General features: G+C 36.4%; 1 protein-coding gene across 1 annotated transcript; it reads right to left on the bottom strand.

The window, feature by feature from the left end:
• Positions 1-39,651: 39,651 nt before the first annotated feature.
• On the bottom strand, positions 39,652-41,768 carry LOC113234653. The gene has a single exon (XM_026470060.1). The coding sequence runs from the start codon at positions 41,642-41,644 to the stop codon at positions 39,701-39,703; it is 1,944 nt and encodes a 647-aa protein (XP_026325845.1). The 5' UTR covers positions 41,645-41,768; the 3' UTR covers positions 39,652-39,700.
• Positions 41,769-72,089: the final 30,321 nt, after the last annotated feature.

The following is a 72,089-nucleotide window of genomic DNA, read 5'->3' as shown; positions in this document are numbered from 1 at the left end:
GAACGACTGTTGTAATAAATTCAAATTAGGATTATTAATTCAGTATTTTGTTTAATTTACTTTCACCACAAGGTTGGTCAAAAAAGTTGATCGACCCGTTTATCACAAAGAACAAAAAATACGTTTTTTATTATTCATCAACTAATTAAAAAAGCGCTAAAATTTAACCTAAGAATTAAGACGCATCTGGCATCCACCATTTTTTAATAGCTATCTAATGGACGTTTGTGAATACTGGCGAATAACAACAACATAGAAGTGTTATAAGCTATATTGAAACTCACACATCTGGTAATACTGAGCACGTTAAATATAAATAAACTTTAAAAAAAAATCAACAAACTTCAAAAACCACAAAAAGTCACTGCACTAATAAGCAAAACAACGAAATTCATATTTAGTCCAAATGATAACAGTGCACGTACCTATTACTTTTTATTTACTTTTGTCTTATATATATAATAATAATAAATTGAGAGTCTTTTTCTTACTTACTTTGCTGGCTCAGCGACCCAAAGTGGATCTTGACCTCCCACACCAAAGTACGCCATTTCTGTCGGTCTTGTGCCAATTCTGACCATTCGGACACATTTAGTGCCTTCAGGTCTTTGGCGACTTCATCCTTTCAACGATATCTTGGACGGCCCACTGGACGGTGAACCGTAGGTTGCCCAAAATACGCTCTTTTGGCAGCTCGTTCCCCTCCCATTCTTTCCACACGTCTTAGCCAGCGAAGTTGAGCAGATTTTATTTCCCCGATTATGTTCGGCTCAGACACTAGTTCTTCTATCTCTCTATTGAATCTGGCCCTCAAGTTCCCACATTCTCGTGTGATTTTGATTGGTCCCAGAATCCCATTTCAGCCATTAATAATTTGTGTTCTTCCTTCAGCATTAGTGTCCATGTTTCACACCCATACATTTAGATTGGCCTAATTAGCCTTTTAGTGCTATACAAATGCTATAGCAGTAGAGAGCATTATACTAACAATACAGAACATATGAGATGACTTATACTACTTATACTAAGTTTACAAAACGTTTAGCGCGTTTCAGAGTACAACTAATGCTATATAGTGGTGACGCGACGGAACTAATGGCGTGTTAGAGGTATAGTTGTTACAAGTGTTATTATTGGTATGTGCTAGCTACTGATCGGTTTGGGGTTTTGCTTTACCACTTATAAAATATGGATACTTAAATTTACTATGTCTAATCAAGACCCTGATTTAGAACTCTTTGATATGTTAACCAAATCGTTCTATTGGATATCGTTCTCGAATCGAAGGGCGCTTTCCGAGCCATTCAATACATTCGAGTTAAGCGTTCCATTCGGATTCGAATATGATATCTTTATCCAACAGCATTTATGGAGTTAGTCGGTGAAATAGATTATAAGAAAAATGAAAATCCTTTTATATACATTTTTAATACTTTAAAGGCCTAAAATATAGGAGTAAATTAATCTTGCTTTAAAATAAATTAATAAACATGAATAAAATCCAGAGTTTATTTAAAATAATAAGAGATTTCCATATTACATTCTTGTTTTGTAAAGAATAGTATGTGCGGTAACTTTCATTCGATAACTGTGTTCTGAATAACTTTTGTAGCCTTTGCCAGTCGAGAAACTCGGGTAATCGTACGGGTGTTGCGTCATTTCGGTTTGGTTTCGAATACGACAGTTTGACGTTCGATTCGGGTGTTGTGAATAAAAGTGAAAAGAAATCGTACGATATCAAATCGAATCGGTCGACAACTGAGTTATCGTAAGGTTCTGAATCGACCCCCAGTTATTTTTAGAGTCGATGCCAGCCAAGACACATTTACAAACTTACTGCATTGGAATCCATTAAGGCGTTTCTTTGTTTTTCTTTCCTCCATTTTTTTGAAGTGTGTTAAAAATTACCTTAGGTGTTCATTATAAATATCATTTTTGAATAAATGAAGGGATAGGATTGTCCCATTTAAATATATTATGTTAATTCAAATTAATTTAAAATATCATAAAATCCGAATAAAATAAAATCAATCAAAAATAATGAAATATCAAAAAAATATATATTAAAGGGTTTCTGATTCGTAATATTCGTTTATTTTATTTTCACTTCGGGACGCATACGTCCGTCACTCACTCGGTTAAGGCCCATTGAAAACCTATAGGTTGTGACTTTGACTGAATGGGATTCTTTTAATTACGCCACAGTCGCACACATGTCAGTATAGTATTACTTAACTTGTTGTTTAAATGTTGTGATGCTGATTTTTTATGTTATTTCAGTTTTTATTTATATTAGTCTTGTAACCACAACTTCAACATGCAATTAGTTCCATCGCGCCACCGCTAGATAGCATTAGTTGTACCCTGAAACGAGCTATCGTTTTGTTAACTTCAACGGTATAAGTCAACTCATATGTTTTGTATTGTTACTTACTACTATCTTAGCTTCGGCACTGAACCTTGTGATTTTTCACGTCAGTACGACTCACTTTTGGGTCCCTAGCTGCACAAACTTTTTGTTTTTGCCTTTTGTTTAATACACGCTTTGTCCACAAACTTTTCTACGCACCCCCTCCGCTGACCACGCTAGACTTTTTTTGTGCCTTTTTTATAAAATCGTTGGGACGTAGCAATAAACAGTTTCTATTTGTAGTACGAATTCATACAGCAGACGCGTGGTGATTATATGAAAATCGCTTAACGCTGACGCTCCGGCTTCAGCTCGACAAACGCACTAAACCTTATTAACAATCTCCAAATCCTTTTAATTTATAGGGCGTTTTTATTGTGCCGCTTTTATCGCTGACGGAAAAGCGGGATTGTAATGGACAGCCGAAATAAGATTAGCTTTAATTAATTGATCCAAGGATTTCAGTTTAGATTGTTTCCGATGAACGAATATTTGTTTGCTACGTCAATAACGAGGTGACAATACTCCTAAGCAAAAATTTGAGTGTTTTCAGTTTTCTTAATACCGCATTTTACTTAAATTTTTACATTGTGAGAATTGATCCAAAACACTGTGTTTTTTTCAATCTATGCACAATTTCCGGTTTAGTCTAAAATATAGATTGGGACTTTATTAAAGATCGAGGCCTTTAAGATAGAAGCTGTACATTTATGTGTGTTTAGATTTTATTCTTTTATTAGAGATGATCGCTTAGTTGTAACAACGCCTACCTCTTTTTGGATCATGTGCAAATACAATCGATGTTTTGCAAATAGGACGTAAATGAGATTTCGTAGATTTTTTTCAGGGGAGCATGTTTTAGGTTTTAACGATTGTTTTAAAATACTTACGTCCCGTTTTAAAATTCAGTTTTGGTTTTAATTAAGTTTAAGTTTTGAAATTGAATCTTGACACGAAACAACGTAAATGTTTTAAAAACAGTCGTTAAAACCAAAAACACGTTCCCCTGAAAAATCTACGTAAAGTCGCATACGACCTACTACTTTCTTAATTTCTGCGAAATACTGACGACATGAGCGGTTATTGCATACTAAATTAATAGCAGACGCGAACATACTAGACTAAACCAGATAAACTATAATAAATGAATTCCAAATATAATGGAGAATAGGGATAATGGCAAGCCCGGTTGATAATCTCGACGTAGCGAGTTATTGCAGTCAGCTGTGTCTATCCTACATACACAGACAATAAAACTTTGTGTCGTTATTGTTATATATAGGATATATAGGATAAAGGTCATGCCACATGGATGTACTAAACAATGTAAGCTATAATGGAGCTGTGTTTAAACAGGTGAAATATGGCTTTAGGTTATAATAAAATGCTTTTACACGGATTTAACAGTATTACAAGAAATTAAGCTTGACTTTGGATAAAAATTAAAAGCGATAATTTTATGAACCAATGCGCTATGCTTAAAGGGTCAAAGATACACATATCTCATAAGTTTTCTCATATTAGGTAATTAAATTCTATATAGTTTTTGTTTTTCATATCAGTGGCTAGCATAATATCAATATTGCTATTGTTTTTGCTCAGGCACAATAGCGTTAAGTAATGTATGTGCATGTATAAACAAAATCCTAGCACAGTTTTTATTCCCTATTGTACAAGGACTATTATAAGGAAATATAGGGTAGAGTTGGGTATTATCGCGCAGCTGATAATTTCGCACCTCTGTATATCTCAATAACTAACTACACGCTACTTAGAGTTCACAGTGCCCCAGTATCATAGCCTGACACGATTGCTCCTTGCATGCTCGTTACTATGTCATTTTAAGTGATCATTCGAAGACGATACGTTCTATGCGTTTTCACACTTATACAATATTATTTTACGGATGTTTTCAGTAAGAGGTAAGTAAGGTTAAATAATTGTTTTTAGATATTTGAAATGTTAAAATATTGTAGAATTTATATGCAAAATCATTTCGGAAATATAGTTTGCTTTTTATATTATTTTATGGTTTGAAAGCAAAGTGTTTGTGTTTGGTAATTCCGCACTTAGAGCGCGGTATTATCAGATTTGGGTATGGAATTGTAAAGCGTGAAACACACAGGGAGGGGTCGGGCGCGGGTCGGGCCGGGACTGCGGCGGGTCTAATTCCGTGTATTTATATAGTAGACAACACACAGAGAGCGGGCGCGTGCGGCCATGGTTCTTATCCGTCCTTATTAGTAAAAAAAGAAGGGAAGATTTAATTTTAGTTTCATCATCACCATTCACAGCTCAACCTCTGCTGGGTCTATACCCATGTTGGCGTATAGCGTAGTTTGTGCCAGTCTAGTTCAGAGCTCTCAAATAAGTCGCTACCCACATACTCTGTCATAATTTTAGATGGCATGCGTTTCTATTACGAGTAATGATATAGGGATCTGTCAACATTTTACAGTTAATGTTATAGATAAATCCGACGAAAGCACTTACAGTAACATTAATTCACTTTCTTGCATTACCTAGAACACTGCACTGTAGCTTTGCGGCAATGCGGTGTTCTATGTAGGAGTAGGTATCTAGATTTTTTTTATAATAATATCAAGTGACAGGACGAACAAGTCGTGCGCATGGTGTTAAATAACACGCCTGTCCATAACAGTTGCAGTGCCACTCAGACATTTAAATCGCAAAGATCTCTGAGATCTTGGGCACTGCCACTGCGCTCGTCACCCTGAGACGAACTTGACCAGTTCCATGAGCCTGTAATTTCACCAGCCTCCTGACTCTTCAAAACTTCAGAAATAGGTAAAGTGAAAGAGTTCGTCTAGGGAAGTACTGTTTCCCTGGACGAACTCTTTCACAAGGAGCTCTACTGCTACTAAATGTATATTGTTTGCCACCTTGGTGAAGGGATTTGCAATCGGCGTAAGAAACTCGCCGATTGTTGCCCACGACGTACCAGACGCACAGGATAATGATCGAACGGGGACGCTCCTTTTGGACCCCTAAACACCAGTCAAGTAATAGCATGGTATAGCTCATAAAACTCAGTGGACTAAACCTTTAAAGTTAAAAATTCGGAAAACTTGATCATTATCAAAATGACAAACGGGGCTAATTGGCGTTCGTTAATCCAGACACTAAACCTTAAAATAAACTTTACAACAAAGACACTTTGTTCGATATAATGGAGCATGAAATGGAACGAAGAAACTTTTTATATTAAAACTTGTAATTAAAAACTTTTTAGTTGTTTGCGTTTCAACAGAAGTTCGGTATGATAAAAAAATTGATTAGGTTCGGTTAGTTTTTAAGGTGACAGACAATATTAGAGAGCAACAACAAAATCAAAAATCAAAAATCAAAATCAAAATAATCTTTATTTCATAGGTAAGCATTATTACACTTGAAATCGTCACAATGGTTAAACTCTACCGCTCATTCGTAAGGCAGATTCCCCTGAGAAGAATGAGCAAGAAACTCTAGGGGTTGCTCTTTGTAAATAACATTTACAATATTTTTTTATTTGAAACATCAGATTGAGACTACCTCCATGAGCTAAACGGGTTACTACCACGGATTTTTGTCATCCAAGTACGCAGAAGTTGTATAATAACCTTTAGTATAAAGTTTTTGTTTCACTATAGTTTTAAACCTCGTGAAAGGCAAATTTTGTATATCAACCGGAATCTTGTTATAGAAGCGTATACATTGCCCCTTAAATGATTGTTTGACTTTGTGAAGACGACTATCAAGAAAAGCTAGTTTATTTTTATTCCTCGTATTAATGTTATGTCTGTCACTATTTTTCATAAAGAAATTACTATTCCTTTTAACATAAATTATATTTTCATAAATGTATTGTGAGGCTAGTGTAAGAATGTTAATTTCCTTAAACTTATCTCTCAAAGATACTTTGGGGCCCAGATTGTAAATTGCCCTAACTGCACGTTTCTGCAGGACAAAGATTCTATTGATATCGGCGGCATTACCCCAAAGCAAAATGCCGTATGTCATTAGACTGTGAAAGTAGCTGAAGTAAACCAATCTAGCGGTTTCGACGTCTGAAAGTTTCCTTATTTTTTTAATCGCGTACACAGCAGAGCTGAGCCGTTTTGACAACTTACTTATATGGGGACCCCATTGCAATTTAGCATCTAACGTTATACCTAGAAATACAACTGTATCCACAAGATTCAATTTTTCGTTTCTAACTACAATGTTTGTAACCGTCTCTCTAACATTGGGTAATGTAAATTTCACACAATTTGTTTTTTTCTCATTAAGAAGTAGGTTATTAACAGCAAACCAATCAACTACTTTAGATATAGCATTGTTCACATCGTCATAGGAACATTGGTGCCTTTTAACTTTAAATAATAAGGAAGTATCATCAGCAAACAATACTATCTCATGTTTTATACCCTCCATAAGGCTAGGTAAATCATTAATATAAACTAAAAACAAAAATGGGCCTAGAATTGAACCTTGAGGGACACCCATGCTAATTACAGACCCTGACGATCTCGTACCGTTAACATCGACCCTCTGTACCCTACCACGCAAATACGATTTAAGAAGGTCGAGATCACGTCCCGCCACACCATAATGGCGAAGTTTCCTGACCAGTGTATCATGGTGCACACAATCAAAAGCCTTGGAAAGGTCACAGAATACACCAATAGCATCATGTGAGACTTCCCATGCATCAAATATATGATTAATCAACTCTACACCAGCGTCGGTTGTAGAGCGACCCCGAGTGAAACCAAATTGTTTAGGAGACATTAAATTATTACTATAAAAATGTGCACACATCTGATTTAGAATAATTTTTTCAAATATTTTACTGAGAGTTGGTAGTATTGATATAGGTCTGAAATTGGTGGGGTCAGAAATACTACCAGATTTGAAAAGTGGAATAACTTTACTTTGCTTCATGAGGTCAGGAAAGACACCATCATCAACACATTTATTAAAGACACAGGCTAAGTAAGGCGCAATACAATCAACTATAGAACTAATTACTCTGACTGAAAGACCATCAAGATCAGCAGTATTTTTTATATTTATAGACTTAAAGGCCTTAACAATATCGTTTGGAAATACATGACGGAACCTTAAATTAGTGATACTAACTGCATTATTTTCTTTTAGTAAGGATTCAGCGGCCGTGGGAGATGAATTTAACGAATTAGTAGTCAAAATTGGAATGTTGGTAAAAAAATTTTCAAATATTTTAGCAACTTCTGCGTCTGTGTTTACAATTTTGTCATTAAATCTTAGTTGAAAATCTAAGTTACGAGGTTTGACCCTTCCAGTTTCACAACACAACAACACAACATTCCAAAGTAAGTAGCTAAAGAACTTGTGTTATGGAAATCGGAAAAAAACGACGGTACCACAAACACCCAGACTCCTAAAATATAGAAACTTTTCTATAGTATATAGTATAGTATCTGTGGCCGGGGCTCGAACCCGGGATCTCAGAGATGGCGACACCATGAAAACCGGTTTGCAAGCCACACGACCACGGAGGCGGTCAAGACAATGCAATGGACGCTTTTGAAAATTTGACGAATTATGAAAAATAAAGACAACAAGATTAATATTTATTTCATTTTCACGTAATGTTATTAAAATAAAAGTTATTAAATTATAATACCGACGTGGTGAAGACCTATTTACCAGAGACAGTCCTCTACCCATAGACGCCAATTTTACACCATATATTAACTACTTTATAGTATGAATTATAATTAGAAGTCCAAAATGTGAAAAAGAAATGTCATTGTCAAAGGGAAGGTTTAGCACACCTACATTCACAGGAGTGCTAAACCTTCTGTTTTTGATGGAATTGGTAAAGGAGGAAGTTCTTAATTTCTACAAATTATTGTGTAATATATAGGTTCTCAATTCGACTGTATGTTATTCTTTTTTTTTATGTGTATGTTACGCGATAACTCCGGTATTAGTGAACGGATTTTCATATTTTTTGATTGGAAAGAGGGTACCTCCATATTGGTCTCATTTCATTTTCAAGAAAATCATCCACCTCTAAGGGTGACTGATCACGCATGAATATTAATTTTTATAAATAGCGCCTAAATGTTACTTAAGGAGCAATTATTTTAATGGTTGGTTTTGCTATTCTCCAATTCAAGGCGTTTTTCTCTCTCAATATACTTTGAGTACCTAGTGAGAACCGATTTTTATTATCTCCTGTGTCAAGTCCTGCATAGTGGCGAACTAGGGGATTTTTCAATAAAACTTACAAATAGATGTAATTCCACGTACTTTTGAGGTCGGTTTCTTTAGTACTCTGTACTGATATTATTTACATCACAACAGGATACAAACGCGCCATTGCATCGATGCAATCGCTTATAAATCACAAGTTTCTATGATGATAAAGGTAGACGATTAGCTACTGCATCGCGTTTGCATCGCTTTCAAGTCGCCGTGTGTAACCGCTATAAACTGGAAATCAATCCAGGGAACTAATGCCACCATACCTATTTCTGCCGCCAAGCTCTTTCACTAGGAGCTGTCTCTACTGTTACTAAACGCGCATATGTTAATTATACAAAACGTCACTCACTGATCTTTTGACTTTTTTATCACCGGAGCACAGGCGGAACACACGTGTCGAACTAGGGCACTAAATTCCATTCTATTTCGATGCCAAATCGTAAATATGCGCAAGTATGCATTAAGCTTCGCAGTTGCATTACGCTGGTGTATTATTGGCCCCGTCAATGACATAAAATATAAGTTACAAATATTGTAACTAGTTCTGTAACAAGTTAAACATTCGATCATCATCACCAACCGGTTATACGTCACAGTGCTGCTAAGGAGAAGGCTTAGATCATAGTTTCCCAAAGTGGTTCCTACAGCCCCTTGGGCGCTGAAGAGTTGTAGAGGGGCGGTAGGGACCTCGGAAGCAATTGAGGGGCGTAAACAAAAACTTAAATTATTATTTATATAAACTACACTACATTGACGCTTGAGAGGCGAAATTGGATAAACGACACTTTTGGTCATATTGAGTTATAAAATACCGTTGGAATCAGCTAATGTTTCTGATTCCAACGGATATATACCATATATAACTCAATATGACCCAAAAATGTCGCTAGTCCCATTTTGCCTTTCAAGCGTAGATATATGTATTTTTTCCTTGTGATTTTTTATGTTAAGTTAATATTTTAAAAAAATGTGATACTCAAAGTGGATATTTATATAGACCCCCAAGGGTCCTTTCCAACCAACAAGTGGAACAACATGTCAGCGAAAAAAAATTGGTGTGAACCCATTTAAGCAGGTTGCGACCAAATATTGACTTTCCATAAACTGTATATTCCACTCTACATAATGAATAGAAAAGAACTGTCAAAATCCAATCAAAATCCAGTACACAACATCAACATATAATGGAAAATCACTTCGGAAATGAAAATATTTTTTCAAACACACAAACGTTTCAGTCAACCGTGACCATAGGACCTGTAAAGGGCCCGAAACGATGGTTTGGAAAAACTAATTATATACTCACGGCATGTTACAATCAGGGCTCACAGTTTTGAGTTTTTCGGAATTTATGTGCGAAATGTAATTTGAAATTTACCGTGAGTTTTTCGGTTAAGGAAAACATCGTTATGAACCATAAACGTCGAAGAAGGTTCACAACCGTCGGAAAACATGTGACGGGGATTTCAATGCTGTCCTCGGAACGTATAAAAGGCACAACTGCCGTATCAAGTATGCATAGTTGGGCCTTTTTTCGCTACGAGGGCAGAATAGGCTACCGTGACTTTTATTTATTTAGATGCGAAAAAATATTTTCATTTTCAATGTGTAACAATCGTTAAAACCTCGATAGAAACTCGTTTCGTTATTCACTCTGCTTCTGCACCCCGTTAGCGAGGGGTATTGTTTAAAAAATCCAAAATTGTATTGATACAGTTGTACTTGAATACAACTGTTTAAATAGAATAATCTGGACTAAAAAGGACTTGGCATCAATATCAACGGCGAGTATCTAACACACCTTCGATTGGCCGATGGTATAGTTTTTATGGCTGAGACCTTGGGAGACCTGAACACAATGCTCGAAGATTTCAATAATGTTTCCCAAGAAGTGGGCAATGGAGAGAGCGATGCTCGGTATTTAAGGAGAACTAAGGTAACCGACATAGCTCGAAGAATTGCTCAGCTGATGTGGCAGTGGGCGGGGCACATAGCTTGGAGAAGCGATAGCCATTGAAGTGGAAAGGTTCTTTGAGGGCGACCGCGCACCGGACGACGCTCAGTGGTGGACCGACGATCTGGTAATGATCGCGGAAAGCCGATGGATACGGGCAGTGCAGGACCGATCATCGTGGAGATCGTTGGGAGAGGCCTATGCCCAACAGTGGGCGTCGGATGACTGAGTAATGGAATAGATATGTTTTTATTTTCATTTATTTGTTAGGCAAACCAATAGTTACTACAATATATCATGTATTAAGTATTTCATTTCAAAAACTTAGTCTTATTGCCTATATAATTATAGGTGAGCATTTCATGTATTAAAAAAAAGTTTGAACACTGTTGAAAAAAAAATAAGACCAAAAAGAAAAGAAATAACTTATAAATAATTTTTATTAGTGCATTCGCACAACACGTTTGACACACTAAATAATAAACAATGCTATGTGCTCGAACCAAGAAAACTAAGAAACCAAGAAAACAAGAAATGAGCTACGTAGGTGTTGGAACCCAGTACAGTACAAAAGAAACAGTTATACGACGAGGTGGGTGAAAAAGCCTTATGGGGAATTTTAAAGTTTAAAATATGTAACAGTGTGAGATCAATCGTGACTTTCCATTAAAAATGTTATTTATAAACTTTTAAGATTAATATTAACTGCAGTTAACTTGAGCAGAACAATTTATCAGATTATGAGCATAGACTCAATGAGTTTAAAAATCCGTCGTAGAATCGAGTGTTTGATTTGAGTCAACAAACTATAGACACTAACTGAAATTAACTGCCTCCGTGCCTAACGGTTACCATGCCACGCAGAGGTCCCAGGTTCGATTCCTGGGCCGGGAGAAATATTTGTATGGCCTACATTTATTTCCCTCGTAAGTTTGGGTGTAATTTGTGGTTGTCTATTTGTGTGTACGTGGCATCTGCGACACAGTGTTTCCTAGGGCGGGGCTATGTTGAGTGTGTTAAAAAAAGACACCAAAAACTATTTTTTACATTAAATATGTAATGATTGTGTCACCGGCACCGTTAACCACTAATGAATATAACAAAACTGAGAAGTGGTGTAGCATATCAATAACTAATTAAAAAAATACTACTTAAATAAGAAAAAAATAGACACATTTCGAACCATTAAACGTTTGATACAAAAAAAAAGAGTTACTTACAACGTACACAGGCTTTATTTATGTAACAAGTAATATGTTATATATTAATAATAATATTATTATAAAGTACTATAATATACATAAAGTATTGGACTTGTAGAATGAACACACAAAATGGTTAACGTTAGATTTGATGAAATATTATTTTATAGAATTTGCGTGAAGACTCATTATTTGTTAGTTTATTAGTTTATTTTTAATAATGTTTTTGTAAATGTTCCAATTTATTCAAATTGTATATCGTATTTGTAAATTATATAATCAAATTTGTTGCAACCATGATAAATCTTACGATAGAATTCCCGCATCCGAAAAGTTCTATTTTTAAATATGAACTATTTTAACATTTTCTCTTTCGTTTTTCATTAATCATTTTTTTTCATTAGAATTCAGTTTTATTGATGTTTTATTAAATGTATTCTCTGTCGTCTGTATTATAGAAATAATAATAAATATATATTTTAATAACTTGTTTTCATTCTAAATTGTAGATAAACGCCGTGAATAATTAACTGTTGTGTGAATAAAGTTTAACGGTTCACGCAGAATCGTTAACCTAGACTAGTCACACAACCACACCTGGTTTCAGACTACAGAATAAACTACCCGCTACAGCAAAACTAATTTAGATAAGTTTATTTCCCAAATTAATTCTACCGAGAATCGAACCTATTCATCTAGTCCCTTTCGGGCTATCGGCTGGGCGATCGAGCGCGTTAAACTAACGTGTATTGATTGAACAAAATTGACAACTTTACTCAAAGAGCTCTTTGAGTAAATACATCAATAACAGCACCATATTCTTAAGTCCGCGTCTCGGAGATACTCGGGTGTTGCGGAAATTTACGATTGTTTTATTAACTTATTTGATTCTATTATAATACCTATCATTACTATTTGCTCTCATATTCCCATACCTCTTCGATATGGAAATAAAAGACTATATTAATTGTTTATTTATAAAGTTGATATACGGTAAAGAGTGGCCACACACGGCGACTTGCTATAAGCGATAGAAACGCGCGTTCGTGAAATGTACGCTTGCATCGCTACACTTGCGATTTATAGGCGATTCCATCGATGCAAACGCGCGACTACATCGATACAATCCCAAGTGTAGCGATGCAATCACGCGGTTGTATCGATGCATTGACGCGCTTGCATCGCGATTGCATCGCTGCTTAGAATCGAGCACGTGTGTAAAGGTAGAACTTTGCATTGCCGCTAACTCGCCGTGTGTTAGCGCTCTAAGGTTTCTCGGTAACATTCTATATTTGAATTGCCATTTGTTTTTCGCGAAGATCTATGCATAATTATCGGTTTAAAGTTTACCTTAGCTCTATATATTTAAAGTAACTATTTGAATATGCGCGTCAGGTACTGGATGAAATGGTTTCTAAATTCTGTAATATACACTCCGTATAACACTAGAAATTGCAAATAGGTTATCGTAATTAACAATAAAAGCGACACAAACTCGAAATAATAATTTACAGGTCGAAACAACTCGGCTGGAATATTGCCAATTACCTTTGAACACGAGGTGTTCAGTGGTTATGAAAGTCCTGATCCACGTACAATTCTGACGCTAGTAAACTCCAATAAACTGAAAATCTCTTTGATGACGTCAATGGCCGTACATATTCCGATTTGTGTCGCTTCCGTGCCGGCTTCCCTTCGTGTCGACGCCACCGGTATCATTTCCACCCGAAAGCTTTTTTATTTTTAACCTGGTGCGCCTGGTGATAAGCAACACGCTTGTTCATAACAGTTGCAGTGCCACAGAGAACAAGTCCCATGTTCACCAGCACCTTTACCCTTCAAAACTAGAACGCAATAATGCAATTATTATATATAGGTATATATATTACGGCAGAAATAGGTAAGATGGCAGTATTTTCCTGGACGAACTCTTTCAAAAGGAGCTCTATTGCTACTAAAAATCGTGTTAGTGTCTTTGTATAAATTGGACCTCCGATTGAAGGACGAACTTACGTACTATAAATACACAATACAATTTGACTCCGAAGACATACCTAGAAAACCGTTAGAATTTTTTTAATGTTACCTAAATTTATTTTATCGGGAATTGAACTGAAGTCCTCTTCCGCTGTCAAAAAATGCGTATTTAAAGCAAGCACATAAAATATTCACGCAGTAATATTAAGTCAATTAATCACAGTAATAAACGTCGACGCGTTTATTCATGAATAGTTATATGTGTGAAATTAAGTGAACTGTTTGCAAGCGTTACTGCGTGGTAACATGAACTGAAGTCCTATTGCATATCAATTTTAAAATTGCAGTTATAGTGAAGTAGTCAAATTATTTGGCCCGAGCAACTGCATTACAACTGCATAGATTTCTTTTAGGCTTCCGAGGATTTTTCACAAAGAGAAATCTAGTAGAATTTAGAATAATTCGAAAGTTTTTAGCTTTAGTGTCAGTTTGAATATTTAATAATTAATATTATAATAATTACGAAGTAACGTGACGAACAAGTCGTGCGCCTGTTGGTAAGCGATACGTCTGTCCATAACCGTTGCAGTGCCACTCAGAGCTTTAAATCACAAATATCTGAGGGGCACTGCCACTGCGCCCGTCACCCCGAGACATAAGTTGACAAGCCCGAAGTGCCTGCAATTTAACCAAACTTGATTAACAGCCGTCGGTACAAGAGAGTAAAGAGTTTGGCAACACATAGACAACCTCTTTTGATGTTGCAAATGTCCATGGGCAACTATCAACTTCCATCAAATGACTCGTTTGTTCGATTATCGCGCTACTCGCATTACAAAAAAGGCATTTGAAATCGTCAAAACCAACACAAAACTCCAGAAATACTAATTGACAGTTTAGTACACCCAGTTGGAGAACCGCCAATGTGCAATGGAACCAATTGTATAGTGCTACGGTTTCTTATGGGAGCATTATACTCTCGGTTATGACGTATTGCGATTTAAGTGCCGGGACTATAACTGAGGTTGTTACCTTGAGATTATTTAAAGCCAAGTAAAATTTAAGAACAATACAATAAATAGATTCGAATGTGAGAATTGGTAATCTGATTTTAATGTTGAAGATTATATTATGAGTTCTTGAAAAGCGATATGAATTATATTAATGTAACCTTTGTTAGTAGAAAGAAATGCTTTACATAACGGCGTTTGATGTTCGTACTTTTATTCCGTCGGTTGTAGGACACAGAACATTGCATCACTCTCCTGATTTAATGTGGTAATTAACATTAGGTGTTTTTCTGGGCAAATTTCTAGGTTCTGTTTAGCACTTGAATTATCTTGAACTGTAGTTCGTATTAATCAAGGTCCATTAATGACTTTAATTCATTACTAAAAAAGGTAGACATACTGCCGTCGTATAAGATCTATCGAATTAAGGAAAAATCCAGGGCCATAGAAAACTTGACCTCAGAAAAACTACGAAGTTCCAAAATCATACATAGTGGTTCAACATAGCCGCAACTTCATGGACTCAAGTGGCTATATTAATAGCCGACCTCTAGTAAGAGATGACACTCATTCGTATCTTGACGAGTTAGTCAAGATACGAATTTACCAATATTCCAATTGGAATATTGGGAAAGTATTGTGTTTAAGGTTGATCTATTTTTATTAATTAAGACAACTCTATTATATTAATTAAAATATGTAGAAAAAAATACATTAAAAAAAAGCATTTATTAAGCTTTTTTGAAGTTTTCACTATCCCGTCACCAGCCTACGCACTTCTCACAAAAAATACAAGCGTAGATGCTGTCGACAGACGAGATGACAGATATTTATATTGAAAAGGAAAAAATATCAACATAACTTGACCCTTCCCGTCTGTTAACAGGTCAAGGAATTCAGGTACCAAGGTAACTTGGGAAATTTGAAATATATCTTTTGAACTGACCGCCGCAATCGTGGGCTGAGAAAGTTCGCGCCAATGAAGGATGCCTCATGACGTACAAATAAGTTTTTTGTTTCTTTTTTTCGTTACGTCGACAGACGTTCTGGCCGTAAGCCAAAACGCATCGATTATTTGGCAACATTCCAACTCTAAAGTTAAGAAATGGAAGCAAATCTTTATATCTGTGGCTAATGTTATACGGGACTGTAAAGATATTACGTACTCTCTGATGGATTTTGATTGACCTTTTGAAGATTTGAGTAGGTACTCTATTCTGAGATCGTTTGAGTATGATAAATGTGTTCAAATTGGATACAGAACGATCGGATAGAACGATTGGATAACAGTATTGCAATTTCAGATTCCAATATTTCAGTCTTATAGTTTTATATAATGTATTATTTTGGAAATCATCATTGTGGTTCTATCGGTATATAATGAAATTAGAAATAACGCAAAGTTACGCAACGGCATTAACTGCCACAGACACTTTGATTAAAATAATCAATTAGAGAACAAATGCAACATTCATAAATAAATGTAATAGGATTTGAAGTCAGCAGTGACTATGGGATCTGTAAAGAACTCGAAAAGTTGATTTGTTTAAAAAAAAACAAATATATGTGATTTTTGATACGAATGCTTTCAATATGTGGCAAATCCAGAAACCTAAGAAATCAAAAATTTATATTTGATAGGCTGATTGTCCACTTGAAGAGCTAAATTAGCATAAATTCATAACTTCAAGAGAAAACATAGGCAAATCATTGCACAACTGAAATTCACATCGCAAAAAGATAGCAACGTCACTGTCGCTGTGCGCTTTTACTTCCGTCACTTTGGAAACATGGAATAAATTTCTAACATTCTGTGGCAGCTGGGATTTCATATAGGATTTGGCAACTCATTCTATGAAGCCAATAACCTGTCACGTGCGATAAAGTGGAGCTGACGTCATCAGTTTTGAACTTCCTGAATTAGAAAAACAATATTGAGTATCACTTTTTAAATCCATAGCAAATAATAAAATATAATGCCCAATGACGTAGCGAGAGAAGCAAGGGAATGAAGTACAAGAGAAGGCGCCTACTTTTTTTTCTTCTTTTTGGAGTGCTTCTCCTGTCGGAAGTTGGACAACATCATGGTAATTCTGACTTTAAAGGCTACCGCTCTAAAGAGGGAAGTTGTACTGCAGCAGAACTATAGCCACAAATTCTTTAACCAGGCGTACCGTCTTCAATCTACACTTTGTTTTCCGAATGTTTTGCCCTGATAATTCTGAAGTAATTTATATTTATTATTCCTCATGACGTATATATAATTCATACGAAATATAATTCTTATTCTGTTAAGCTTAGCCTGTTCACAAGCTAAATATTGACAGTACGTAATTGTAAACCGAAACAAATAAAGATATGGTAAGCAATAGAGTAGATGTTTATGTTGATTTTACATAATATTGAATGATATATAGTCGATATAACATCAAACAATTCCACGAAACGTAGCGTCTAATTCTAGACATAATAATCTATAATCTCTACTGGAATAGTTGTAAGATCTAAACGCATTCATGCATGGATTTCCGGCGCCGACTGCTCAGCAACTACATGCATGCTGACTACCGTTCAATTAGTAGAACGGGAGCAATTTGTGGTATCCAATATGCGGGTGAATGTTGTAATAAATTACAGCTTTGCAAGTAACATCTTTAATCTTGTTGATACTGTTTTTAAACCGGTAATAGGTAGACACATACCTCTAGAAATATTCGTCGCCTATTATAATTTCATTTTTTTTTGTTGGAAGTAGGATCATCATGGAGGCTATACATGGATGTTCGGACTAAATGGCGTGTCCGGCTACACTGGGAAGTATTCCCAATGATTTGCGGCTTAATATATCCTTTCCATAAATTGCTCTCTACAGACTCAAGTTCCGTACCATTTTCTTATTAGTTTTCCTTTTTATATTTATAATATTTCGTTTCTCGCGTTTTTTCATTTCACTATTTATGTAACTATTTTTGGGTACAAAGTGAATCCCCTTTTAATGCAGTAAAGTGAAGTCTCATTAATTTGTAGGACATTATTGTACATTTATAGTAAACTTAGGTTTATTAGTCTTAGTGTCGTAATCTATTATTATCAAATTTGTCGCTAGTCGACCTTGAAACAACTGACATCTGACCCCCATAAAGAACTTTTGTGTTAGGTGAAGGACGTCGCTATTCCAGGGCAGGAAGATCGAAACTAGGATCTTGGCATTCCGCCATTTCGGTTGTTACGTCGAAAACTCAGACGGCATTAATAATAGTTAGTTATTTATTAACTGTAACTGTTCTATTTGAATTTGACGCTCCTCCTGTTTAGTGTCTGGTTCAATTGTTATTGATATTAGCCATTATTTGGGTTAAGACAGTTTTACGCGCACTTTATCATCACCTCTGACAGTTCAATTCTGGGAACATTATTTTAATGAAAATGAAATAACTAGCATATAGCAAGATAGAAATCCTATAAACACCAATGAGAGCTTTGACACACTATTTTGTTCTATGGGTCATAACTCTAGCTCTAGCTAGCCACAATGAAATGTCCACTTCACACTGCCTAGTTTCTTTGTTCAATGTTATAATGTGTTATCAGACAATTTTGTTTTTTTCCAATATTTCCTTTAACGTACTGTTTTACAGTGATCAACGATGATTAAAAAGCAAAGAAAAATAATTGGAAAAAGCTTTTAATACTTAGTTCGAATTAATAGAAAAATATTTCAAAATTATGAAATACTTTATTGTAAAATACGAGCGAGAAAACTCTTTGTTGTATCTACAACAATTCACTGAAAATGTCGTGTTAAATTCTGAAGCTCACTACGATTCTGTGAATTGTGAAATTTGGAAACTGTATTGGATGAAGACAATAAAATTTGAACCAGTGGTCGCTATGATATACTACTAGAATTTATATTACAATGGTAATAAGGATTTATTGAACGTAATAATAATATATTAATTGTTAGTATTTTGTTTTAAACTCACTTATCACCAATGATAAATTTATGAAGTTTCTTCACTCAGCCGGGTTATTTTACGACTATCAGAAACAGAAGAGATGTCGCTGTATTAATTGCAATATTTGTTTATTGCATATCATAATGTTGTACTACCATGACAGTCATTTTCATTTTAAAGGAGCAATGATCAGTAATAAATGCATTGAGAAATTCGTAAGATTTGCTGACTCGGTCTGCAGCTCAGATAGGTGGTACGGACATGTTATGCGACGACAGCCTGATCAAATGACAAGGAAAGTCCTTGACATGAGTAATCAGCCCCAGAGACGTGGTGGACCCATGGATATCCCTTATTAATAAAGATCTGCGAGAGCAACAGTTAAGACCACAGACGACTCAGGACAAGACTTCTCCAGTGACCAAAAGGGCCGACTCACAATAAATGGAAATAAATTGATTAGTGGACCCGGCATGGCAAAAGACACTGGTTCGAATCCAGTCATGTCGAAAGATTTTTTCATTGTTTGATTCGGTCTTTGTATCAATAATAATAACAAACTAGTAGAGTATTTTTACGAAAATTATGTCACAGTACAGGTCTACCGCTTAATTGAGTTGGCTCCTGAGGTAGCTGCTCGGTCCCGCTGCAGACGGGATAATTTCAACAAAATTTTTCTGACGATATTCAATAACAAGTTGCTTGAAAAAACTTTGCTTTAAACCTTATTCATCGACACAAATAACAACATTTAAGGTAAAATAACTGATTAAATCTATGTCGAAGACAAAGAGAAAGGCCACAGCAATTTGCTGATTTTCTGGCTTCACCTGGCAATTATTCGCCGCTGGAAACGCAGTGTATAGACTTTTTGAATCAATATAAATAATAGGGTTACCCTACTTATAGTAATATATATTTACTTCAGAAATAACAATTATCAAGCATTAAAACCTCAAATGTTAACGACCATCGACCAGCAAAGAGTATTTTACCGTGTACGTAGAATACACAGGCTAGGGATGCACGATTTTTTGCTTTGAATTGATTTTTTGGATCGTAACGGATCACATGCCTCTGAATCGATCCATGAATCGGATCGTATGCTTTCGAATCGATGTCATAAAAATCGTTTCAAAATTTATAATAAATTAAACACTTTAATTACATGACTTAATTGCTCTTAATAATACTATGTTAATATGATTTTTTTCACAGATGCCAATCCTTTACATCTAACTAAACTTTCCAAAAATAATGTGATATAATTTAATGTCCATGGGATTGTCCTCCTCTTTAATTTTCGTTTCTGTACTTGACAAAATCATTAATGAGATGAGATTTTTGTTTAGATTATGAATACGTTCTAGACGATTCGATTCGCCTTAATTTTGGATCGATTCGCTTTAAATTCGCATTGAAATGAATCGATTCAAAAATGGAGTTTAATTACTTATCTTCTACGTACGTACATTTTATAATATTTCTATCTGTTCTCTCTTTCTCTCTTGCAGGCTGTTGTCTATTTATGACCTTTGCTCTCACTGTCTTGGATTGGCTAGAAGAGATCTCTTTAGACCATTGTTCATCTTTTGTATAATTAATATTCCTAATATATTTGTTCTTCTTCGTTTGAAATATCTCTAAAAACTTGTTTTTAATTAAAGCAGGTGATTTATTTGTTAAAGCTTAGTAACGTTTTTTTGTATTAGAAAGTAAAACAAACTACGTCATGACAAAAGCAGTACGGCGACAATTGAACAATAGATTTGCAATGCAAACGCCGAGTCAGCAAATAGCGGTCTGAGAATCAGCGCAGTCAGTTGTTTCAACAAAATACGGTGTAGTTTAAACAATAGCTTACGATTGCACTATAAACGTGTTGATGAAATAGCTGTTTGTATGATTTCAGTACAACATGCTTCTGACCGCGATTGGTTTGTGCGTTAAATCTTTACGCTGTGGTAATCATGGCTATAATTTTGTTCCAAATTCTTCTAGTCGAAGAACAATTTGGACGCTTTTGGATTGAGTGCACGCCAACTGTATTATAACTCTCTGTTACTAGTGCAGGTACTTTAAATTCCACTCTCACAGTTCATCTCTCGAAAGACAAGATATCCAGAGCACTTTTTTTTACACAAACTCACAGCCTTACGCTACAGAAACCTTGTAACCGGTGCCTTGGACACACACATAGCCAACCACAAATTACACCTAAACTCACAAGAGAAATAAATGTAGACCATACAAAAGTCTCTCCCGGCCTAAGAATTGAGCTCGAGACCACTGCGTGGCAGACCAGCAGGTAACCGTTCGGACACTGAGGCAGTTAGGACACTCCAACCCTTCCCCCCGTCAAAAAAAAAAAGGACACTCCATCCATACGTCCATGCCATTTACCACCAATTTACACAAAGCGAATTGCTTTCTCGTTCCTAATGCGTGACTAAGCAATAGATAGCCGTCCCGGTCTGTTTTTCTCTAAAACCTGAACAGCAGGTGACATTTCTGGTCATAATTTATACACGCATTACATAAGAAAATAGCAGTAGAGCTTCTATTTTTTTATTATACCAAATATGCTACTGGTGGTAGGCGACACTCCTATCCATAGCAATTGCAGTGCCACTTAAAACTTGAAATTTTGAAATTCTAAGAACCGATTTTGAACGGTGCTGGTGAATAACAGGCGCACGGGACTTATCAATTTATATGTCAGGACGACCAGCCCAATGGCAGTGCCCCTAAGATCTTTGCCATTTATTTGCTCCTGTGGCCGAACGGTTACCATGCTGGATTGCCACGCAGAAGTCCCGGGTTCCATTCCAGGGCCGGGAGGAATATTTGTATGGCCTACATTTATATCTAAAGATAAAAATATATATAAATTTATTTCAATAAAACTTAATTTAATACAATACAAGTAAAACAAATGTAAATTTCTCTCGTGAGTTTGGGTGTAATATGTGGTTATCTATGTGTGTGTTCATGGCACCCGCGATATAGGGTTTCCCTAGTGCGGGGTTACGAGTGTATAAAAAAAAATTCTGAGTAGCGCTGCAACAGTTACGGATAGAGGTGTCTTACCACCAGGTGCAGAAAAAAAGAGAGGATCGGTTTTAGGGAATCAGATGGGAATAACACATTAAAAAAAATATATAACCTAATTATTTTGAGTTGGATCTGTCTATCCGTGTAACGTTTTTCATCTACAATATCATGTTTCAAATTGCAAATCTCAATTAAACCAAAGGTAAAGCAAAATAACGAAACTGAAAAGTTCAAATGAGTTCACGAGTACACATCCCGAAATTGCACGAGGACGAGTCATTAATATGACAGATTGAACTCCCTGACGTTGTTACATCTCAATTTAACTTCGCCTCAAGCTATTAATGTTTTGGTATAGTTTGTTATTGATTATGCTGGTGTATACATCTGTTTATAATATAGACGCCTTGCAATTTAACGAATGCACACTATGAAATTAAAATTCAATTTTCATAGGAAATATTCATTTTTAAACACGTTTCACGAAATAATAATTACAATAACAATTAGGCTGATATATCCCACTGCCTCTGCCGTGGCGTCTTACGCTTTCGGGGCTTCACTGGGTGGTTACCTTGGCCCACGGGTCTTCAGGCATGCAGTCTCTCAGTCTGACAGGACCAGCCCAACTTGCATATAACATCCATTTCAGCTTGGCAGCTATTGGGCCACTTCAGCAATCTGAGTTTAGGAACGCACCAAAATAAAAATACGTTGTGGTAAACGTTTAATAGCAAACAGGTTATTGAAATTCATCACCAAAGTTCCGAATACGTAGTGTATATTTACGTAAACTCACATAGAACAGACAATACCTCCTTCTGAAATCAAGGAGCTACTTGCAAAACTTTTGTTCTAAATAATCTACCTTTACAATATAAAACAAAGAGTTACAAAGTATTTCCTGTGCACTTTGTTTCGGAGTTCTTCAAAGAGTGAGTCAACAGAGCTCTCAAAGGCGAGCAACGCATAGGCAACTCCGCTGATGTTGCAGATGTCTGGATAACGATCACCATCTTTTACCCATACTTTACACACAAAAAAAGTAAAATACAGTACAAAGGTTTCGTGACTTCAAGGCGGTATTAGTCGCTCCACATAATATGTACAAAGACCGATCTCTTTTCATCACAAGTAACAGTATAATATGCTCTTGAAACAATGTTAATTGAATATAAATCTGGCCCTTTTTTTAGGAGAATCAATCAGTGTGAAGTTCTTGAAAAGGACAACCATACTCTCAATCACGCTTTATTCAGAAATCGTATTACAACAGGATGTAAAAAAATCATATTTCTTGGGTTATCGAAATATCCATGACAATGAACACTTGATCCAGAAATTGAATTACAATTCGAGTTTTTCCCCATTTTCCTTGGGTTGCGTACAATCGAAGAATTGTATTTTGTTTCTGGCAAAAAAAAAAAATAATGTACAGTTTTATTCTATTCCAAAAGATGACTTTAGTAGTAACAGAACTCCTTGTGAAAGAGTTAGACAAGGGAAATACTGCCACTTTACCTATTTCTGTAAGTTCATAAGTTAGCAAGTCCCATGTGTCTGTGATTTCACCAGCACCCTTCAAAACCGGAACGCATTGCTGTGCCACATTATTACTTAGCGGCAGAAATTTATAAGATGGCAATACTTCACTGGACGAACCCTTTCACAAGGATCTCTACTGCTACTAAAATACAAGATGACCTTTCTAATATCAAAGCACCTCCAGGTCGAATCTAGTACTCACTGTACTTTTCAAACTTAAATCTACATCATTATAATAAACAAACTACCACACAAACTACTTAAACTACTAACAAAGAGCATCATTAAGACCAGAAGTTCCATACCAAACGCATTACATACAAAACGCACTGGGAATTAATCTTACCACCTACTGCCTCATCCCAATTTAACTTTCAAACTTCGATCTAAGATCTGCTGGAAGAGATATAACACAACAAAACACTACGAGACACGACAGAGCACAAACTTCGTTGTAACACAGAGTTAGACGTGTAATGCAGCTGAGATTTAATCTTGTCGCCTATCTTGGCTTCGCAATTTAAGTTATAAACCTTGAACAAGCACAACTGGAATAGACAAGACAAATCTTTATTACACATAGAAATCTGGGTACAAAAAGCGTGGCAGTAAATCATGTTCTGGACCGTCTAATTTCAGTGTAGTCTTTGTACTTGGTATTTAATTGAAAGCATTACTGAAAGGACTGTTGTGCGTATGACAGCACGTCAATCACGTTACACATCAACTGATCTTGTTCCGTTGCTCTCGAGGCGATGTTCGAACAAAAGTGCACGGTTTGATGCGCTGTTGACTGTACTTATGGATTTTTTAGTTTTCTGCAAACAAAGAAAAGAGTACTGATAAGAAGCTCCACTCCACGTCTCGGGCTGCACAGCACTATTGTCGTCTGGAATCGATAATCAGTGCCCAGCCCTACCTTTTTCACTTTAACAGCTAACTTACGCGCTAAAATATAGGCGTTCGATACTTTTGTCTATTAAAAGTTACATTACAAACCGTGTCTGCGGTGCCCAAAATGCCAACCGTGTTTTCTCGATCAGAAAGAGCTCTATTCATACATTTTTGAAAAAAAAGCTTAAAGAATAGCGCTCAAAACCTCCAGGGGCCAGCACCTCATTCCACATTTAGCACGCATGCCACAGGAAGATTGCGTCAAATGATGTAACTACTCAAAATTTTGTAAAACATGCTCAATAGCCTTATCTGGGCAGTTCCAGAAGATTGGCCGACTATTCGGTCGCGCTTTTAACTAAATCAAGTACTGAGCTTCAGATTTTAAATTGTGGCCCCGATGGAATACTGCCTTTCTTTGCTTTTCTTCCTTTGTGTTGGGAATACGTTTATCCCAAATTAAAGTGCATTTGTATCCAAATGTTTAAGAGCTGTGATAGTGCAGTGGGAGAATTTTTGCTGCTTGATACAGAACACGACGATTGAAATCTCCGTGTTACGTTGCTATTGTTTGGTAGGAATATCTCTCGCAAATATTGAAGGAAACGTGTGAAATTTCCTACCCGCATTTACCAGAGTGATATCTCAAACCTTGTCCTTGGAGGAGACCTGTGCCGAATAGCAAGATAACAATGGATTGACGGTGATGACAAAAGTGTAATCAGTATCTAAAGTATAGACGCCTCGCTAAATCCTATCACGCGTATAATATATGTATTGTCTTGTTTACATGTGTATCTGTGCTTGTGTAATGAACAGTTTTCTTTCTTTCTTATATGTATTTATGAATACAATTTTTACCCTAATTCAATGTTGTGAATTAACCATAACAGACTTTGGTTTGGACAACAGACTGTTCTAGATGTGTAATATCCGAGACTTCGTTTTAGATCACAGGAAGTCAAGCTAGGTGTTTACATTAACTTGGTATGAGCTCGTCTACGGCGGCTTGTCTTATATGTATAATTTTATCATCAAAGCAGACTTTGTCATGTCGTTGCCAAATTGCTTGTTTGTTCAGTGCTTACAGACTACGAAAGCAATTTCACGTGTTTGTGTTAATTTCGGATATACGCTTTTTTCACATCAAAATTAATATGGTGTTTTTCGACTGTATATAAAGTTTCAAATTAATTATGTATACGTTAATTATTAGGCGTACTCACGTAAAACTCACATATTGAAGTCGAATTTTTGTTCCACATATTTCGAACCGAAGTCGGTAAAACTAATAACAATCATGTCACGCGAGTGCAATGCCTTAATTGTCACACATTTGTGGAAAACGTTGTTGGTTTCTATTTATTTAATCTTGCTTGTTCAATGGTTATTTGTTTATTATTAACTTTTGTGTTTATCAGATAAAAAATAAATAAACAATGATCTGCTACATGCACACAGAAAATTAAAATTTTTCCGCTAGTTCCGTGGCTTACTTGGGATGGGGTCTGGCACGGTTTGCTGAAAGACGTTGGTTGGAATCCAACCGGATCGAAGGATTTTGTTCTTAGTGTTCGATCTTTGTATAAATAAATATTTCGAACCAGTCTAAAAACCGGGAGCAACCGGGGGCCTGTAGTGACAAAACACTCATTGGATTTTGATTCGATGCACTGTTTACGTTTTGATAAAATATTTGTACTGGTGAGAGAAAAGTACTTTTCCGCGGCAAGTACATGACGCTATCGAGATTAGTCATCATTCATTTTTAATCGTGGAGTGGATGATCCATTCTGCCATCTTTGGTATTACACCCAGTGGTTAATGTGGATGAGATTTTAGAAAGTGATGTGGTTTGTATAGTGTTCAATCCAACGTATGTCTTTAATAAAACTTAAGCAAAGAAGGGTAGTTGCTCGCCGCCGCCTCCCGCAACCGCATTCGTGACCCACAGAACAATAAATACAGTAGAAGTGGTTAGTTAGCGTCCGACGCGTGCCAACTATTATAGGTCTGGAAAGATCTATCTGAGCTCAGACCGCCATTTTCGCTTTGTGTGGTATGGTTGTGTCGTTCTTTCGTGCAAATTCTCCAAGAATCCTAAAAAAATTGCCTTATTGTGCTGTTTTGGAGCGTAAAAATGATAGCCGCACGAAGAATATTTATTACCCGTGGTATTTTATGACATCGGCAAGTGTTATTTTAATAAATTTTCAATTTTCTGTTTATCAAAATATTTTTTGTTACAAGTAACGAAAGTAAAGCTTATACCACTGCAATATGGTCGCTTCATGTTTGGAGAACTAAATTAATAACTCCAATTCGTCGTCGTTCAGCAATGCACTGCTAGAGGGCAGCACATTGATTGAAATTTCAATACAATATCAAAACGTCGTAACTTGTAATAATAGGTATTGAACGTTCAACGATATGCCAACAGGATAAAGTTTAAATTATATTAACAATCCAGAAATTGTTACTTCTGTTTAAATTAGAAAGTACGACCAGTGAATATCAAGATTTTGTAGTGTTTCAAATTAAAAATGTGTGAGTTTTAGCGACTTCGGTTCCGATAGCAATCGAGGCTTATGCCACTTCCATTGTTTTTTTCTTCCGTGTGTTGACCGGGTGGTTAGGGTTTTGGTGCGCAGTTTTCGTTGACTCACCACCGTGGAAGCTCATTATTAAGAGCCACGGGCTGATTCGATATATCCGTTCGTTTAATTAATATGGCTGAGTCTCACGGTAGTTTTCTATTTAAAAACAACGTCAGTTGTGGACCAATTTGTTTATTTAACTGACACATCAATTGAATTACGTATTACACTAGCAAATATATTGGGTTTGTTGGTTTATGCATCGGAATTACTGGCAAGCTCATTACAGAACCAAAATGCTTATTTATGAAATTTTTACACATTATTAATGCAAAGATTTAAGAAGAAAGACCAACTAAACCACGGAACGAACCAATATTCAATTATTACACAAAAAATAATTGAATATCAGTTCAATAAAAATGTAAATGTTATGTTGAATAAAAACAAAAACCCAAGTTATATTATGACGGTCCATTATTTTGGTGGTATAAACATTTCTTTATAAATAGAATCTGCCGGTTTAAAGGTCTCAAAAATTAGACATAGCTGGTTGATGAATTTAATGTTTTAAAGTCAATTTTATTTATACAGTAATACCGTAGATAGAAAATTTTACTCAAAAAGACTTTGATTTTAAAAACAATACGAACTGCTTTCAAAGATTTTTAAATAATCCGCCTGCCTGCGGCCTGTCCGAACTGAAAATCGAACCTGCCAAATGTGAAAAAAAAACACCTGTTATTTTACTATACTGATTGGAAACCTCAATCATAGGGATTGTTTTCTTCTAAATAACATAGCATCTTAAATAAAAGGGGGACCATTAAATTAAGCATTACTTACAATCAAGTTAAGTTGTCAAATGCTCGAAATGTGTCCCATTCTGTAGTATAGAAATTCTCACTATTTTGATAATTTCGCCAGAATTAATGAAAGTCCAAATTAAGAAGTTTGTCGAGGTGAATCCTACGATTTTACGATGAAAAGGATAGACATGTATAATATCCCTTTCACAAATTACAATGGGATTTTGCGCTCGTGGAATATTATTCTGATTTGTGCATTAAAACCTACATTTGGATGAATTTAGGAAGTATATATGTTTGGAAATATAGACGAAGGCAGGAAATTCCTTCCTTGGCTGTAAGCATTATAAAAGCTGCTTAAGAGAGGTTCTGGCCAAAGTATTACAACTTACTCATAAGTAGGAAAAAAATATTTCAAACAAAAACCCAACCAGCAATAAGATTCAACTCAAAAGGCGAATCAAGGAAAACGCGGATCCGACTATTGGCTGCATAGTCTCGATTTATTAGAGCGTAAAATTGAATTCAGTGACAAAAGATGCCGTTGCGTTCGCTGTTTTGACGCCGAAACGAGAAATAGCACTTGTTTTGCTATCATCTGTTTGGGATCTCTTAACTGTGTTTTTCTTTTGTATTGGTAATTTTGCAACTCGTTGATCGGTCGTTACGAAGTTTGTTCTCGATGTTTGAAATCTGGGATCAGGAGCTTCGGTTTGCGTGTTCTAATATTGACTTAATTAAAAGTTATTGTATTATTACAATGACCATGGCTGTAATGAGAACGAAAAATCCCGAGGGTTTTATTTGGGTCATTATAGTCAAATTAGCCTGCATGCAATCATACAACTTTCGTGCGATGAAAAACGCTGTATGTTTCACGGCGGTACGGAAATTAAAAACCTTGGGCTTCTAATAGATTCTCGTTCGTAATTCCTTATTTACCGCCCTTGATACACAATTAAACTTACGTGATACCGTGTACTGCACTAATAATATTGTTTTTGGTACAGGCAAAGTAGAAAAGGTTTCTACCACTTCAAAAGATTCGTACGTGATCAACAGAGCCATCAACGCCACTCCAATCATTTACATACTCCATTTCGACCTGTTCGTCTATTCATACCACGCCGTCTGTATTTCACGAGGTGTAAAACCAAGTATACTGAACGAATGACTCTTTCATTAAGGGTATTGGGTTGCGAATTCGGAGTTTATGATATGCTCAGCTTATGTGAATTGTGACGTGACGTAAATTCAAATACTAACTTCAATACAGTATAGTACGAGTATTTAACCTGTCGCACACTCTAGAGACACACAGTGTCTCTAATGATTTTGGAACTGTAGCGTCCTAGGGCCACACGGCGCTTCTAATGTACAGTTGTGTTTTCATACACCATTTCTTAAAATTAAATTTAAAAAATCCAAAATCGTTAAAGACACCGTGTGGAACACGTGAAGTCTTTATTATATATATTTTTTGTAGATAATAATCGTTAATTATAACCAAATTGCGATACTTAGTAAACATTATCATTATTGAAAACGCATTGCCAGACGTAGGACATACTTACATAAGACTTCTGTCCCTGTGATAGCTCTAACTCTCCCTGTCATTCAATTTATAATACGGTTGTAATAATGTAATGGGATATGCCAGACAATCACATCAATTATCTGGCCTCAAACTACGGATTTCCCTGTACGAAAGCAACTCCAGGGCACTACCTAGAACATCCAGACAAGCACCAATGTAGAAAAGTTCATTTCCAGAATGATATTGCCTGGAAACGAACCCAAGACCTTCTCATCCAGCGTCTACAGTGCAAGCCGCTGAGTCACCTAAGTGTTTGTTACCTGTAAAGTCTTTGCTACAGCTAGCCACTTCTGCAAAGTTACCTCTGTCAAAGCGGTGAAAACATTTAAAGTTCAAATTACTTACTCACTTTAACATCACGTTAGGCAAAGAAAAGATTTTAATCGTGCATACACATAGTCAGTCTATTTTGAAGATGGAGAGAATTGCCAATTTTCATAAAATTTTAAATAATCAATGTTGTTGTTATAATTATTAATACATAGATCGAATACTCAGAAAAAATCCTTCGATCCGGCCGGATTCGAACCGACGTTATCTAGCATACCGTGCCAGACGCTATACCAACTAAGCAACTGAACGTACCAGCGGACATCGCGAATTTTTTATGTGTTTGTTGTCGTGTCTTTGTACTTGGTTTTTCAACGACTTTTTAGCCGTAGCGCCATCTATGAGAAATCCTAAGTATTTCGTCACCCAGTAAAGCTGCGTACGGACAGTGCGTTCCTGTGTTACGCGTAGTCTGGGTACGCAATCCACGAGTATATTGGATACGTGTACAGCTCCTGTACGGACCGCCGCGAACCTGAACGCGAGGTTCATCGATCCAGAGCTGCGACTGCTGCGAGCCTGATACCCCACTGGTATTTTCATTTCATTTGAAATGGCCTTCCATGCATCTTCGCGTAAATCTTTGTTGTGATAGTTTATGAGTGTGCTATCCCATAAACACCGATGAAATTCGTAACGTTGAATTAACGTGACAACATCTTCATTACTGAAACTCGCGAACTTGTCCTTTTTGCCGTCCAAATACTGCGTCCCTGCGAGTTGGCGTCCGCTTTGACGCGCGGCCAAATACCGACTGATAGCGGCTCGCTGCGAGCCGAGCTCGCGCGGCACGCGTTCCCCCTGACTGTACGCGTAGCTTCTAGTACGGACATGGCGTTCCAGGACACGCGTATCAATGTACGGGCAGTCCGTACGCAGCTTTAGATACCTTTACAGCTAGCAGCCGTGGCTAGAGATATAGCTATTCATTGTATTTAAATTTTTATTGAATGATGTTCAATTATTTTTTATATGAAATTACTCCACTTGTTTGTTATAATTGTTAATACAAGATCGAAGACGAAGACGTCGGTTCGAATTCGGCCGTATCGAAGGATTTTTGTCTGAGTGTTCGATCTTCGATCAAGTGTTCGATAACAAACTAGTGGAGTTATTTCGCTTAAAAAATAAGTCAGTATCATTAAAATCAATTCAATAAAAATTTAAATGTAGTTGTTGTCGACAGTTTTATCGATAAATTTTGAAAGAAGGTAAAATATTGCCAAAAATGTCTGACATCTGATGTCTATTTTGACAATTGTCCTACTAGTATCTTAATCAATTTTCAAAAACCGACTTCAAAAAAAGGAGGAGGTTCTCAATTCGACTGTATGTTTTTTTTTGTATGTACGTTATGTGATTTCAAAAAACTTGGCAAATATTTTTGAGGCCTTTTTTTGTACTGTTTAACCAGATTATCTTCATATACATTTTAAATAGAAAATTCGTATTTGATTATCTATATCGAATTAAACTGAAAAGCTTTAAAATATGTTTCATTTTGTATTTTTTAGACATAGTTCTAAATGTAGCGTATACAATGAACTTACAAAAGTTGGATGGATAATGAGTCGATGATAAATCAAATAAAACAAATACGACCGTTTATTGTATATGCGTGACCAACATTCAGTCGATAGTCGATAGAATACTTATCGCCTGCAATCACTAGCAGCTTGCAAGCGGGCAACACTTTTGTGCAATGAACTGTCATTTTACTCCTTCTTCAAAAAAGATAGACAATAATAAGAAGCTAATTTTAAAAAGTCGTTACGTGTTTGATCAACAACCATAAGTGCTGGTAGATTCAATATTGATGTTTGGTCTTTCCTCCATATTATGTTTGTTCATCAACCACCAGGTGTACACCCTCTCGGCGGTTTGTAAAGCCCAGTCCTCAGTTTTACATAGCCAGTTCCAGAAACCCTGCATATACGCTATTGGAATCAAAATACGCTTACGTCTTACGTGTTCTCAATATACTATACAATCGAATAGACATCCTCTCCATGCACGGTCTTTCCTCATATTTTACTACCTTTCAATATTACCCAAAAAGAGCAAAAATGTACCTACCTAATACATTGATACCACTCTCGTATGTGTATTTTTCAGAAAGCAAACAGCTTTCAACGTATTGAAAACTATTTTGACGGTCATCTTCACATTTGAAATTCCGTCGGCCAGCTTCGTAAATACGGGAACGGATTTTTAGTGCCTCCTCTGCGTGAAGCGGGACCCGCGCGCTTGTTGTCTCATGATAAACTGGTAGTATCAACACTTCAAGGCCCAACCAGTTCAAGTTGACATCGGTGCTATAGTTCGACGCGGAATCGGGTGATTTGTTGAACAGACCAGTGTATCGTGATATTTAGGTTTCGGTTCACGCAGCGAATGCTTTTACATCAAATAATTGTAGAAGTAGTATATTGACAAAAAGGAATATGAGATCAGAAATAGATTTTTTGGTAAAAGGAACCCTATTTGTTCTGGAGTCTTATTTTTACCTCGTGAATATTTGATATGCAATCGAAGAAAGGAAAACGTTTTATATTGCCGGAGGTTCCAGAAAGATCTACGCGTCAATATGTCAACGTTCTTATACGTAAGTATTATCTAATTATTTTATATTATATTGCCCTCCCTATGATAAGGAGGGCAATTAACATAATCGACGGTTTAAATCGAATCGAAACCGAAATTTGGTTTTTTTTATAATATCTAGTGATCTAGTGCGCCTCATGATAAGCTACATGCCTGCCCATAACCGTTGCAGTGCCAATCAGGAAGCAGTAGAGCCTTTGGGTAGTGTCTTGATATTTGAATTAGCAAAAATACTGTTTTCTCTTGTTGAAATTCGTTATAGTACTGTTTAAAAAAGTATAATGATATTTCTCAGGTCAGTGGTGAGTACCATAGATAATTGAATTTTGATTCAGAATTAAAAAGAGCGCCTTTGTGATATGTTTTTTAATAATGGACACATTAAACTACAGGAGTAGAAAAAAGTTTTTTAGCACTATGTTTAAGCTAATCAAATTGTACTTTTTTAATTAAAAAAAATTACGTTTCGCAGCACGTGCGTATGCCCAGAACAACAAATACAGTAGTAGAATGGTTAGTTAGCGTCCAACGCGTGCCAATTATAGGTCTCGAAACTCCTATCTGAGCCCAGTCCACCGTTTTCGCTTTGTATGGTATGGCTGTGTCATTATTTCGTGTAATTTCTCTAACATCCTGCAAAAATGCCTTATTGTGCTCTTTTGGAATGCAAAAATGATAGCTGCACCAAAAAAAACCCCTGGTGGTATTTCATATCATCGGAAATTCTTATTTTAATCAATTTTAAATTTTCTGTTAATCGAAATATTTTTTTGCTACAAGAAACGAAAGTAAAGCTTAAACCCCTGCAATATGGTCGTTTCTTGTTTGGAGAACTTAATTAACATTTCCAATTTGTCGTCGTTCAGTAATGAACCGCTAGATGCCAGCACATTGATTGAAATTTCAATACAATATCAAAACGTCGTAACTTGTAGCAATAGGTATTGAGCTTTCAACGATATGCCAACAGGGTAAAGTTTAAATTCTATTAGCAATCCAGAATTTGTTATTTCTGTTTAAATTACAAAGTACGACCAATGAATATCAAGATTTTGTAGTGTTTCAAAGTAAGAATGTGTGAGTTTGTTTGTTTGTTTTGTGCCACTTCCATTTTTTTTACGTGTGCGTATGTGTCATCGCTTATAGTCTAATGTTTAACCGCATTTTTTTTCTCGTCAGGTGCTGCAATGAAAAGTATATCTTAACCCTTTGGATAATAATGCGGTAACATTCTAGATTTGAATTTACAGATCTTTTTTTGAACGTTTACATCGATATATTATCAGAAGTAACTTTAATTAATTTTTTTCATTAATTTATTTGAAAATGATATAACAATAGATTTTTTATTCCATCAGATAAGTTTCGTTTAATACTTGAGTAATTAAAAAAGTTAAAGCCGGCAGACGGGAACGCAAAGGACATTACATTTATCATTGTGTATTTCATACTATTACAACTGGAATAAGGGATAAATTGCAATGCAATGCAATGCTCCGAGATAGACCTGGAAGCATCGCGGCGCATTTCTCTCAGGGCATTGAAGTTTATACCTTATTTAAATTGTAATAGCATCGTTCCGCCGGGTTTGCACCGTCTTCAGATATGAAATGTAGGTGATATATAGGTAACTGCGGAACTTGGAATTTTCAAAATACTACTAGTACTACTGTACTTCTGTATTATTCGTTCTACAACAACTCATATCGTATTATATTTGGTCATCATCATCAACACCATCAACCCGTTGTACGTCCCACTGTTGAGCTCGGGTCCTTCTAAAGAGAGAGTTTAGCTGTCATTCACCACGTTATTCAATGCGATTTAGTAACTTGACAAGTTTTCCAGGGGTTGTAAACCTTCGACGTAACGGTTTCATCACGACGTTGTCTTTTAACATTGGCGTGTGGTAATGCTACTAAACCCTAAGGTACATCCCACAGGGATATTAGTGATACCTTAACTAAATTCACATTTATTTGTCACCTGTTACAGTACCGGCACGCTATCATGGCCGTTTTGACAGATAGTGTGGCGAAATCGCAATTCATTATCGAAAAAAATATAATTTAATAGGAGTCAAAAGTCAAAGAGGAGTAAAAAGTTTTAATAAAACGAAAATAAAAATGTTTTCTTAATATATCTTCAATTCGAAACTGCTTTGTTTTGCATTGAGCTATGACGCGAGTTTGCCGGATGTAGAAGTTGTGCTGGACAGCGGTCCTGTAAGTGACGATCGTATTAGATTTCATTTTAAAAAATTTCGAATTTCGAAAAGCAAATGCCGAGTTGTGTCGTAAAATCAAACATCCATAAATTTTACTGCACGACACTATTGACAACAACTTACAGCAGTAAGCTCCTACAACGTAGTTGTAAATAAATACGAAACTTGATGAGCGAACAAACGTCAAAACGGCCTATAAATAATTTTAAAACCTAACGTTTTTTCTTTGACATTTAACGATCTCGGTGACAAGGGGTAGAAACGCGAGCGCTAGATAAACAAGTCCCAAGACGATTGGGGAAATCAACTTTTTGAATTGGTTCTGGTCTGGATTATGTGGGATACCCCGAAGCTAATTTAATTGCTCTGGTACAGATAGTACAGAGGACTAAATTGAAATCAGTTGGTGTAGTCGTCAAGCACATTATTATAATTATCTAAAACGGTTTACAGAGCAGCTTAAACAGCAGTTATAGCATTGCCAACAGTAAACCTTTGAGGTCAAAGGCATTAACTCCGCATCTGCGAAAGCAAACAAAACTATATACAGCGGACGTCAGCATAAATCCTAGAGGCTTCCGAGGGCTGTTCACGGAGGGAAGTTAACTAGAGTTGAAAATAATCTGAAAGTTTTTTAATTTTAATACGAGCTCCAATATTTGATTGAACTACAGGCGTATTGCTAAGCAGTTATGTTTAAAGGTCTACTACAAATCTACTGATACATGTGTAGTGTTAGCGTGCGCCCCTGTGACGATGTGAGCTCTTTACATCGTCATCCCACCTTTTTATCGCCGTTTCTCTGGTTCCTGGTCAGTCATTTTGAAATTTTGAATCGTTCTTTAATAATTCCTTTGCCTCGCCATTCTGATTTTGTTTCGTTCCATCGCCTCTCCCTGCCCAATTGCGGCAGCGAATACGTCTTCTCGTTAATGTTTTGAACTGTTTTCCAATTACCAAAAATCTCTTGTGCAATATACATTTTAAAGATCACAAATATTAATAAAACGGGAATAATATTTATAAAATTGGATTTATTACCACTATTTCTTTACCCTTTTGAATTTTGAACTTTAAACCCGCTAAGCAAGAGTATGGAGGCTGCGGAGGCTATTACACTCTCCCTACAACATTACATCAATAGGACATGCACTAGCGCCAGAACCGCGTTTTCACCCCTATGATCACATTCGCGGCGCATTCGCCAGTTCTGTACGCACTCTAATAGAGTAAATAGGTGTCTTAAGTACTGGCAACGCATAGATTCTCCTGTTGTAGCAAGTTTATGGATAACGAACAGACCGCACTACGCAAAGCACGTGTGCAGCTTTCGAGCCTTTCACAAACTGGGGTATTTTTTGGGTAGTTATTCACCAAATCTGTACGCAATCTAAGAGGATAAGAGATTAACGCATAGACAGCTCCTCTAGTAACGTTAACCACCTCCCATCAAGTCGCTCATCTAGTCGTTTACCTCCTACGTGACATAAAGAAAAAAAAATCTCAAGCAATCTTAATTTTCTTTTTGTTTGATTATGATCCATCATGTAAAAATTGTTGTAAGAGTTTGGACATTATTTGGGTCATTTTCGGTTTAGTATACATTTTACGCCCCTTTCTCATCAAAGACAACAGCCTTCCACTGGCTATGATCCTGAAACACATCTTTCGCCTCATCAATGCTTTCATACATGCTCGTCGGATGAGGGCGATCTTAACTTAGCCTTTCCTTAGGACCATGGTAAGTTCATTGCTCCATTCGATCATGGTAAGTTAATCTTGGTCGGCCTTTACCAACTTGCTATTAATATAAATCAGTCATTCTCGGTTTAGTGTTCTCTGCCTAATATCTTTGACAACTTTTATAATTATTTAATTAATCGATTATATTGTCGTTAAGGGTTATTATAATGGATAATATATTTCAATACTTAATCTTTACGATATCTAGTTCAGAAGCAAAGATAAGGTCTACGAAGGTACGTGCTCACCTAGATGATGCTCGAATATACGATGTTACAATGTGTTTTGTTAGAATTTCACTGATGGTAGGGTCAAAGACTAAGTCGCGGGTCGTAGCTGGATGAGAATAACGCAAGATCAAGGTGGATGGTACAAACTACGGGAGGTCTACACCCAGAAGTGGATAAAGTTAGACTGTGGACGATGATAATGGTGGTGGTGGTAAAAGTTTTCGCCGTCAACGCGGAAATCACTCTAGTTAGGTACCTCCTTTGTCCCATTTCTTGATTAAAGTGTGGAGAGTGCCAGCGCAATCACAGGAAATTTCCCAAATGAAGAGTACCCTTTAGATGTCTATAAGTGGTTGCTCAGTCCACCAGATGATCTTTACGAGTGTTTGCCGTTTAGATGTTACTTTAAAAAAACACACGAATTCTGTTTTATTGTGTACAATTGTATTACATGCTATGCATGCTATTACAGCGAGAGCTGTGTATCCGCAGTCTTTAAATGCCGACTCATAGAACCTTTTCACGTGCCTTGTTTCATTTGTTTCGTTATTATTACAATGACTTACTGTTTTGGTTTCTACTTCGTGTTTCTATTATTATGTAATTTTCTGTAATTGTTTGTGGTTTATCTGATTCTACTAGTCAAATAAAGCTGCTTTTATTTTTTTTATTTATCTGTACAATAGTGCCATAATTACCCCACTCGAATCACACAAAATTTTACCGCGTTCGGCTTCTGTTGATGCCGGTTACCTCCTAATGTTGAATCTATAACAAACAATAAAAATATTTAAATGTACGGAAGTTACATTAGGAAATATTACACAATAGACGCCAAAGATAACCTTTCATTATACTTGATAAAGGAAAGCAAACGCATTAATCAGTTTCTTAGCCTTATGACTATTGGTAAGTATACTTTGAAGATGATAATCTTCGTATATCGCCCTTTCCTGATTAACTTGTAACATTTTGCTCTCATTGTTATATTATTATGTCTTCCTTTTTTGTACATGAATTTAGCACAAAGTTCACAAGAGCTACAAGTTCAAGGTGTGACATGTTCAACCAAAAATACTCGTACGTTGGACTGTACAATGTAACCTTTCTTTAAGATATCAAGTAACGGGATGAACAAGTATTACGCCTGGTGATAGTAGTTGCATTGCTACGCGGAGCTTTAATTGCAAAGATCTGATTAACATTGTTACCGGCACTTGTCACCCAAGGACATAAAGTTGACATATCCCTTGTGGTACCTACTGTGCGACTGAAAAGGCATCTTTGAGCGAGTTCATTCCATCGTAGATCCTATTTTTGCGCCAGGGGTCAAGTCAAGTCAAGTCAAGGCAGTGGTCGAGATCGAGACCATTTATTTAAAAAAAAGTTAATGAAGTTTGACCAGTATTCTTCTGATGAATGGGATGGTTCTGCTAAATACCAAGTGGCCGCCTTGGATTCACTGGAACGTCGTCGTAAAGTTGCCTGCTTATAGGTATTCTACAGGATATATCACGGAGAATGTGCGAGGGAATTGCATGAATTAATTTCGCCTTTCTTCGCTTCGCGCTTCGCTTCCACATTTAAATGGTGAACGGCTATGGAGTGGAATTCCCTGCCTGCAGATTTGTTCCCTGATCAGACATTATTTTGGTGTGCATGCTCCATCGTCGACTTCATCATCACTTCCCATCAGATGTAAGAAAAAAAGTAACGTTCACATTACTGCTTTGTAGCAGAAATACGTATGGTGGCATTGCTTCCCGGACGAATTCATTCACAAAGAGCTTTGTTGTTACTTATCTCACCATAATTAAAGTCACTTAATTTGTCACGTTCAATGTCCTACTACTTTCACGTGTTATGAAAGGTATACTGTCGGTTTGAATTTTCAGTTGCGATTTTACGGATTTCTCTGTATCTAACCCCGACTCTAGCAACTCGATATGAATAAAATCGATACCGGCTGATTCGACTCGATCGTAAACCTATATGGTTACTGCTCATCTCTCCATCGGGATACAAACGTATGTATTTATGTACGTTCTCTAGTATTACGATTGTTGGTATATTTCGAACTACTTCAGGTCTTGAGGTGTTTCTCTTATTTCGAAATTGAAGGCAACGTAAAGTTTTATGTTTGTGTGAAGTCTTAAATATTTTTTACTGGAAATAGGTCGACTGAAAAGACTTAGTTCGAAAAAGGAAGAAGCAGAAACCTATTTGCTTATTTTGTGTTTGCTCTGTAATTGATCTGTGGTATATTGACTTGTGTTGAAAAGGGTATAAAGGGAGTTCTTGCTCTAACTTAAGCTGTGTTAGTTGTAGTTTTCAATATTTGGGAACTTCAATCAACTTTAGCTTAATTTTTTAAGTAAGGCTTTATTTGAGGATTACTTGGATCTAACTTAGTTTGCAACAAGTTTTTAACTGGCTCTGTAGTCTAACGGTTACCATGTTAGACTGCCACGCAGAGGCAGCGGGTTTGATTCCCTAGTCGGGAGAAATATATGTATGACCTACATTTCTTTCTCTCGTGAATTTGGATGTAATTTGTGGTCGTCGATATGTGTGTGCATAGCACCCGCGATACAGGATTTTCCTAGTGCGAGGCTATGTGTGTGTGTGTGTGTGTGCAAAAAAAACAAATAACGATCACTATTGTCACTTGATTTTTTTTTAATAGATCTTGTTGAGAATATTGATGCTATAATACGGAATATTTAAAGAACTGAGGCATCCGTAATATCAGCGAGAGACATAAAATCTCTAGTTTGTTAATGGATAGAAAAAATATTGGAAGTGTAAAGTGGATGTTCTGTTACGGGGTGGGTCTCAGGACACTTTTTAAAAAATAGTTTTTTTGGTTTACACAAATAATTTTAATTGAATAAAACGTTACAAGAAAACGAACCGTCCGTCACAAAGCTCAAATCAGACTGACTGCCTCACGAGGGAAATGAAATTACATGTATGCAAAAACGCTGTCGTAGGCATTGACACCATCCACGTGCAAATGCACTGCAATGGCGTAAATACTCACATACATCGCCTGTACATATGCATATATAACACCTCCCCCTTTTGAATTGAGCATCACCAAAACACGTGATGGGAAATCGTCTACATTGGGAGATCGTCTGAGATGAGATTTGCTTCGGCTCACAGGACTCTAGACTTAATTTTTTAGATTATATATTTAAGTATGAATTTAAGCATAATTTTAAGTATAATTTTAAGTATAATTTTAAGTATAATTTTAAGTATAATTTTAAGTATGTATGATTATAATTATAGCAAAATCTAAACAAAGTTACGCCTTGATGGCGTTGGCAAGGATTTAGAAGAATTAGTATTAATTTCATCTTCTGAAATTTCGGGACTTGTGTCCTTGATTGAAATAGTTGTCTTCTTATTGCGGTATTCTTTAGAATTCTTATTGTGGCATTGATTAAATATTTGAATGCAATAGTCAGATGTGCCTTTATTACATACAAATTTTCTTGCTTTATACAACATGAATAGTGATATTAAAATGGATACTATATATGTCAGAGACAGATAATGCGTACTATATTTTTCTAAGTGGGAAGGTTCAAGATCTAATTTATTTAGTTCATTCTCAAAATCATCTAAATGAATACTCGCTTGTAAAAGCTGCTCGAAATCATTAATATTGGACAGTTTGGCAAATGGTAACCGCAACAGAGTTTTATTTAACCGTTCTTTGTCACAACAATCGTCTTCGGTTAAATTAAAATTAGAAATAAAGTTTGTTACATTGGTTTCAATTGTTTGGCTAGCTCTAAACTGAAGGGCTTTGTAGAACACTTTACATCCTTTAGGTAAAAACATAACTCCGGTTCCAAATAAGATTTCGTCATATTTGTTATGTTCATTTTCACAAGAGAAATGACCTTTACCGGGTTCCGATTGAACAAAAATCCATCTGTTATTTGTAAGTTTCTGAAAAACATCAATATGACCTTGAACTAATCTAACTTGACATAAACTAGGTAACTTATTTACTACTTCAGTTATCAGTACAGTCTCACACGTAGGATTCGCGATCGTCGAGAAAACGCTTGTTAATTCACACACGTAACACTGATTTGACACAACTTTGCACTTTTCCACACTTTCTATTAATGAGTAAAACATCCTATCATTCGTTATTGCCAAGTACTGTTTACTGGGAGCGATAAGTACAAAGGTATCAGGTTTCGAGACGTCGTAGGCGGCTGGTATAGAAATAGTATGATATAAATCATATATCTGTGGGATAACTAACGGGATTTTAAGAACTACAACTAATTTACTGATATAATAAAAGGAAAGAATATCAGATATTTCAATTAAATCGTGAACATTATTTATAGTTAGAGTTAGGGGTAATTCGCAGTGTTTAGGTAGGAAGTGTTTGTTTTGCTCTAGTTCCGAGAAAAGTTGATACGGGCTGAGTACAGTCGGATGCAATATATTAACTTTGCTAAATAAAATTATGTTATTGATATCATCGATATCGAAGGAGAGAGACATTACTATGCTTTCGATTTCATTAAGTAATAAGTTCAGTTTGGCTTTAATTTCTATCTTATCGTTGCTATTTATTAGGTAGCCCAGAGTTTCATTAAGTATTTTAAAATTATTATTTAAAAGTTTTTCATTATAATTAACCTTATTAATTGTAGAATTAAAATTCGTAATAGTGGACTTGAGAATATGAATGTTATCTTTCATAAGCTTTGCGAGTGTTTTTTCGCCTGCCTGTACCTGATTGATAGCACTTGTGAACTTGACAGCGTCATCGGAATCTAAGGTTCCGAAGAACGTTTTTAACAAGTTGCCACCTGCGTTTATTAGGCCGCGTTTCACTCGACTCGTTTTCGAGTTAGAAATTAGGTACGAAATAGATGAAAACTTCTTGAGATTTGTTGAATGTTGGTTTCGTAACGAAACGAACGCATTGATACAGTCTTGCTGTATTTTGGAAGAGCTATGGCTGTTGCAGAAGGTTTCAAGTTTAGTAAATAATATTTCGACTTTGTCTAAATGGATTTGGATGTGACCTATGTCAAGAAAAGTAACGATATTCCATTTATCATTCGTAAACTTAAGATCTAAGAGTTTATCGAAATACAATCCGGAACTGCCTTTAATTGATGTTACAAAGCGGCCACGCGCTAAGCATATCAAGTTCCTGTAACAAAGATAAGAGATAGGTCTAACGTGCGGGTTTAACTTCATCGTAATGGTGACGTATATGTTTCCGATTTATTAACAGGGTCAGAGTGTGGTTTCCGTTTAATTTTAATACTTTAAAAGGGCCTTTCCATATTGGGGACAACGCTTTATTTTGTTTGTGATGATGTCGTACATAAACCATATCGCCTACTCTATAGCTAATGGGTTTAGTGTGGGAATCGTAGTATTGTTTTGACTTTTCTTTAGATCTGTTTATGTTTTGTAGAGCTTTTTGTCTGCTATAGTATAGACGATGATTCAGGGCCCGGATATAGTCGGTGTAAGTATTATTTTCCAGGTTATCGATGCTGTGAGGGATATAGGGTTTATATCCGAATAACAGTTCGAAAGGTGAGTAACCTGTGGTACTGTGAACATTAGAGTTATAGGCGAACATAGCGGTATTGACATACAAGTCCCAGGTGAAGTTATTCTCTTCCACGTAAGACCTTAAGTACTCCTTAAGGGTGGAATGGCTCCTTTCAAGGGCGCCACAAGTCTGAGGATGGTATGGGGAAGCGAAGATATGTTTTATTCCAAAGAGTCTTTCCAGCTGTTTGAATACATCAGAACAAAAGTTAGTTCCTTGGTCAGTGACAATAAGTTTCGGGATTCCTATATGAGAAATAAAGTGAACGAGACGTTGAGCGGTTTCATCTGCGGAGCATGATTGCATAGGGTAAGCTTGGGAATATTTTGTGAGATCGTCCTGTAAGGTGAGAATGAATTTATACTTATTTATATTTGTTTCGGGAAGAGGACCGACAAGGTCCAAAAATAGTTTTTCGTTTGGTCTGACAGCTGTAGATGTAATTATCATTGGGGATCGGTTGGTTTGGCGTAAAGGTTTGTTAACCTGGCAGGACTTGCAATTCTTGACATAGTTTTCTATGTCTTGACGCATATTTTTCCACCAGTACATGGATTTAAGCCTATTTAGCATGCGATTAGTTCCCGGGTGACCGGCTGATGGTGAGTCATGATTGTCCCTTAAAATCTTTTGCACTTCGTTCGGAGTAGGAAATAGGATACTGTTGCGATATATGTTGACTTTGATACCGGTGTTATGAAATATGTACGCGATCATGTTATAGATTTTTGTGTATGATAACTTATTAAATGGGTCTTTAAAATCGGAAATGGCGAATTCCTTTTCGTCTTGGTACCAAAATTTTAACCATAGGTCTCTGTAATCCCGAAGCATGTTAAATATGTCTTTATATGACATTTCGTCGTAATGATGGACTCTAAGGAAAAGGTGAGTGAAAACTTGTTTATCATTACTAGTGGAGTAAAAGGTGTTAAGCTCTCTTTCGATGGTACGGATATCAGGGCTACTACTTGATAGTTGTATTATCTCAGAGCAGTAAGGTACAGAATCGTCTAAATCAATGGCTGACGGGTATACTATTAGTTTACATTTAGATCTAAGGAGGGATTCGTAGTGTTCTTTGATAACAGTGTCATATACTACGTTGGTTTGTCGACTTGTTTGTAAATATTTGTCGTAGGTGTCTGTTGTGGTTGGCTGGTCGGTACTTTCATCGATCGCCTGGATTGGGTTTCGAGATAATGAGTCGGCGTTGCAATTCATTTTTCCTTTTTTATATTGTATAAGGTAATCGTAATCTTCGAGTTTTAACCTCCAGCGGACAAGTCGAGAACTGGGGTCTTTGCAGTTAAATAACCACTGAAGAGGTTTGTGGTCTGTGACGATAGTGAATTTATGGCCGTAAAGATATGGTCTAAATACTTTAGTGCCGAATAGTATGGCTAAACATTCTTTTTCGGTCGTGGAGTAATTTCCCTCGGCCTTATTGAGCGTGCGGGAAGCAAAGGCGATTGGCAGATCTTTACCTATTTCGCCCTGGGAAAGAATGGCAGATACAGCGTAATTTGAGGCGTCAGTGGTTAGAACAAAAGGTTTTGTGAAGTCGGGATATTGCAAGATCGGTGCGGTAGTAATTAGGTTTTTCAATGTTTCGAAGGCTTCTTGTTGGGGTTTATCCCAGTGAAATTTTGTATCTTTTTTTAGAAGGGTAGTAAGTGGTTTAGATAAATGGGAAAAGTTGGGGATGAAACGTCTGTAATACCCTACAAGGCCTAGAAATGATTTTATATCTTTTGGGCAGTTAGGCGTTGGGAATCTGATTACGCATTCTATCTTTTTAGGATCCGGTTTCACGCCTTTATCAGAGATGACATGTCCTAGGTACTGAACTTCTCTGCGGAGAAACTCGCACTTATCCGGTTGAAGTTTGAGATTGTGTTCTCGGAGTTTTGAAAATATCAAGGTGAGTTTTTCGATATGTGAATGAAGGTCGTGACTGAAAGCGACTATATCGTCCATGTAAGTAAAACAGTGAAGACCCTGGAGACCGGATAAAACAACATTTATTAATCTTTGAAAGGTTGAAGGTGAGTTTTTTAAACCGAAGGGCATTCTATTGAACTCATAGTGCCCTGAAGGGACATTAAAGGCTGTTTTTTCAGCGTCGGTTTCAGTTTTCATTTCGATTTGGTGAAATGATGACGCTAGGTCAAGGGTAGAGAAGTATTTACTGTGGCCTAATTGGTCTAGGATGTCCGTGATTATTGGAATAGGGTAGGCGTCACCTATAGTGATGTCGTTAAGGCGGCGATAGTCTATAACTATACGCCACTTAGGTTTGCCTGAGGCGTCTACCTTTTTTGGAACTACCCATATAGGTGCCGACCACGGGGACTTCGAAGGACGAATTATTTTTTGGTCGAGCATGTTTTTGATTTGGCGGTCTACTTCTTCTTTGTGACACTCGGGGAAGCGGTAACTTTTTACATGGATAGGGTTTTCGGAAGTCGTTCGGATTTCGTGACATAAAGTTTTAGTACTTGTGAGGTGGTCTCCTTCTAGAAAAAAGATGTCTTGGAACTGGTTACATAAATTTCGGAGTAGTGGTTCTTCTTCATTATTTAAATGTTCGCATCGAATAGCATTTTGGACTCGGGTTTCACGGTTTGATTGACCACGAGTGTGGTTGAAATTAGTATTAACGTATTCGTAGGGTTCAGTGGAATCAGAGGGAACTAGTTTGTTTTCTAAAATGAACGAGACTGGCTCTATGGTGAACTTAACATCAGTCAGCGTTACTTCGTTTTCGGAAGTATTTAAAACTGACATATTGACCTTATTGTTTGATTTTACTTGAACTAGACATTTAGAAAATAACAATTTTGGATAATTTTCTAATTTAGTCTTTAAAATGATGCCTTCTTTTATCTCGGGATTAGTCACAGCACATTCAATGAGCATTTCGCATCTAGGGGGAATGACAAAATTTAATTTAGGGGTTATTAGTTCAAAGTATTCGTTAGGGTTATTGTTAATCGTAACACGTAGTTTGGAGTATTGAATTGAGGCTTTATGAGCTGAAAGAAAGTCTGATCCGAGTATTCCGTCGTAGTCTAAATTTACGTCTTCTACTACGTGGAAATAGAAGGGAATTGAAGTATCATTCATTGTTTTTAAGACTAGAATGAACTTTCCTTTCGTCTCGGCATACGAATCTACGTCGTTAATCCCTTTGAATTTTATAATGTGTTTTTCGAGCTCGGGGCATTTAGCAAGGCTAGATTTTTTAATGATGCAGATAGAGCTGCCAGTGTCAATTAACAGGCGAATTGGGTTATCAGCGTGAGACACTTCAACCTCAATATGCGGGAGAGGGGATTTGGAGCTTTGTGAGACGTCGAAAATGGTAGAATATGTTTCGGACTCAACTAGAAAATAATCGTTTAACTCGGTTTTGCTTGGGGTGGTCGTGTTGTTATGATTTAGAACGTCATTATCATTGGACTTGGAATTTATAGGTTTTTTGTTGGAGGCAGTGGATTTTCGGCTTAACTTAGAAGAGTCAGCGGATTGAGTGAGTTGCGTATTGTTAGCATTAAGTTTGGGCAAATGTTCTATACGGCTAGTAGAGACGGCGGGATTGGCATCAGATTCAGTGGGGCTAGCAGAGACAGTGGATTTAGCATTAGACACAGTGGGTTTGGTAATAGACACAGTGGATTTGGCATAAGATACAGAGGATTTAGTATTGGATGCGGTGGAGTTAGTGGGAACAGTGGATACAGTGGAACCAGTGACATTTTGATTTTGACAGTTATTTTTTAGCACTGCCGAGTAAGTAAGTGACTTGGAATCGTTTGATTTAGCATAAAAGGACTTAGTAACTGTGCCTTGTGCATCGTGTTTCCGTCGGCACATATACGGAAAACGCTTACTTAGTTTTTTGTGTTCTCACCGTCGTCGTCGTGGGAATCATCGTTATTCTCGTTACAATGTGTAATCGGAGCGTAGTCCAGGTACTTTTGTTGGTGGTATGTTGACGGCCTGGCGTTGCTGTTATTGTTAAAGTTACGAGCGTTATTAAACTGTCGTTTTCGACATTGGGAAATGTCGTGGCCAATATTTTTACAATATCGGCATATGATAGGTGGGGCAGCCGGGCTTCGTGAGGTAGATGGAAATATAGTAGGTTTTGTCGGCTTATTTTTGTGATAACATTCGGATTCTGTGTGTCCGCTTTTGTTACAAAATTTACAAGATTTAGAAGTAAAAGCTGCATTACTCTTCGATTGCAAGTTTTGTATCTTTTCTTCTTCCATAGCGATATTGACAGCCCCGTTAAGGGTTTTGGGGCACTGAGACCGGACAAAGGTGCTAAGGGTCGGTTTTAACCCTAAAGAAAAGGTGTATAAAGCTAGATCTTCCGTCATGGCTAACCTACCCGGAAGGTCCTTTTTGAAGGAATCGGAGTTGTGGATCTCGGACTGGAGGTCAGTCAAACACTTTTCAACTCTCAGGGAGTACTGGGCTACGGATTCACTTGTTTGTTGTTAACATGATTGGAGTTGCAACAATAAGTGATTATAATGTTTGGTTTCACCAAAGTTTTGCTTCAAGAAGGACTTAAGGTCTTTGAAGTCGTCAAAAACTCTGTTTGAACAGGCTATTTGTGCTTTGCCTTCTAGACGAGATATAATGTATTTTAGTAGGAGGCCTTTTTGTATTGTTGTGGCCAGCTCTAAGGCATTTTGACAGTTTGTCAAAAACGCGGGCAGAGCATCACGCTCTCCTCTGTAAACGTTAATAAAACTGCATAATACACTAGTTGGGAATTCCGTCGTTTCTTTCGTATCAGGCATTTTTTTTATTTATTTTTTTTTTTTTTATAGAGGTTTGTTTCAGGTCTCGGGAGAGGAAGAAAGAGAAGAAATAAAAAGAGACGGTGCACAAGTTTCTAAGCCTTAACGTCAGAAAACGTTTGGTGATTAAGGTAAAGTATACTGAATGGCAACAACAAAGTGATAAAATATTTTGACTCACAGGAGCACCAGCAGCTTCATATTTTCAGGAACGAGACGTAGCAGCGGCGCGTTGGGCAGCACGGAGTCTTCGTAAGTAGTTGACGAGATGTTGTCCGGGATACAGCGAGATATCAGGAGCAGAATATGAGTAGAACGGGATACAGCGAGATATCAGGATACAGCGGCAGATTAGCGAAATGGTATTTATTGCGTATCACTTGGACGCACTTAAACTGATGAACACAGGAGTCGGGCACTAAGTTCGTTTAACGAGTCTGAACGAGGATGAGTTCTTTAGATTTTGACGCGATGTGTAACAATTTTGAGTTAGGAGGACGGTTGGACACAGCGTGTTTATTATTATATTTGTGCACACACTAAATAGTCAAAATTTTTTCCTGAAGATCCCACTTCTGACACCACTGTTACGGGGTGGGTCTCAGGACACTTTTTAAAAAATAGTTTTTTTGGTTTACACAAATAATTTTAATTGAATAAAACGTTACAAGAAAACGAACCGTCCGTCACAAAGCTCAAATCAGACTGACTGCCTCACGAGGGAAATGAAATTACATGTATGCAAAAACGCTGTCGTAGGCATTGACACCATCCACGTGCAAATGCACTGCAATGGCGTAAATACTCACATACATCGCCTGTACATATGCATATATAACAGTTCCCTTGTAGCCGTAGTTACGTTCCAAAGAATAAAATCTATGGAGCTTTGGGACATAGCTCTCATTGATGGATGTTTTAGGATTTCTTACTTTCAGTAAATTGATTGTAATTCCACCTAGTACTAGGTAAAAGAACTTCAATAGTTCATATTATCCATGTATACTAACAGTGAACGTTATTTTTTTCAAATAATTTTATACTAAAAACACGTATCGGCTAAATTTCATTTGATAATTGTATCTAATCAAGGCTACGTTCTTTGGGCGTATAATGTTAAGATTAAGTTTACAAGTGTATTTCACTAATTGCTTATTTAATGAGTTTGCTACACCTTCAAAGCCGGACAAAGATCTTTCCGTCTCAGACTGGTTCTGAACAGACAGATATCTCTTCCACCTTATTATACAGTTTAAGAGCAATTGCAATCCTATGTCATTCAATATATCCTGTGTATACTATATGAAAATTATTACTTTCCTGTCTCTTATGACTTAAATCCTACCGAGTCATAAGAGCCCATTGAGGCAAAGTAAGCAACGCTCCAGCGCTTACGTCTAACAAGCTTAATTTTCTTAACCACGTAACGTAGGAATTACTCGTGTAAAATTCTTATTCAGGACTTGAATTTTATAGAGATATTGAAGCAACGTTAGCAACACTTTAACGGTTTAGCTTTTGGTATCACCAAGAAATCCAATTATATAAATGTAAAATTTTAAGATTCAGTAAAGATTTAATGTCAACCTGCTAAATAAATCAACAACTGTTGATATTATCCGTTGTTTCTCAAGACTTGAGTCTTATCGTGCCATAAGAATGCGTTGAGGTGACGTCGGCAACGCATTAGTGCTTATGAGTAACATGCTTATATTTTATCCAGGACACTTCCGATGTTAGTACTATTTTAAAACTCGAAATTTCGAAATGTCGATATGATCCGCTGTTTCTCGTGACTCGAATCCGATCGCGCCGTAAGAGCCCATTGAGGAAACGTTAGTAACGCTCCAGCGCTTACACCTAACGAGCCTGATTTTCTTTCCTACATCACTCACATAATTTCCTTTTCAAAGGAGTCGACCGTTTGCGGATTATTTTTATAGCCTTTGATGGTTCCTTATGTTTCTCACTAATGTTTGTGGGAAAACTATACCTGATAATGAAATTAAGACGTTTGTTTTGGTGAAATACAAGGTTTCTGGTACTTTTGTTTGTTTCTGTTTTTGTCTAATGCTTCTTAAATATAGAGGAGTAGTTGTCATCGCTGAATGGAGATCTGTGGAATGAGATAGCAAATAATAAGTCGATAATAATAATGACGTATTTCTTTAACTGGATAGGGGATAGAAAAGTCCTAATATGAAAATGACATACTTTAAAACGTATTTTGTTGTAGTCTTTAATCCGAGGCACAGTTTTGCTTTTTTGTGGTAGGAGCAGCCGTCATTCGTCGGTGTTATCTTCCCAAGTTGATTCTGCTTCAACAGATATCTCTACCACTAGTAGCTTATTATTCTGTTTAACAGTCTTGTTTTTAATCGTACCGAGGACACTATAATGCTTGCAGGATTTGCCAATCAGCTCAAAGTACTCGCTGATTGTAGTTCAAGATGCGCCAAACATATAAAACTTTTTTTTATTTTTTATTTTACTATTTTAGTAGTAGGTGTTGAACGGGAAATGACTAGGTTTGCAGTTTTTAATGCTTAACTTTATCATTATTTTCTTTCATATATCCACCACTGCTGCATAGTTAGTTGTAGATAAAGAAGAAGAAAATGTTCTAGAGAAGTTCAAGGTCAAATATATGATTATTCTATTTGCACCAATTGATAATGTGGACTGAAAATGCAATATCTATCATGATAATAGCTCGAGATCTAAATTTTTAGGTCACAGATAGTCAGTTATAAATCCTATACGTGGTAAAAAGGCTACAATCAGTATGTTTTTATTTTCGAATATCATGATGCTTTTACGAACATGATATTCATACCCTAGTTGTTATTATTATTGATACAAACAAACGATCAAACACAAAGAGAAATTCCTTCAATCCGACTGGTGGCGCTGCGGCAAAAAAGTCTTATAAACTCAGTACAAAGGTCCTCAACAAGCATATACACAAATTTCTTAAATTTGTTTATCGATATGTAGCTTAATTGGAAAGATTAGTAGCCACGGTGAGGCATCAGGCACTGGTTCGAGTCCAGTGACATAAAAGTTTTTTTTTAAGTTTGTTTGATCTTTGTATCAATAATAAAATGAATTTAGATTCAACGGCTTAGCGGTGGCAACCGTTAGTTGTGCAATGCACAACGGGTCCGCGTTGTCCATAGGGTGATCTGGAGTCAGGACCTCAACTCATAAGGTTCCTGTGCATGCACAGATTATATTGCCCTTGCCTTATTGCGTTCAGGGAATAAGCCTGCAGGCAGTTCCCCTAAGTCGGCCCTTACCAAATTGTCCGCTCACATTCGCCTTATTAATGTTTTTCATTAATCTTCTTTCTTTGGTACTATTTATGTGTCCGAACCACCCAAGCATCCACTTCGCTAATATGATACAGTCGTTATCCAACAGATTCACATACATTGCTTTGATCCCAAGGTAAGTAATTAGAGCACTTGTGTTATGGATATCAGGAATAACGACGGTAGCAAAGACACCCAGACCCGAGACAATATAGAAAAGTTAGTTTACCACATTGACTTGGCCAGGGATCGCACCCGGGACCTCAGAGATGGTGACATCATGAAAACCGATGTGCAAGCCGTAGAGCCTAGTAGCAGTAGAGCTCCTTGTAAAAGAGTTCGTCCAGGGTAGTAGGGTAGTACTGCCATCTTAATTATTTCAGTTGCCAAGCAGTAATGTCAGCATTACTGTGTTTCGGTTTTGAAGTGTAAGGGTGCTGGTGAAATTACGGCACATGGGATTTGTCAACTTATGTCTAAGGGTGAGGGGCGCAGTGACAGTGCCTCTCAGATCTTTATTTATTTTTTGAACGAATGTAAAATCTAACGAATTATTAAAACTCACGGAACAAAAGTTGTTTTTCATGATGTTAGTAATATGTTTCGAAAGCAAGTAAGACCATACGTCTTCTATAGATATGACAAAAATGTCAGATGCGTACAGTTAGGAGAGGGATACACTATATTTAGGAAATGAAACTATTTTTCCGGATTTAAATCGCGTATATTTATTTTTTCAAACAATTAAACGCGCGAAAACTATTTATTAATTAATTTAATTAATTAATAAAATAATTTGTAAAACTTAATGTAGCGTAAATTGGAATGTTTTCTTTGTAAAATTAAAAATAAGGTATTTAATTAATAACTATTGTAACTATAGTGAAAAATAAGCTGGTTTGCATCAATATTAGACATAACTGGTTGAAGACTGTACCACGCCAGTCAATCGTGACCATGGGACCTGTAAAGGGCCCGAAACGTCGGTTTGTTTGAAAAAACAAATATACACGATTTAAATCCGGAAAAATAGTTTCATTTCCTATGTGTAATAATCGCGAAAACCTAAGAACTCGATAGATACACTATATTATTGTGGCCCAGAACTCAGCCACGCCGACCGCGTCGCTTATAGCTGCCATTAAATTCTTAATCGTGCAGATATTAGGGCAAGGTGGGTCATCATTTAAATCGCAACTCACCAACAATACAGGTTAGAAACATCCGAAAATCCCCACCTGGACAAATTGCCCTTACTTCGGCCGACCTAAGTTCAAAGCCTGTTTAATGATTTCCCGATCGGCAACGGCAATTCGTGTCCAAGATGAAGACTCTCAGAAGCGGACAAATATACTCTTTCACGCCAAAGGTTCACGACGTCACATTAAATTAAGCTTTTCCGGCTCCTCAGTCTCTGTTGCACTGTGTGTCTGTTGTACACTTTTTATTAGTAACTGAGACAACATGATAGGCTCAAGAACCCTAAAATTTTGATCTAAAAGTTGGTGTGACATACACTACCAAGACAAACCAGCCAATAATTATCATTTCCTAGACATGTTCAAACACGTTCGCTTTTGAACAAAGAACACGCCAACAGAGTAATTTTAGCCACACTTCAAAATTAAAAACAAATCATTTCCTGACGTTGTCCGCGAAATCCGTATGAAAATCCATTTTTATTATTTGACCATTACATACGATATTTAAGTGACTAATAAGTTCAGTACAGAGTACTAAAAAACCCGACTTCAAAAGTTCGTGGAATTACATCTATTTGCCAAGTTTTATTGAAATCGGTTACCGGAAAGTGCGCAAAACCGGATGCATCCCCCAGTTAGCCACTATATGTGCTCACTGCTTAAAGTATATTGAGAGAAAAATGCCTTCAATTGGAGCATAGCAAAATGAACCATAAAAATAATTGCTCCTTATAAAATTTAGGCGCTATTTATGAAAATAAGTTTTAATACGTGAACAGCTACCCTCAGGGTGGAATATTTTCTTCAAAATTAAGTGGGACCACTACTGCGGTACCCCCTTTCCAACAAAAAAGAATCACCGAAATCGGTTCACAAGTTATCGCGTAACATACTTACCAAAAAACATACAGTTAAATTGAAAACCTCCTTTCTTGAAGTCGGTTAAAAAAGATGACTTATTTTTGTGTATAGATAGCTTTTTTTTTAATAAAGAAATAGTATGAATGAATGAATGAAATATACCTACTTTAATGCCCATTAAAATTACAATGACAACATAGAACAGTAATGTAAGTATCACAGAGTAAGCCAATGTACAACAGACGACCTTATTGCTAAGTAGCAATTTCTTCCAGGCAACCTTAGGATAGAAATAGTATTCGCTTTTCAGCTTCTAGGAACTTACTTTTATAAACATATTTGTGTCATTTGCTTGCATTTATTGAAAAAAGCTTTTTATAAACCTCGCTGGTGAACTGCAGCTGTTTATCTATGGGAAAAGCACTTGCTGGAGGCTCAGCATTACTTTTCGAACCTTAAAAATAATATACTATAATATACTAATATTGAACACAATACTCTCTGGAAAAACATATGTGTCGATTAGAAAAATATAGTCGGTATACATATAACCGAGGTTGTTATGTTAAAACTACCCTTTTCCTAATAGAGCACCCTCCCGACACATCTAAGTGTGATAGCCAAATAAAGAGCACAAACAATGCCCGTGGAAGTGGGTTGGTTAACGCGATATTTTTGCCTACCCTCTTTCTTTTCAAGAGTTACCCACAATAGAAACATTGATTCAGTAGTTGAAAATTTCATGTACATATACACTTTTATTACTAACCGCGACTTCAAAAAGCAGGAGGTTCTCTATTGGACTGTTTTTTTTTTGGCCGTTTCTTCATGGTCCTACTGGGTGCTCCTACTGGTAGGAGCACGAGAACTAATATATCCTTATGCTCCTATCGTGACATCTTATCTAATAAGTACACTGAACTAGAATAAAAAGACATCAAAATAATAATAATCTCAGAATTGAGTACTAAAAAAAACCTTCTAAAGGTACCCTCGTTACAACAAAAAAGAATCATGAAAATCGCGTTACAAATACCGAAGTTTACGCGTAACATACATACAAAAAATAAACATACAGATAATTGAGAACCTCCTCCTTTTTTTCAAATCGGTTGAAAAAGTAAAAAATATCTTTATTTCATTGTTAAGAAGAAAATTACACTTAAAATCGTCACTGCGCTCTTTCGTAAAGCATATTACCCTGAGAAGAATGATCAAGAAACCCTAAATTAATATAGTGCTTTAAATGTACATACAGAAACAAGCTGAAAGAGCTAAACAGATCACTACCATGGATTTTTGTCAACCAAGTACCTACGCAGAAGTAGTATAACATATGTACGAGTACTACAATATCAATAAAATATAAATATAGGTGACAGTACTCTATTAACAGCACGAGGACATATTTATCCTTTTGGTCCTAACTGTAGGAGCATAAGGACGTATTGGTCCTCGTGCTTCTACCAGCAGGAGCACCCAGTATGAGCACGAGGAAATAGCCTTTTTTATGTGTATGTAAAGTGATTACTCGTTTGTGAATGGATTTTCATGTTTTTTTTGTTGGAAAAACTGTACCTCAGTACTGATCTTTTTTTTAAATTTGAAGAACATGTTCCTCCTCTAGGGGTGGCAAACTAGAAGATGAATCCGGCTTCGCTTAATTCCGATAACCAATTTCATTAAAACTTGGCAAATAGATGTAATTCCATTAATTTTTGAGGTGAGTTTTTTTTATAAAAATGTTGTTGACCCGAGAGTCAAAGTCATATCTCAGGTGCACATAGTACAGGGTATTTCCTAATTTGGGACTATTTATATGGGGTAGGGTATTTTCACCACGTACCTTTTTTATTGAGTAAATCATCGGATAACTGGAGAGTTACCTGATAGCGCTTATCGGACGTAACTGATCTATCCTTTTCGTTTTTAGTTCTGATAGTGTCCCACTAAGTTTCCAAAATTATACCGCTCTATGTTTTAAGGCCTTCTCGATTTTTCCCACCGTCACACTGAGATAAGTTTTTTACGCATCTTAATTCAGTATTTTGGTTTTATACACGTACGTAACAGTAAAGAGCTTTTTCATAACTTCTCATTCGTAAATTTATATGATAGCTGATGAATGTTTAATGATTTTTGATATTGTCAAGCATGCATATACAACTTTCTTTGTATCTTTGACTTTTTTACTCCAAGCCCTTTTCCTTCGCCCGTGAATTTACTGCTAACAAAAACTGCACTTCGCAACCTCTTGCCCTGCAAAGCTAGAGGTTAATGAGCACGTTGCGCTATTCCTGCAAGGTTTTTCACAAACAAAACATTTACATTTCAAGTGAAATGCCAGCGCACTGCAATTTGTACACGAATGCTGGAAATAAAAATGCCGTTTTGGATTGCTGACATTCGAGCTAGGACTTGAAAGTTATTTAAAAATAATCTTCAAGGCATTTGAAATTAACATCATCAGCCCTGGCTTGCCTTCTTGCCTTAAGGTGCCTACCAGATTTCCTCGATTTTTTGACGATCGACCCGTGTGATCAAACAAAACGAGTAAATGTATAAGTAAAAGACGATCGGCATCGTATTTCTTGTATATATACACAAGGTGGTCAGACAAAATCGAGTAAACGATCCATCGTCTGATGCTTACACATTTACTCGATAAAATATGATGTCGACATCATATTTTTTATTGATCAACTCGTGTGACCATCACACTGTGGCATCTCAATTAGGCGTAGGTGCCTACAAATTTGTTCGATTTTAACCCTGATATTTAGCAATCACTAACAGGCGAGTAACAATCGATAAAATCGAGCAAATCTGTCAGCTGGCAGATCGAACACCAACAATGATCGTCAAGAATCGAGCAAATATGTAGATACTTTTAGAAATATCGTTCCTTTTAACACTCGAGGCAGTCACTATTCCGAAGAAATTTTATTATTTACATTGCAATATAGATAAGCAATTGTAAATCTTCTTTGTGGAATCTTTTATGTAGATTACTGTCTTCCCTCGACAGGCTTTTCAAGCCTCTTGCGTTTTTATTTATGTTTGGATATTTTTATCTAATGACATCTTTATGTCTTCACATCGGAAGTGCTGTCTCGTTTAATGTTGGGTGATAAGTTATGTGCGCAGAGCGTATCATTTGTTAAAGATTTCCTTCAACCCTCAAAATTATTATTTACATATGTAATTCATTCAATTACAGTTGTTACGAAATTAAGTTCTTTAAACATTTCCTGGTTTACCTGGATGGAACGTCACACCTAAATATTCTTATTTCGAATGTGGATTTACCCTTAAATCTTCTACATTGATTTTATTATCTAAATAAAGGCATTTGCCAAATCAGCTTGGATTGCAGGTTGCCCGAAAAACTTAACCCTTTTTATGTCCTTCAGCGGTTTATTTTAGAACATATCAGTGCAAATTCTACTAAGTCTTTGGTAGCCTTTTTCATGTTACTTTATCATATAAGATCCATTTGGTAGGGTCCAGATTTGGAGTCCATTATACCCAAGGCAAATTAGTTCATTAGCGCATTCAGCGGCGAACTATAATCACCAGTTTTCCTAGATCCTTCTGACTTTAATAGCTTGAATAAAAACATTAAGGAAAATCATGGTCGAATAAGGGTGCAAAGCTCACGTTATGTTGGATGACAGAAGGTTCGTCCCACAATTTTGTTAAGGTGTTTTAGTGTGTACGCCATTATGAGTAGTTTTACTTAAGATTAGAGTAATTATGGGCGTTAATGTGAGGATGAATAAACAGATTAAGGGCTTGGGAGGTATCACAAAATATTTCTTGGATTAATTAAAAAAGTTAATGAGGGCGATAAGCCTGAGTTTCTTCTAGGAGATTCGAAGATGTTACTGTATTGTAGGAAAGTCATTGATCATCTAGAGAGTGGATTTTTGACAACAATACGTTGGAAATGAGCAAACGTCACAAGTTCTGTATGAAAATGAGTAAGGAATATATTGTTGACGCAATTCTTGACCCTCTTTTTAGCACTAGGTACAACTATATACTCTTAGCATTTATTTCTAAGCGAAATAACGTAAACCTCGATTGTTCTAGAATATAATTGACTTAGTTAGAGCCCAAGCACGTCACTCGGCTAAGAGTCTTGTCACAGAAAGAAAAAAGGTTTGTTTTTCTTTTCTCTATTTGTTTGTAATCGGGGATTAAGACGACGAATTGGAATTTACCGATAAGACTTAGATAAAGGAGTCTGGAGCAAAAAAAAATTCAGATTTAACAATCTTCTTCCTGAACAAAGAATTATCTTGTAATTGCGAATATTAGTTAATTTGCTAGAAGAATAATGATGGATATAACGTTAGTACGAGGAATTAAAGTAAACTAGCTGTTCTTGACAGTCGTGTTCACAACGTCACAAATTCATTTTAGGGGCAATGCCCTCTTCTTTAAATCAACCAAGTAAAAAACATTTAGTAGCAGCAGAACTGCTTGCGAAGCAACCCATCCAGGGAAGTACTGCTAAAGCGAAGATTTAAAACGATCTACCGCCTCCTACCCTAAAATTTTTATCGAAATAGTGTTCGGAAATAAACTCATCTTAAATCAACAAAATGTACCAACATCTTTCGAAATGAATTCGGGTTCAGACGACACAAATTTAATGTCTCGAGGTGCAACTGAACCGGGGACTGGATGCGACTCAAATTTAATTATTTTTGACAAGCAACCAGTCCCGGGATCACATGATACTCGGATTCAGGCTTATTCGGGTTCCGTTGCAAATTTAAACCGACTCCGGGTTCCGAGGCTACAATCCCCGCAATGCCGCACATAGCTTTAAATCGCAAAGATGTGTGGGCCATTGCCACAACGGCTGTCACCCTGAGACATAAGTTAAAACAACACGCGTATCCTTCAAAATCAAAACAGTCCATTGGTCACATACTGCTTTGCGACAGAAATAAGCAAGGCAGTACTTCCATGGACAAACACTTTCAGCTATATTGGTACTAAATAACAACAAAGCCCTCCTTTATAACCAAAGATCTAGGCAGGTCCAGTGTGTTTACCTTAACTTCAAGTGATACACATGGAGTGGATAATACTTTCCTGAAATCAGGAAAATACGTACGTAGTAGAACAAAATAGTCATTATTATTGATACGAAAATCAACACTAACAAAAATTCCTTTGATCTGACTGTACTCAAACCAGTATCTGTTGCCATGCCGTGTAGATAAACTTAAATAAGTTTAAACGTAATATAATAATCTGTAACAATGCTCTGTAGCTAAGTTGGTAAGAGCAATTTTGAATTTGCATCAATAATAATAATAAACTAGAGGAGTGTTTTCACAAAAAAATTGTGAAAATCATGGTAGTTAAACAGCTGTAATTATTGTAAAAAAGTCATATTTTCATTAAAATAAAAAACTTTTATTCTATATACACTAACGCACTAAAGCAGTTACTTTAAAAATAGACAACAAAACACAATTAAATAATTCCGAGACTTCAGAGAGCGGTATTATCCTCTATAAATATTCCTCTTATTCGAATGTCTGTTTATAACCATTATGGCCCATACCATAAACTAAAACGGAATAATATTCTTGTATTCTATGTTTAAACGCAGTTTCATCACAATGTTGTTTACAACTTCATGGAATATTAACCGAACAGGCCACTATGACAGCGTGTTCTACGAGTGTACCAACGGTCATAGACTAAATATTATACTGTTGCCGAAACTATGGTAATCGGGTATGTGTACCTATACATTTAGCAGAATATTAGTTATAATTCCCAAAATAATGCAGTGTTTTTTTTTAAGTCTGGCTGGTCATTTTACTCTTTATTATGAGTACTTGTAATTATAATTTTGTTGTTGTTTTTGTGGAAAAAGTCAGCGCTTATAGGACAAACCATTGGGCTACCGAGGTCATCTTGACTGACGGGTGAGCGTAAGTCTCCAATAAAAGAGAGACGCTGCAGCCTATATCTTAAATATCCATGGCATGCCTAGGATGTCAGGATAATAAGGAAGTGTTGTCTCCTAGCCTAGGACAAAAGTCAGCAAAGGCTATGACTTACAGTAACACAAAAATACAATAAGAAAGAATAAAATTTAAAAAAAACTCAACATTAAAACAACAATTTCATTTTTGTAGTCTATTTTCAAATTAATTTTCTCCAGTAGTTTATTATTCAGTACCAAATAATACAGAAATAGTGAACCTAGAATGTAATTCGACACAAGTAATTAAGGTTTTGCACCTAACTATATTGGGTAAGAGCGTTCGGTCGGCAGTTACTGCGTTTCCGATCACTTAACGACGTAGTTACTTTTCACTTTAATGGGTGGACTTCTTTTTGTAAAAGAAGCTGCATTAGATCCCTTTTTATTATGCAATAGAATTGTATGTAGGAAAGTATTTTCGCATGTTTTTTTTCTGTCGTTTTCTTACAAATTTCGTGTGGGCGGTTCTTTATTATAAATAGATAGATTAGACATATATATTTGACATAGATTTGACAGTCCTATCCTAATTCATTTGATTAGGAGGGTCATAGGACAAATTAAATAGAGAATGTAAATGTAATGTGATGTAATGTATCTAATGTAATCTGTATTATTTACCTGTAAGTACTAACATAGTGTGTTTTAAGTTCTTTTTTACTAACAATATATGGAATTCATAAGTTCTGAAATAAAAGTCTTTATTATTATTATTATTATTATAAATGTGTTATTTACGTAAGTTTTACATGTTATGTAAAATAGACACTAGAAATGCTTAGTCACTTTGGTCTTCAATAGCCCCAAATACTAGTTTTCGGGAAACACATATACCGGTAGTGCATACCACTCCTTTGTTGTGCCTATTAGGAAGCAAAGCGCTTTCTATGTATTGGTGGTGAATCAATGACTCAATGATTTTACGAACACTATTTTTCTTCTTGTTGTCGAGTCAATGACAAAAATCAATAAAATAACCGGTGTTAAATTTCTTTGCTCCAGGTAAGACAACTTTGTGACCCTAGCCGATACTTTCGGAAAGTCTTCGCGAGAATAGCTAATCGGACACAGTGGAGACGAGAGCAAGTGAGTTATACTTTGTGTGGGTGGATGGGTTTGTATAGGTATTGTCTTTATAGCGGTCAACATGTGTCCTAAAACGTGAATACTGTTAAGGGCATCAGCCATTAGCATCAATATACATATTTGTCAATTTATTAATTTTGTGTGAAAAAATATTTTATGAAATTTGGCTAACTTCTGCTGTCCCGAATTTTTTCGTCACATGCAATGAAATGATCTCTTCATGAAACTGAGACGATCAGCATTAAAAAATTTGATCAATTTTATTTATTTTGTAGACAACACACGCTTGACCAAAAAATTGACAAAACAGACTTAATGGTTCCTAAGACAGTTTCATTGTATCTTCTATGGTTTCGGATTTCCTCGTCCATGTCAATAGACTACCTCAAAATTTGTATGTACAATATTAGGTACATTTTTCTGGGACGTCTACCTGTTACTCTATGCTCCGTCATTTGTTTAATTTCTCACTATAGAAGTGTAATAGGAAGTTAATGACCTCGCATAAAACGTTTATGATTCAAAACCAGTTGCAAATGTATATCAAATTCTAGGTCCCATTCATATAATTAGTTTTATTACTATAAATACGTTGAGGTATAAAGCTTCGGTAGTAGTGAGAGTACACTTACTTCTCAATTGAGCGGTCAATGACACGAACCTTTATGGCTACACGTACCTATGACTTCAGTTTCTAAGTTACGTATGTTCGTACATTATTTAGTAGTAATGCTTTTCAGTAACGATGAAGGAAAATATCGTCGAAGAGAATTTACGACTCTTGGAAAAGGAGTAAAGTCGCTCGCAACTCGCGGTTTGGCTTCCGTTTTGGCCTACGGCCTAAAGAAAACCATAGTGATGTGAGAATGTTTTTCTTATAGTTTCGATGGCATACACTATATTATGGCACAGAAGTTAATGCTGCTACCCGCGTCAGTTTGGGGCGTGTTTGCATTCGTGATGAAAGGATTTGCCAATCAGCGTACGATACTCGTCTAGGATGCGCTAGACGTACAGAGACCATGGTACGCCATTGCGAGGAGGCTCCTTTCATGCACTCTATCCATCTCCATCCATTATATAATAAGATTTGCGATTACTATCTTCAATCTTAATAGTTTTGGAGTAACGTATTTTTGGAGAAGGAAGCCAATGAACAGACCAGACAGTAATCCTCTCCTAACTGGTTTAAGCGTGACACACATTGACAGCGTGTGCGGGTCGAGCGTATGTCGGGTCAGGAGCAACGCGAGTGTAATACCGTATATTTATATCATGAACGACATAAAAGCACGCGCGGGCGCGGGACAGGCGTAGATGCCCAGCTTGCTACCAACCCGACACGCACCCGCTGTAAGTGTGTTTTACACTTTAGCGTGAAGTTCCTAACCCGCTATGGGCCAGCGTGGTAGGCTTAATAATAATAATAATAATATTAATAATATTAATAATAATAACCCATACTATAACCCATTGAGGTGCACCGAAGACTAATAATAATAACAACGCACACAATCATAGACTTACCTCTCTACTTAAAGGAAACCCTGTAGTGGGACGTATAATATTTTTTTTCAAAAATTCTCTGGGTAATGTTTGCATTACTTTCAAAAAACGAACACGGAAAGTTTGCCATTTATGGACCATGCGACTTCTTCACGGCCAAGGCCTGCAAAGTAAGTTTGAAAATCCATTACTGTACTCTTCTCTAAACTATTAAATCTTCCTACTAATAATGAACTATGTAAACAGGCAAACGAAAAACTCATACATCCAACTGCCCATTTCTCATAATTGCGAGAATTAAAAATACCTACCTGTACCACTTAAAAAAAAGAAGATGGCGGTAACATTTAAACTAAAGTGTTTTGGCATTCTTTTGTTTTTTTCGTCTTTTTTGTACTTTGGTCGCGAAAATGAGTGCTAGTGAGTAGAGCGATAACGAAAATACAGTAATAGACGGCAGACGGCGGCACGGCCTTCTAACTCATACTCGTCCACCAATCCCTTACTTCCCGGCCTCTGCAATAATGTACTATTACTTCATGTTAACAGTCTCACTGATCTGTGTCTGTCAAGAACATTAATTATCAAATCAAAATTCACTGTTATCACTAAATTATCTCGTAAGAAACTCAACTTCGCTTTATGAATATATAATACATCTCTCTGAAATACGTCAGAAGAGAATAATTAAGCGCTACAATGAGATTACAATGGAGATAAGTGAATATATGTATAAGATAGAAAGAGACAAATTGTATTAATGAATTGAGTATTATGACGAAAAAATTTGATAAAACCACGCGTCTAGCATTTTCAACCCTTTATCCACCTAAGCGATTTCAAGAGACGTGTTTAAACAGTTGTAACGAATTTGTTTTATGCTGATTACTATGTATATTATCTCTTGTTTGAATTATAGAAAATGGACTCAAGGCTCAACCTAAATGTTCGAGAGGGTTCACCAAAAAAATTCATATACAATTCGTCATTCTCCTCATTAGTTACCCTATCTGACTTGTTGTAACTGACCAGGACCCCGATTCCGACTCCCTTTCCGTCGGGGGTGTTGTAAGTACTTTTTTTTTGTGTAGTAAGTACTGAAAATTATTCTTAATGTATATATTTTTCGAATTTTAAAAGCTTCTTTTTTCTTTTGTATGACATCTGTATGACTTTCTCTCTCTATTAAAAAATCTTCAAAAACAAACACATCTTTCTTGAATATATTTTTACAAATACCTCTCCAAAAGCTCCAATAGAACCCAAATCCAACAGGGGGGTCAACTCTCGATCTCCGTCTGACATCCGTCCGAAACAATTACTGTCAAATAAGTAATATTCGACAAAATTAAAAGACAAGTATCAAGTATGAAGCTTCATTCGTATCACGCGTCTTTTCATTTGGTCAAGTATTGCTTATTTGGCAGTAATTGTTTCGGACGGATGTCGGACGTAAATCGAGAGTAGACCCCCGGATACGATATCGTTATCCAACAGCGTTTACGGAGTTAGTGTGAAATAGGTTATAAATGAAAATCCTGTATTATATTTACATTTTTAAGATTTTAAAGGCCTAAAATATAGGAATGCATTAGTGTTGCATTAAAATAAATTAATAAAATTGAAAAAAATTCAGACTTTATTTAAAATAATAAGAGATTTCCGTATTACATTCTTGCTTTGTAAACAATAGGACGTTCGGTAACTTTCATGCGATAACTGTGTTCTGAATAGCGTTTGTAGCGTTTGTAGCCGGTCGAGAAGTTCGAGGAATCGTACGAGTGTCACGTCATTTCGGTTCGGTTTCGAATACGACAGTTTGACGTTCGATTCGGGTGTTGTGAATGAAAATAAAAAGAAATCGTACGATATCAAACTAAATCGGTCGACAACTGAGTTATCGTAAGGTTCTGAATCGACCCCCAAGACATATTTTACATTCTCCACTATCTATCAATTGATGATTTTATGATAGACCATTATTCTAGAAAGGCATCGATGTGTTAAAAGAGTGCAGAAATAAAAGATAATTTAAAAAAAAAATCACCGATACAAAACAGTAAACTCCAAAAAGTGAAGAAAGTAACCAGCTGTATGCTAAGAACTCGTGTACACCAATTTAATGACCCTAAAAACGAATCACAAATATCGAATTTCCATATTCCATAAATTTTAAATCGATCATATTATATGAAGTAAAATAAATAGTCATTTTATGACTGAGATCTCTATACTGACACTGGGAAAAGAGATGATGGTCATTAAACAGCTGAACAGATGTTCATCAACATAGCTAAGATATTCCCTATTAAATTAACTTTCAAATAAAAAAACCCCTTTGAGATGCACAAACGAAGGCTTCAAACTTGTAACTTCTTTTGTGTAGACAGTTAATTAAATGCAGACGATTAGCTATGTATCGGTTGTATTTTTAAGGTGCTTTTCATAGTAGACAAATACAATTACACTAAAGGTATACTTCCCGTATAAAACAGCCAAAACGACTCTCCCTCTAAATTTAAATAGTCTAGCCATTTTAGAGTTATAATTAAGGAGAACATAAAAGATAAAAGAGAGAGAGGTGGACCAAGTATGGCATACAGTGATCAAATAAAAAAACAACCAGAAACTAGTCAAGGAGGTCACTGGCTATGAACCGATGATGATGCTAGCCATTTTACAACTATATTGTTAATAGTACACATCAATATTAATCAGTTATAAATAGCGCCATCAATTTGTCAGCAATATTGCTATTTACAACACACTGCCTTCTATTGACGGAAGGTGAAGTATTCACTAACAAGAGATATATTAGACTACTATGTTTTGTGTGCTAGAACAGACGAAAGCTTGGTGATGTTAGATGGTGCTGCTAACGGAAGAGCTGCAGGTTGAAATATGAAGTGCATAACATCCGGAAGGAGATAAATTATCTAGAATTCCCGGCCTCCATCGGGTCATGATACCCTCTCCTTAGAGAATATCCGCTAACTATGAAACACATTACAAGGGTTGATACGATACGTTCGTGGGCTGTGTTTTCTTGTAGGCTTAAGCACAGTTTTGGCAAATCATATCTGTGTTTATATAGTAACACAGGTACGTGTACTTATTTATTTTACTGTCTGTTGGAGTTGGCGTTCGCAAATCTCACCTCTATGACCCATTTAATGCCACCACCAAGGATAACGTGTTTTGAATGGCATCTAAAATACGTAATGTTACAAGAAATACCTCAAGAAAGTTAGGGTTAGTAGCCATTTGTCCTTATTCCGCTTCGTAATGTAATTTTTTAACGCAACGTTTTTATTATGTATGCCGTAGAACGTCTTTAAAGGTCAATTCCCGCTTTACCGAATTCTGGGTTGTTTACTTTTGAATTAGATGAAATATTTACACAAGGTGCTACAAAGGGGTCTTTAAAAGTCGAGATAAGGGTGGTCGTTGACAACAAAAGAGGGTTGACAAATATGTCACTCCTTACAGCTGCCAATTGCCGATAGCCGTCAACCCGCCGTGACTATGGAATGTATTTACGTGCTGAAATATCACAAGAGAATATCACAAAAGGAAGGAAGAAAGAGAAGGGAAGAATAAGCGGAGAAAATGTGATACAGATCCGACGTCGACAAGCGTCTGATAGCAACTGACGGAGCAGTGAGCGGCGGGGCGTGTCGTTAAACCGCTAGGCAATTTGCAAATTTTGGGGTAAATGTGTTAATAACTAATAGGGCTTGAGTTAAAAATCAAAATTGTTTCTGAGTGGGCGATCTTTGTATTAATAATTGTAACTGAAAATTAAAAAGGAGTAATTTCACATAAAAATAATTGAATATCAATCCAATAAAAAAAATTAATACAATGTATAGCGACATCTCTAGCCAGGGCTGGTAGCTGTGAAGGTATCTGAATGGGTGACGAAATATCATAGATTTCTCATTGATGGCGCCACGGCTAAAAAGTCGTTGAAAAACCAAATACAAAGATACGACGCAAGCACATAGACAAATTCGTGAGGTCCGCTGGTTCGTTCCGTGGCTTAGTTGGTATAGCGTCTGCCACGATATGCTAGAAGACGCCGGTTCGAATCCGGCTGGATCGAAGAAATTTTTTCTGACTGTTCGATCTTTGTATTAATAATTATAACAAACTAGTAATTTCACATAAAAATAATTGAATATCAATTCAATAAAAAAATTAAATTGCGTGCATTGACCATTGACTTACAATTATATGGACGTCGGGTCCGCGCTAAAAAGTGTCCGCACTTGTAAGGCGCTAAAATCGTATACAGAGCGCGACACTCCGCTTTAGTCTTCATTTGTTCTACTGACAGCGCGATACTGCGATGACATTACAATTTAAATTTCGAATAGGTTGACTTGGGACATTTTTTTCGTGGTTTTTGTATTAGACCCGTCGTCCATTTATTTGTAAGTCAATGGCATTGACTTACAAATAAAATTACGTGTAAAGTCAGATAGCCGCTTGGAAGGCCACGAGACCAAGCACGGTGAGTATGCCGTAATAAGCCGCAGTAAGGTTTAACTGACGTATGCTGTGGCACACGCGCAATGGCTCTCACACCCCGCTTCTGCATCCTGAACGCACGGTGCTAGTCAGCCGCGCCCAGAGCTCGTAAATTCACACCCTTTGGTGCGAATAAGGTAACCAGGTCACATCCGTAAAGTGACAACTTTTTAGGAGACATGTTCAAAGATTCTAGGAACGTAATTAGTCAATAACGTTACGACGATACGACGATAACGACGATTAACGACGATATTTTGTTTTTATTTTATTCGGAACAACAACAGCTATAAATAATAATTGGTGACGAAATATCATAGATTTCTCATAGATGGCGCTACGGCTAAAAAGTCGTTGAAAAACAAAATACAAAGGTACAACGCAAGCAAGTGGTACACCACACTGTATTAAAATTTCAGTTATTTTCAAATAGAACTGTCTCCAATTTCCTTCTAAAAGTGTGCTTAGATGGTACAAACGGATCCAGTGCATAAAATTTTTGATTAAAAACACGCACTATCCGCGTAAGGACACTCACTATTCACACAAAAAAAGTTGTATATGCCTGTTCCTGTCTTACATATACAATGCCACGTAGTTTGTATTATTTTTCAAAAGAAATGTATAGAACTAACTAAATAATATTGTTGGTAACATTACAATTAGTTTTTAATTTTCCTTACGACAATTTTGAATCCTTTTAATTACATTGAACAGAACTGTAAACTAAAGTGACGTTTTGTATATAGAAATACAGACAAAAGCACAAACAAAGACCTACTTACTCTCTATAACCAAAAGTCCCCTCTTCCTCTTGCGTCGGGGATTGTAAAACAAATATGAACGCAACGTTTTGATGAAAATTGTTTCCATCAAAATATAGGCAACGTAATTCCGAATGGAACTATGTAAATAACTTTATTGCGGCAAAATTGTAAGCTCATACGTTATATCGTACCTCTCGTCTCTAACTCTGTATGTGACATATTTATTGTAACTGAATAAGATGGACGATCTGGCATTGCTTTCAAAAGAGACTGCTAATCGTCATGCCTTATATATGAATGTAAATTGAGAGAAAAAGTTTTACAGCTTAAAGTATGAGGTAATTTTAGTATCATTAGAGCTCCTTGTGAAAGAGTTCCTCCAGGGAAGTTTTGCCTTACCTATCTCTGCCGTCAAGTAGTAACGTGAGCATTACAGCGTTCCGGTTTTGAAGGGTAAAGGTGCTGGTGAAATTACAGGCACATGGGAGTTCTCAGCTTTGTAATAATATTAATTTATTTCGGATTCTGCATCCATACTCTCAGTAAGATATATATTAATAAAGTACAGCAGTGGCGAGGTGAAAATAGTCGTTGGTAAAACCGGCCGAAACCAAACCTTAACAAAAACTTCTTTAGCCGTCTAAAAGACGCTTTGCGATACTTAAGCAAAGCACTTATTAGGACACAAGATAATAATTATAGTATCCTTCGTTTCACTGATTAACTTATTTACATTTGAATTGTGTACCATATGTAGTAAATTACGTATTGAAAAGTTTTAGGCCGGTGGGAATCGAGTTATATGGACGCGTCGGAGTACTAAAAAACCGACTTCAAGAGTCATTTATCCCCTAGTTTGCCATCCTTCGAAGTGGAATATTTTCTTCGAATTTGAATGGGACCACCTCTGAGGTATCCTCTTCCCAACAAAAAAAGAATCATCAAAAGCGGTTCACAAATGCCGGGAGTTATCGCGTAACATACACACAAAAAAAAGACTTAAGAGAAAGAGAAGAGAAAATAATTAAGAGCCTCCACCTTTTTTTGAAGTCGGTTAGAAATTAGTGTTATAACAAGTGAGAACATACATTTTATTTGTTTTTTCTCAAAGACAGGTTGCAGTTGGCCGCTGATGGCCTTGACAGCGTCACCGGATAACAGGCGTGCTGAAGGCTCTTAAGCACTAACGTAACGGGCTATTTCTTCCCAACATCATTTATAATTGCACCATTTGCACCCAAATTTCCTGTCACTCTGAAAAATATAACTAATTGTAAGCATTCCACTTTGCTCGCGTATTTACTAGAGGTTATTGACTGCACCCGAACGCTACATGGGCTAGCGCTGGTGCTGTCCCTGAATAACTAACTTAGTCGGCCACGCAGTGGTCTCGGATTCCATTCCCGGGCCGGTAGAACTATTTGTATTACCTACATCTATTTCTCTCGTAAGTTTGGGTGTAAATTGTGATTGTCTATGTGTGTGTCCATGGCACCCAGGTTTTCCTAGTGTGGGGCTGTGAGTGTGTTCGTTATTATTATTAACTGTATCGGAGTAATTTTCAGGTTTGTTTTCTCTACCTTATTTCGGTAGTAATTTTTATTGTTTAAGTATTCCAGTAAATTATCGTGTAATATTAAATAATATTTCAGGTAACTATATTCGAATATGAAACAATACTTAATTAAATAATAGAAATTGCCACCGAAATCATATAGAGAAAATCTGACCTGAAAATTACCCATCCATTTGGCACTCGCACTAAAGCAACGGCTGCTTTACACACAAAGACTGCTTCCAGCATCCTGGACTTACTTTAAGTCGCCTGTTATGATACCAACAGGACAATGTAGCGTTATTTGAAGGAAGATGTTCAAAAAAAATATTTACGTTTCTCCATTTTCTTGACAAATCAAGGAATAACCCGTGTCTCGGCAAACGCCACAAAACATCCGAGGCGGCCATGAGCCGTTATGTTTTGTATATAAGTACATCAAAGCGTGCATAAAAAGGGGTTACATTGTTACATTCTCTGCGAATAGGGTATGTCTTGAGTACCAAAAAATACAGAATATATTGTCAAAGACTTTAATATTCTTACACCGAAACCGTGTGGTCAAAATAATTTACAATAAACATAAGCCGCGGAAATTAATGCTTAATATCTGCAATCAAAGTATCTAATTTTAGTGTCATAATCTGATGCCGATCTATACCTTAATTAATCACTTTTTACAAAATCATACATCGTAAATTCTGATGCTTGAAAATACCTTTAAAAACTGCAAATTAGAACACTACATATATAACGCAAGATTCGGTTCGACATATAGTTAGCGCAGTGAATATCTGTAATCTGGACCTTCAAATGGTAACTACTTAAGTTGGAAACAAAATAGCCTTGGCTGCAAATTAAGTTACTCGACAATAGCCACAATTTTCAACGAAGAGCTTCGACATATTGGATATCTTCAACTGTGACTGACCTTAGACAAGACACGCGATCCAAAGTATACATTCTAATTATGACTTCATAAGAAGCTACAAAATTATGTAAAATACAAAAATATAGGGCACATTTTTCTAAAGAACACCACAATAAACAAAAGCAGTGCGTACTTAACACGTGTTACGCCTTTACGATCGGAAATTAGGGGCTGCTCACACAATTCGACTCGTCAGACGGTTTGTAGTGCTATTGGGGTAATCGTTATAACTTTAGAACATGCGAAGTTAATTATCACGGATCACCAAGAACAGTTGGAACGTTCTAGGCTTTTGTCCAGATGAGAATATTTTTTTACGAAATGCAAACACACTAAAATTGTCCGTAATTGATAAGTAATACTTTATTGCAAAAAAATTGAGCTAGCCATGGTCACTATGTTTATGCGTCTATGTTGATAAAACATTTTTGATATTTATTGTTTTTCGTTATATGAACCACTGACGTTTATCATACGTTAAAGTTATGTCTTGAATGAGTGGGAAGTACTGCCACTTTACCTAATTCTGCCGCCAAGCGGTAATGTGACCATTACTGCGTTCCGATTTTGAAGGATGCAAGTGAAACTAAAAACACTTAGGGTCGTATTCTAGAACTCTACTCAATGCTCAAGTCAGGATTTGAGTATGGTTTAAAGCAATTGATATCATACTCAAGTCCCTGCCATTAGGGTCGTATTTCCAGTGCTTGTGTTTCCAGTGCAATCCTGACTTGAGCATTGAGTAGAGTTCTAGGATACGATCCTTAGTCTCAGATGACGGGCGCAGTGGCAGATACTCCTCAGACCTTTGCGATTTAAAACTCTAAGCGGCACTGCAACTGGTTGGACAGGCGTGTCGCTTACCACCAGTCCCACGACTTCTTCGTCCCATCACATGGTATGAAAAACACATTTTTGTTGAAATTATGTAATTCGCAAAAATAGTTTAGAACCTAATCTCCTAGAACTATCCTTTGCAATTTAATGTACATATTTTTGTTCTACGATGTTAAACAGGAAATCAAAAAAATAATTTATAAACTACAGGTCTTAACATCACACTTTTTGCTTTAGATAATCTTTTAATAAATCGTTTTAATTTAAATTTTAAGTCTGCCGTGCCATTATTCGCGCATATTTTTTATTGTGCATTGTACAACACAGGAACCAGTGTTGAAAAATAACACTGGATTCTTGTAAAATACAAATGACATATTATATCTTTCAAATCGGATAGTCTACATCCGCCCTATGCAGACGCTGTGCAGTCAATGTCGAGTGACGTAATAAACTTCCGTTCACGAATTCATTGTGGCAGTTTCCGGGACGTCAGCGAAACCCTGATGATATAAATATTTGCATTTTATTCACTGAGCACTCGTTTTGTTTATCTGAATCAATCTTATTACGCTGCTACGTCTGTGTACGTCTTTATTTAGGGCCCTTGATGTGTGTCTTTTGTGATTTGGTGACAGGTGGTTGGTGGGATGGTTTTATTCGTTTTACGATTTTTCTTGTATTCTTATTTGAATGCGAACGTCTTAACGAAGTTCGACGTTAATTACCATGATTTGTGCCCACAGCTGCATAGATGAGGGACCGGGCTCTTATCCCGAAACTACGATCGGAAATTTCAACGAATATTTTTATATGCTAGTAGGTATCTGATATCACAGTTTTTTTGCTTTCCAGGATTTAGTTATTATACAAGGTTTTATTTTAATTAATTTGTTGTACGACATCCATTTTGGCACCTTTTCAGATGAATTCAACCCTGTTTTGCTGTAGGCACCCCCTGAAATTGTAAAAAAACTGTCTCAGAATAAATATTGCTGTTGCGGGGATCCTCTGCATGCAGAAGAAAAAAGAAAAAAGTGTGAGAAACGCTAGAACGGATTTAGAACATACAGGGTAGGCAGAGACTGCAGCTGTTGCAGAGTGTTCTAAAATGCTGTAAAAAGTAACATTTCGAATGAAGCTTCAGTAATGATGCACTTCGTATTCCAAACGCAGAATGAAACTCTCTTGTGCCAGTTTGGTTTGGTTTTGCATAAAACTTACTTCAAACTTCTTGGTTTTGCATAAAAGTTAAAAAAGCAATTACAACTCAAAAAATAATATTATTAATAAATTTATTAACATGACTTTAACAGGAATCAAAAATATTTTCAAAAATTTCTCACAGATGGCGTTACGACAAAAAGCTCGTTAAAAACTAGGTAACTAGGTTTGTTCGAGCGTCAGGCACGGTAAGCTGAAGAAGTTAGTTCAAATACAACCGGATCGAGGGAATTTTTTTCTTAGTCGAACACTTATAATCTGTGTATTTAATAGTTATAACAAACTAGTGGAGTAATCACAAAAAAATAATTGAATATCATGGGAGTAAACCATCGTAATATTCAATAAATTTAATAATTACAGATAACCTTTTTTTGTATCTAATTTTGTCTTGGTATATACGTATAAATTCTGTATTTCTTTATTGTAGAGTCTGGTAGTATTGTTTCATATCTATCTAATCTTTTTTGCTGTCTCGGTTCATGTATAAAACATACCCGGCAATTCGTACAGATGTTTACAAAAATACTCGCTTGTTACAGTCAACACGATGTAATATTTACAAAATTATATAAACGTGTTTATAAACATGTGATGTTACAGTAATAATTTAACTACAGTTTGACGTTCCGAATAGTTATTTTGGGAATTGATTCCTGTTTGTGATAATAAGACATAACTGAATGTGTTGCGCAGTGGGTCATTTCTCTTATGAACTCTATAGGAATATAAACAATTGTATTGTCTTTGTGAAATGAATTTGATCCTTTAATTTAAAACATACATATACTTTTGCCATTAGTATAATAAGAATAACCGTGCCAGATGCTTTGCCAACTAAGCCACCGAACAAACCAGAGGACCTCACGAATTTTTCTATGTGCTTGTTGTCGGATGTTTGTATTTGATTTTAACGAATTTTAGCCGTAGCGCCATGTATGAGAAATATATAAAAGTATTTCACCCAGTTAGGCACCTTTACAGCTACCAGCCCTGGCTAGAGGTGTCGCTATTCACTGTAATTAAGTGTTTTATTGAATATCACAACGTAGATTTTTGTACAGCTTGGATAACGTGCGTTATCCTTAACAATTTATAGTGGATTAACAGCAAACGAGATAGCAAACCTTTTATCTACTGTGCTTAATAAAGTTATTTGTATTTACTAGTGGAGTAATTTCACAAAAAATAATTGAATATCAATTCAATAAAAATTTAAAATACAGCGAATAGCGACACCTCTTGACAGGACTGGTAGCTGTAAAGGTACTAACTGGGCGATAAATCTTTCATAGATTTCTCATAGATGGCGCTACGACTAAAAAGTCGTTGAAAAACCAAATACAAAGACACGACGCAAGCACATAGAAAAATTCGTGAGGTCCGCTGGTTCGTTCCGTTGCTTAGTTGGTATAGCGTCTGG

The sequence above is a fragment of the Hyposmocoma kahamanoa genome, unplaced genomic scaffold (genome assembly GCF_003589595.1).
Source record: "Hyposmocoma kahamanoa isolate Upper Pololo Valley unplaced genomic scaffold, ASM358959v1 102, whole genome shotgun sequence".
Classification (NCBI taxonomy): Eukaryota; Metazoa; Arthropoda; class Insecta; order Lepidoptera; family Cosmopterigidae; genus Hyposmocoma; species Hyposmocoma kahamanoa.
The sequence above is the reverse complement of the archived record's forward strand: the minus strand, read 5'-3'. Positions and strand labels throughout refer to the sequence as shown.

What these genes read in the sequence shown, in the direction of transcription:
- LOC113234653 (XM_026470060.1), bottom strand. Translation starts at nt 41,644, where the DNA reads ATGAAGTTAAACCCGCACGTTAGACCTATCTCTTATCTTTGTTACAGG.